The following is a 54507-nucleotide window of genomic DNA, read 5'->3' as shown; positions in this document are numbered from 1 at the left end:
TTTATCGCGCTGTTTACTTGTAAAAGGAATATCTAAGCAAATACCCCAGCTTGCGATTTTCAGTGAATCTATAGGATACTTTGTACCTTCCAAAAATGGGGTGCATGAGAATTGGAAAATGCGTACCTCTTGTAAGGGCTACCAGTATTAAAGCGTCCACAGAAGAAGCCAGCCTTTTCTGGGTTTCTATTGTTCAAGACGTGCATGTTGAATGCCGAGGGATGTTTGGTGAAGGGCACCAATTTAGTTTTGAAACACTCAACGTCATCAGTAACGTTGAGCACCAGTACCATTTGATCACAGCATTATGGTCAACTTGAAAGAACACGTGGCTTGCATTCCATGTGATATTGCTGTTAGTTTTGTAGTAATCTGTGAAAAGTCTGTGAAAAGGGCCCACAAATGGATAAGCTATTCTTGAGTGACAGAAATGTCGAATGTACAAGCAGTCTGCCATGCCGGACAACGGGTGATGCATGTGTATATATAACCGGGTGACGTAAGCAAACTTAATTCGATATGAAAATGATATCCTTCATCCAAACGATGCATTTGTATATATAACCGGGTGACGTAAGCAACTCAATTCGATATCGAAATGATATCCTTCATCCAAACGATGCATGTGTATATATAACCGGGTGACGTAAGCAAACTCAATTCGATATCGAAATTATATCCTTCATCGAAACGAGAACGTTGTGGTGAGTGTTATGATGATTTGGTTTGAACAGCAGCAGGTTTTGCAGAATACGGTGAACGGTTTCGAAACGACAAGAGAAACTGCTCCAACGTAACTTCCATCAGCTATAGATAAATTAAAAAAAAACATATAAGAGGCCTGCCAGCTGAGTTTCACCTGATTAATGGAGTTGTCTGTGGCCAGCCATGTAGAATAACTCCAGTTTAGAAGGACTGTGAAACAAAAGCGCACAGTCTGGGCAAGTGCTTGGCTATGAGCATCCTGTGTGATTCCAGGCAGCCACGGTGCCAGCGCACGTTAAAGAACCCCAGATGGTCGAAATTTCCGGAGCCCTCCACTACGTCGTCCGACATAGCCTGAGTCGCTTCGGGGCGCTATACCCCTATAAACTGAACTAAACTTTCATGTGAAGTTGCATGTTTGTGTAGTAATTATTTCAAATACCTCTAATAGTTAATAGGTCAGGACCTTTACGGAAGGTGGCATCGCAATTTTTTCAGAAAGGAACAACAATAAATACATTATTTATTGCCTGAGCACATTCTGGCTCATAAAATACGCATCGTACTTGTTAATACGCGTGAAATGTAACGTAGGGAGAACACTTTGAATCTAGTATCTACGAAATCGCAGGCAGTTGGATACGCTAAGTAAGTGTCACATATATTTTATTTCTGATTGTTGTTTTTCTCATACTTTGTGTAACGTTGCAAGGATGTAAACGTTGGAAGGGACACTTAAGCTGCGCCTTCAGAATATGAAGCGATAGCGTTATTCAGTTAATACCCATATATGGGGAACTGGTGGTTCTCAACTTTGCATTCATACGCCCTTGGAAGTTTTCATACCACTCCTTGCGCATTGGTGCAGCGGGTAAGAGATGCGCCACCATGGGCGTCCGGAAGGGGGGGCAAGGGGGGGCGGTGGCCCCCCCTTGGAATTACGGATATTATTTATGCACTAGTAGAAAACAACTACATAGCTGCCGCCTCCCCCATAACCGACCATCGGGTGCACCCCCCTGGAAAAAGTTCTGCGGACGCCCTTGTGCGCCACTGCCCTGCGATGGAAGGTGCTGCCATCGGTGGGTCTTGTGAAAAGCAGGTTGCTCATCCCGAACAACCTCTCGCGATGGATCATTTATTAAACTGCCGCCTGCCAGGGTGGAAGTTAAATAATCATAATAATCATAAATTCATAATCTGGTAGGTAGCCTGTGTTGTCGCCACAGGGTCACGTGACCTAAGTAACCCAACTAGGTTGCTTCTCCGGGGGTGGCCCCTTGTGGGCCCTATTTGTAGCTCACAACGCCGACAACGCCGGCGCCAACGCCGAATTCGCTGCGGAACGATCCCTTTAATGCTATCGCATTAAAAATAAGTTTTTATGGCCCTTCTTGCAATTCTCTTCGTATTCCTGCACAGTTTTTGGGCGTAAAGGTGGTGGTGAAGCCACTGTGCAGGGTTAATATAATTTGTGTTATCGTCGGGACAAAGGTTATTTGATTGCATTCAGCAAAACGCAATATCTAGCTGTGAAAGAAAGGTTACAGGAGGCTGATAAGTTGCAGTTAATATCATTAAATTCGGCTGTGTTTGTGGCAGCATGCCAATTTTACTCAATGTAGACATTTGCAAAGTACAACAGAAAGATTCCCAGATATAAAGTCGTGAGAATAATGTCCGTGAAGATGGAATTTTCTCAGAACCCTTCGTTTTCTAGATTTATTTTTTCCCGAAATTCGGGGGCAAAATTCGGACGCTAATTTCTAGCTCAGATTCAAATACAAGCGGGATACTCGGCAAAAACTGCCAAGGGTCTCGTCTTTTCGGACAGTGTTTATGCAGCAGAGGGTGATCTACTATCACTCCTTTTTTTTTTTTTTGTGCGCGACAGAAATTTCCTATTTTGCTCATTATTTATAAAACAACACAAAAATGGCAGGTAGCACTGAACTACTGCTTACCAAACTAGAAATTTTCTCCATAAATTACAAGTATTTCGTCGTATACGTTGCCAGTATCCTATGCGGCACTTCATGTCCGTTGCAAGACCTGCTTCGTTTTGCACACTGCGAAAACGTTTATTCATCATAAACTAAATGAGCTGATGCGCGTTGTCTCGATGGCCAGGTGGAAATAGTATTCAACTTATTGAATTAATTTAATTGCCACCTGCCTTGGTGGGCAGGTTGCACCGACGGACGAACGGACGGATGGACGGATTTTCTCGTGCACAGAACCTGTAATGTTACGGCATTAATAACAAGAGTTAAAAAAGGCTTGAGTTCACCAGTCACTCAAAAAACGTATATCTCAAATAAGCATAATATATGCGCTCAGTTTTGTGCGGTGTGTTGAGATTTGTGGACTGAAAAACATGCGTCCTCTTAAGGGCGCATTTGCGGGTAAAAGTCGATTATACCAATTTTGAAGAAATTTGTTCGATGTTCACGAATCTGGTAAAATCCGGTTAGCCTAAAAACGAAGGCCCTAAATGTGCCGTCGCAAACTTAAGTGCTTATTGACTACAATGAGACGAAGAATAATGGCAGAAATAACCTTAGATGGTGCTGGATCGGTAAAAAAATAGGCCTGAAAAAACAAATATCACGTATTAATTAAACAAATTGTGTTCCTCTTTTAGACAGGATGCAGCAGATAAAGTAGACTAATTACAGACGGTAAATTAAAAAACAACAACCTGGCAACACTGACTTAATAAGGAAGATTAAAAATTACGCTGAAATTCTCTGAAGTTCACACGCGACCACGATGGACATATCAAGGAATTGATGAAAAAAGCCAGAATAAAAATTTTAGCGCCGAATCTTAAAGATATTAGAGCACCTTCTACATAGCATAATGCAGAGGTATATGCTTCAGCGAGCTCTGGTTTCATCGCCTCCAACAGAACACATTTGCGGTTTTTTATCCGTTTCATCCAGCATGTGGAAAAAAAAAAAGAAGACCAGTAAGCCGCGTTTCCGCTCGTCAACAGGACCTCCATAGCAACTTCGACCAAGGGAATCCTAAAATAGGGACTCCAACCAAAGGGTTCACACTCAATTTGGTCAGTAGTAAACATTTTAAACAACAACAAGCGAAGATAACAAGCGGCACGGAACAAGAGTTCGTGACAAATAAAACCTTTTATTTTCCCTCGCAGCCGTGCGGGGTTGAATGTTGGAGGGAAAGAGTGGGGAAAGAAGTAACAACAGCGACACGGCGTGGCTCGAAAAAGCACGCCCTTCTGTCCAATGAAACGGAGCGATTTGTCGAGCAGAGATCGCAGAGCTCAGCAGCGCTTGCATGACGCAGGTGGGTAAAAGATAGAAAGCGGGAAGGGTCTGGGGCGGTGGAAAATGTGTAGGGTGAGGCTGTGAGGGAGAGAACTGGCGCCACCACGGCTGACTCGCTCGGAGGGGAACAAAGGACGAACAACGACGGTTGCTTTGGTGACAAATTGCTCCCGGTGCAATGAGACATAGGAGGCGACGCTTCGCTGGTTCGCTGTTGTTGCCCCAGCCCTGGTTTTTGTTTACAGTACGCTTGGCTTCTAGCTCTATGTGGGACACGGCTCCCAAGTGGGCACGCCCTCGGAATGTAGTGATGGTGGGAGAGAATCCTTTCGAAGGACATTTCTAACTTCGCTTTGCAACGAGCTGGAGCAATGCCTGCTGTACAGGAACTTCCTCAGGGTAGATGTTACTCCGGCGTCATGGCATTATAGTGTCTAAGTCTCGTTCCACCGTTAGGTAACCATTCCGGTTCGCTAACCAGTATCTTCGCCAACTAAACAAACCACTGTGTGGTTAGATTAGTTTGCAGGATGGCTGCCCTGATCTGTCGATGACCCCCAATTCTATGCCTGTATAGGGTCTAATTTTCTTTAGATTATAATAAACCGCGAATCTCACATAAGTGCGATCACCTGACTGTTCATTACAATGATTCCTGCCAGCCGACTACGTAACACAGACATGAACAAAATGAAATGTGTTTGAGATCTCCCCCACCTGATGAAGCACAAAATTAAATTACGCTGTTACATTTTGTCAATTTGTGTGGCGTTCAGCTTCAGTAACGCAGAGCCTAAGGTCATTGCGTGTCCGATGCTAGCGACTTGACAATCTCTTTGATACAGCGCTCACATACCCTCAGTTCGCAGGTACAAGGCAGGTAAAAGGCACAGACATCGACGTTTCTGTCTTTAGTGCCGCTCATCACGCTGTACCTCCCTTGTGTGCCTATAGCAAACTGCACCGTCAGTGAGTCCTGGTTGAAGCTTGTGGACATCTTTTCGGTTACATGGGCCATTGACGCAAATATAACGATGGCGTTCTGCTGTAGTCACGCTTACGCGTCGATTTTGGAAAAGTTCCAGGGTAATCGTGGAAGCCGAAGGACAACCGACAGTTGAGCGCTTAAGCCCATTAGAATAAAATTGCTGTGAAACGTACCAGAATTCAAATGAATGAAGCTTTTTAAAAGGCAGGTTAAGTTTAAAAAGAAGATGTTGATTGTTTTTAACGTCTCTTCCTCGTGTGGGCGGCCGGGTCGGCTCCATATACTTGTGCACGTGCTCATTTCCGAAACTCTTCAGCGTCGGCTGAGTGCCAGCCTTGGTGCATTACTATTTCCTTAGTCCTTACTTTAGGGTAGCCTGCATATTTGCAGCCAGTACCTCACCATGCTTCCTGTGTTGTTTTTAGCCATGGAAATACCACGCTGCGACGACACGCCGGCTAAGAAAGCCTAAATGACAGCCTCAATTAAACTTTAATATTGAGCCACTAGATTAGAAATAAACAAAAATCGTGCGCGTAAGTAGACGGCTGAAGACTGCCAAGCTGGATCACAAACATCGAGGGTAGATCTAACTTTCACTCAAATTGTTACTTCTTTGGGCCTAGAAATGTCGCGATGGAAATTCGTCCTGTTTTCCATCGTTGAAGTTACCACATCACACCGCACCGCACCGAACCGAACCCGCACCCACACCCACATCCGCACCCAAACCCAAACCCACACCCACACCCACGCCCACACAACACAGCACAACGCAACAGTGCACCCACCCACACAACAGAACACAGCATAACACAACACAAACAACGCAACGCAACACAACAGGGCACAACTGAGCACAGCACAGCACAACCAGCGCCTCCTCTATTTTTAGATGCCGGTCAGATCGTGCGCCGAACAATGAGAGCTCGCGGGACGCCGCGCTTCGCACCGTTGCCGCAGTGCGGCGCCACCAGCTGACACTATCGCCGGCCAACCCGTCGATGACCGGCCCAGCACCCGCGCTGCACGCTTGCTGTGCAGGTTACTGAATCGGCTGAATTCCCACGCTACGTTTTGGTTTATCGAATACAAAAACTTTGCATTACTCTTATATGTCGCAAGCAGGCGGATTTTACGACTGGGTTTAAACTGGCTCATTCGCTAGCTCTGCCGTTGTTTTCACTTCACTTCACTTCACTTTATTACCTTAAAGGCCCCCAGGATTGGGGGTATTACATAAGGGGTGGGTTACATTGAAAAATCAGATTGAATAAACAAAGAAAAAACGTAAGATACAAATATTATTCGCTGTTAAAGGTAGCAGTTAAACAGTTCGCAAATGTTGATGGGCAGGTGATTGCGGCGATGTCGTGTGGAAGGCTGTTCCAGTCCTTGGCTGAGCGTGGAAAGAATGAGGATGCAAATGTAGTTGTACGCTTACATGGCCGGGCTACTTGAAGGGGATGACCAATGCGGAGGGAAATGCGTGCCGGCGGATTGATGTAGGGAGGACGACGAAGTGAGCTGAAATAAAATTTGTGAAACAAGCACATACTACGCCTACAAGCCAGGGATGTTAAGCCTGCCTCTGCTTTTAGTGCTGATATACTGACATTATATGAATAGCACGAATGCATGAATCTTGTGGCTCGATTTTGCACTGATTCTAGGGAATTTATTAGATAATTTTGGTTAGGGCTCCAAATAGCAGAGGCGTATTCTAATTTAGAACGGACAAGTGATTTGTAGGCAAGCAATTTTAGGTTTTGTGGCGCATGACGTAGATGTCGTTTTAAGAATCCAAGGCTTCTGTTAGCGGATGATATGATTTTAGTGACATGCGCGTTCCAGGTTAGATCATTGGACAATGTTACTCCGAGGTATTTGTAAGCCTGAGCTAATTCTACCGTGACGTGCGAGATTTTATAGAAGAGGACAGGATTACGCTTTCGGTGAAATGACACGAGTTTGCATTTATTGGGGTTTAGTTCCATGAGCCAGTTGTTACACCAGTCCTGTACGCTGATTAAGTCATTCTGGAGGGCGAACTGATCAGAGGCGTTGTTGATAGTGCGATAGATGACACAGTCATCGGCAAAAATACGGACGTTACAAGAGACATGCGTTGGAAGGTCATTAATGTATATTAAAAATAATAGCGGACCAAGGACTGATCCTTGCGGGACACCTGATGTTACCGGAACAGAGCTAGAGGCTTGATTATTAACGTTAACAAACTTGGTGCGGTTAGCCAGGAATTCGCTTATCCACTGTAATATGTTAGGATGAAGGTTTAACCAGGACAGTTTTAGTAGTAAGCGTTTGTGGGGTACTTTGTCAAATGCTTTCGCGAAGTCCAGGAATATTGCGTCAGTTTGTAGGTTACAGTCAAGGTTCACATGCAGGTCATGGATGAAAATAGCCAACTCGAGATCCCTGCTGATCTCGAGCTCCGCTCGAGATCAGCAGGGATTTCGTGAAAGGAAACTCCTAGGTCTTTCTTCCTGGCTTTTGAATTACACATAGGCACACAGCAGTAACGCATGATGAAAGCTGATCATCGGGAGAACCAAGGTGTAAAAGCAGGCGTTCAGCTGTCGCCGTAAACAAGGCGCGAACGCGAAGCCTTGGGCGAACCACGCTAACGAGCAGTGCGGTGGGACGGCAGCCGAGTCGCCGAGTAGTGTCAGCTGCCAGCGCCACGAGCGGCGAAAGCAGGCGAATGGGTGAGGGCGACAGGAGAGGGCTAGCGGCGTCAGGCGCAGCCTTTCTGCCGGGCATCAAAAAAATAGAGGAGGCGCTGGCACAACACAGCACAGCACAGCACAACACAGCGCAACAGAGCACCCACCAACCCACACAACACAACACATCGAAGCACAGCAAAACACAAGCAACGCAACACAACACAACAGAGCACAACACAACATAACACAACACAACAGAACACAGCACAGCACAGCACAGCACAACACAACAGCATACCATGCCGTATTAAGCCTACCCTACCGCAGCTTTCATGGTTGCTTGGCAGCTATGGCATTCTGTCGTCGATTATGAGACACTCAAATTCTATAACAGTTGCAGCTGCATATAATACAAGGAAGGAAATAAAGAGCGTACGCGTAATTGAATTTTAATGAAAGGCCCCGTTTAAGCGTCAGAGGGAAACGGGGCAGTGTTCAAGGCCATCCTGCGTCAAAATACGTACTATGCTGTTGAGCCTACCAGCCCATAAGTTTGTGAATCGATGTTGCGGTTTCCTGCTTCTTGGTATGCGCTTTCCTTTCATCCGTATGGTTCGATATTCCTAGCATTCAGGGCCATTTTTGTTTGGTGTGACCAGATGATCGTTCTTCTGGCTTTCACTGGCGTCAAAATAAACCTTCAACGCCTGGCCCATCGGGTAGAAGAAGAAAGAACCCATAAAAAGTGAACGCAGTCATCCCAGACTGCACGGCGTTAAGACGAGCTGCCTTATATGTTTTCTTTTTGGCCTCATCTTTGTTTTTGTTGCGTGCCCGGTAGTTCGTTTACTCGTTGAGCGGTTTCAAAGGGAGCGGTTCAGCTCAACCTTGGCCCCGCCAGCTGCGCAGTGCGTCTATAAACACCTGTATACCCATCTCGAGTGCCGTGTTCATGATCACAAGCTCTGCCATGTGCGGCCTCCGGTCATCCCGAAAGGCGGAACTACTATTTTGAGGCGATGGATATGCGCTGCCAGCTCTGGGAATCTTCAAGCCTGGACTTCCAACTTGTGGAGAAAAATGAAGCAAATAGGAAAGAAGAAACGAAGTAAAGCAGAAAAGAATTCGACGAATTGTGGCAATATGCTTAGTAATGTTGCGGATTGCTTCAGAACAGACATTGCACGAATTAAAATACTGTAACGCAGCTACAGTAATTTAATTAACTTTTCTTTCCAATCTGTAATGTAACTAATTACTTTTCTGGTCACATACCTTATTACAGTAATGAATTCCTTTCCGGAAGTATTTTGGGAGCGAGAAAAATTAGTTACTGTCAAAATTACATCTGTTAAGAATGCAGCGCTGCTCTTAGTGCTCTTTGATCTCTCGTTTGCCGGGTCGAACACCTCGTAAGCAGGTGCAGCGTGCAATAGGCCTAGGTCAGCAAGCTAGTTAAGTTGTACCCGCGGGTCAGTGGCGATGGGCGCGTGGGCCTGGTCGCCATTTTGTAAATGGGATAAGGGAAAGGTACATTGCTTCCGGAGCTATATGCGAATACAGACACACCCACACGCGACTTTTCAATTTTTTTTTTTGTTCAACCCAAGGCTGAGAAAGTTTTGTTGCGAAAGCAACACTACGCTAGTCGCCGAGCCATTTCGCGGAGCCGAGAAAAGGCTATACTGCGCATGCATGGGGAGCAGTGACGTCACACGGCGCACAGCTGGCGCGCCGCCGCCGCCGCCGCTACGCGGGTAGGGTGTCTCGCATTGCGCGGGTGACATAGAGGTGCCGCCGGCGTGCTCGCCAGTTGCGCATGCGCAGTAGTGGCGCATAGCTAGCGTGCCGGGGCCGCCGCCGCTGCCGCGCGCTCTCCATCGCCTTTCTCTCCTCTCCGATGCGCAGTTGCGGCGCACAGCTAGCGTGCCGGGCCACTGGCACGCCAGCTGTGCGTAGTGACGTCACTTGCTCCTCGCGCATGCACAGTATGGTCGTGCATGAGCACGCGAAACGGCGAGACTGTGGGCAATGTAGCTCGCGCAACAATATATAGCTACGCGCAGATGTTGCCTTCGCAATCCTCCAGGTTTAACCAGAGCTAAATCACAGGCAATTTTTTTTCATGATGCACAAGGCAGGGTTGTCCTAAAATGCATCAGTAGAACAGCTATTGCCGCCGCGGTGGCTCAGCGGTTATTGTGCTCGGCTGCTGACCCGAAAGACGCGGGTTCGATCCTGGCCGCGGCGGCTGGAATTTCTTTGGAGGAGAAATTCTAGAGGCTCGTGTACTGTGCGATGTCAGTGCACGTTAAAGAACCCCAGGTGGTCGAAATTTCCGGAGCCCTTCACTACGGCGTCTCTCATAGCCTCAGTCGCTTTGGGACGTTAAACGCCATAAACCAAACCTATTCAGCATGAGGGGGCACCCTGTCTTCGAAGCAGGGTAACAATTTCCACGCCTACTTTGGAGCTCAGCTGCTCCTGCGGTGCCGCAAACTGAAAAATTTTAAATTATTGGAGGAGCTACGTCTAGTGTACCTTCTGTATCAAAATTAAGAAGTAATTTAAAAGTAATTGCAACTACTACCCGAAAGTAATTGTAGTTTAATGTCATTGCTTTTTGTGAGCAGTGTTTCGTAAAGTAGTTAATTGTTTCGAATTTTCATGAAAGTAACTAGCAATGAAATTAATTACTTTTCAAATGCAATTTTTTTCATGCATACGTCTGAAGTGCGGCACTGACTCGTACGTGCTTCAGGTCATGTGGCGAATGCTAACCATTTTGCACTGATAATTGTATCAGGGATTTTTTTTTTCAGTTTATAGAGCAAGATCACCTTTGTGATCGTGATAGTATAGTAGTAGTGACGATAGTAACAAGAAAAATACTGATGCACACAACTGATATGTGATTGCCTTTTTAAAAATCATAACTTAGTAGTTCTATACTCTCCCTGAGCTATTTAATCTGATTATTCAAGGTGCAAAACTCTATATAAGGCCCGCATATCTACATCAAGCGTTCTGAATGGTCGACAAAATGAAGGAGGTCAGCTCATTGTCAAGTCCCTTGCGAAGTTCAGGTGGCTTAACTAGCGCTACCTATTACGTGGATAAGGCGGAGAGGGAAATTTTTCTGGGCGCCACCTGTAGTTTATTAACCTGTGGATAGGTGGTGCCACCATCGGCTAACCTCCAGAAACTAACAACGGGTCATACCTGGATTTGATTCCAAGTTTTCTAACAGGTGAAATCAGAACTGTGGTGCTAGAGATATAGACATGCTGGAGTGATGAGAGAGTTTATTTGGATGACCCAGAGGATGTGTACTTGTGCAGGTAATGAAAACTAGAACAGAGTACTTTCATTCTCCATCCCGTAGCCGGAGGTTGCGTAACTCTGTTGTTCATAACTGTCTTTGTAGGGGGCGGTCTGGGAGGCGAGATGCGAAGTTCCTCCGCTCATTGTTGTAACTTTGTCCGGGCGTGGGATGAAACGTCCGTTAGTTTCTTTGATTTCTGTAGTTAACCCAACAATTTACCGGCGTTGCTATCATCATTAACAATATCTTGGGCAACCTTCTCATACCTTTTGTATGACGTCAGGAGAGGACAAATGGGGTGCCCTATATACTGCAGATACCCAAGCCAGGTTCGGCCATTTGATAACCAGTCACAAGCACCACTCAGAGTGGCATACTCAAATGAAGACGTAATGCAACAAAACGTTCTGACTTGGAGGTTTTTCTGTAAAAAAAGCAAGCTATTGGCATGAAGGTAATTATAACTTTTTGGAAGCTCTTTTGATCATGTCTTTCATAATCTACAGTGTTATCACCCGCCGCGGTGACTCAGTGGTAAGGCGCTCGTCTAACGAGCAGGAGTACCCGGGTTCGAACCCGACCGCGGCGGCCGCGTTTCGATGCAGGTGAAACGCAAGAGGCGCCCGTGTGCTGTGCGATGTCAGTGCACGTTAAAGGTCCCCAGGGGGTCGAAATTATTCCGGAGACCTCCACTACGGCACCTCTTTCTCTCTTACTTCTTTCACTCCCATCTTCCTCCCTTCCGCGGTTCAGGTGTCCACCGAGATATGTGAGACTGATACTGCGCCATTTCCTTTCCTCAAAAACCAACCAATTTATCTCATGGAACGCTTTGATATTTCCAGATATAAAATATGACCTGTAAATATATTCTTTTCTTTTCATTTTAGAATCAGATTATTGAGTGCGCTCATTACGGTTCGAGAGGCATTTTCTGGTTTCATCTTCGTAGAGCGCATTATGCTACTTTGAGGCCAGTTCCTACCTCGGTAGCATGGCTTGTACGAGGTCTGTTAGAAAAGTATTCGACCTTTGGCCGAAGAAAAAAAACTGGCATAACTGGAGCGTTAGAAACCTAATAACCTTCAAAGTAATCTCCTTGGGGCTCCATATACATCTCCCAGCGGTGCTGCCATTGTTGGAAGTATTCCGAAAATGCCCTTTTCGGAATGGAATTTAGCTCAGCTGTCGTTGCAGCCATAATGTCCTTTCTTTTCTGAAATCGCGCTCCTTTCAATGGCCTCTTCATTTTAGGAAACAGCCAGAAATGGTAGGGGGACATATCAGGAGAGTAAGGAGCCTGTTGAACTACAGGAGTCTGGCTTTTCGCCAGAAAAGTCTGAATCAAATGCGAGGAATGTGCAGGAGCAATGCCGCGAGGGATGCGCCTATTTCTTGTTGACCTCAATTCCGGTCTCTTGCGCCGCACAGCGCCACGTAGGCGATGGAGGACATCCCTGTAGTACTATTTAGTCATTCTTTGACCCTGTGGGGTGCGTACTCGTGGTGTGCCACACAGAGGGAGTCAAAAAAGCAGTCAGCATCACTTTGACATTGCTGCGCACTTGGCGGGCCTTCTTTGGTCTTGGTGACGTGGAATGCGTCCTCTGTGACGACTGGGATTTGGTTTCCGGGTTGTACCCGTACACCCAAGACTCGTCGCTAGTGATTACGGCGTCGGTGAAGTCAGGGTAACTGTTTGTGGAATCCAGCATCTCCTGTGAGACTTCAACACGAAGCTGCTTTTTCTGCACCGTCAGCAGCTTCGGTTCGAATTTCGCTGCCACTCTCTCCATGGCCAAATCTTCGGTGATAATGGAATGTGCAGAAAAATTGCTGATGTCCACCTCTCCCGCAATATCTCGGATAGTCACACAACAGTCCCGCATCACCACAGCGTTCACTTCGGCAATTACCTGGTCATTTCGGCATGTTGATGGCCGACCGGAGCGTGGCTCTCTCTCCACCGATGTGCGACTGTCTTTAAACCAGTTGCACCACTGCTTAATCTGTGTGCTGCTCATAGCATCATCACCGAAAGCCGTCTGAACACTTCGAATGGTTTCCACTTGGCTATCGCCAAGTTTCTGGCAAAATTTGAGGTAGTAGCGCTGCTCATCTCGCTCCGCCATTTTCCTTGCAACAAAAAACCGACGAGAGCACTGTGCACTGCCTCACTCAAACGCTGCTTCCCAGCCACTGACGCTATCGGCAGGCGGGAAAAAATTCGTGCATGCGCACGAGGGTTCAAGGTCGGCTGCTGTAAGCGCGCTTGTTTCATATCCATCAGGTGTTCGCAAAAAAAAAAAATAAAGTCGGATACTTTTCTAACAGACCTCGTATGTGCAGTTTGGTGAAAGTATGCCACTCTTCCATGATTCGTGAAGAACGCCAGCAAAAATAATTCATGTATGTCCAAACAGACATCACGGTCTATCTAGATGCCCAACTAAAACTGAGAATATGATCCGTTCGTTGAATAAAGCGATGGCACACTTTTGTACGCTGTATTCTTTATTATATGGATTGGATCGCTTGGTTGGCGCCTTTCACTCATCCATGGTCTCACATTCGTGCTCACCGTCGACGGCTTTCTTGCGGACGTTATTTCCATTGCCGTCCCGCTCTTTGTGTTAGCTCATATCGCAAGCACCTAGCTTCCAGCCCACTCACCATACACCTGCACAAGAGGTCCCCCAACAACATTGACAAATTGGGCCACCACTAATGACCAAGAAATCAGCTAGGGTCTCAGTTGTCCAGAATGAATGAATGAATGAATGAATGAATGAACGAATGAATGAATGATTGAATGAATGGACTGACTGGCATTGAACAAAGAAGAGGTCGGCAGGAGACTCAATGCAGCTAACGAGGACACTGCTCGAATGTTGTCATACGACTCCGGCACACGACATTAGAATGTAGGGTTCTCTCTTCAGCTCTAAATATTACATTACCTCTGCACACTCATCAACTCTTCGAAACGTAAATAGGCCAGAGCAAAGGAGCCAGACTTCAAGTGCACAAGCCCAGTGACAGGTCATCCACTCAACGAACGACATTCGCTTTCTGGCTGCACCAAATGGCATTCACAGGAAGAGGCATGCCATGCTGAAGCCTCCTGGATTCCTGCTTCCGGCACCGCATTTAAAAACAAATAAAGCGACGGCAGGTTGATGCAAACGGTGTAGTTTCTTTTACATTTCACATCCTCTCCTGACTGTCGGTTGCATGTCACTCCTAAACACGCACGCGGAAAGATTATATGCAGAGGCAACTGTTCTCCCAGCGCGTTACAAGCGATTGTCTCTAGCCTCTCACATCTCATCTTTCGCGAGGAGAGCGATGGTAGCACTGGGAGAGGAAATAGAGAAGCGTCGTTGTGTGGTTCAGCCTGTGCCTCGAGTGAGTCCATTTATTTATGCGCGCGTGGCGGTGGTGCCCGTTAACGTCTCTGTTCCGGAACGGGGACCTCGGGCGCGCATCGGTCATCCCTGGCGTCGCCGGCGCCATCAGTCAGGGCGTCGCGACAGCTGACTTTGACGCGAAGGCGGGACCCCAAAACGGACCGCGGCGCCAGGTGGCTCTTCCCAGAAGAAGAACATGGTAGTGGTGTGGGGCAGCAAGATCCCGTTCCCCGCGCACCGAAGCAAGAACAGAAAGTGCGCCACTGACAGCGACGAGCCTGACACGGTGGGGGGTCCCCTCGGCGGGGAACAGGATAGATAACGCTCTCCCTCTCTCTCTTTCGTGGCGTCGGTTACGCAAGCTCCTTAGCGAGGGGAACACCGCTCCAGACAACGTTGCACCTTGCTCCGCTATGCCGCCAACCCTGTCGATTCCTGGAGCGGGGCCTTTGCGTAAGACAGAAGCAGCAGCAGCGGTGGTGGCGGCGGTGGTGAGACTGGCAACGGCTGCGACGGTGATGTTTCGGCAAAACCGTCGCCTTGCAATTTGGTACGGCCGAGAGTTGGACTTATAACACATTATAAGTCAGTTATAACAGGCTTATAACACGTGACTCAAGAAAATGACATGATGAGTTTAACGTTCTGAACCTTCACATAGGCTATGAGAAACAGCGCAATGGAGAGCCCAGGATTAACTTCAACTACTTGGGCTTTTTTTTTTTTTCAGCGTGCACATGGGAGTTTTTGCATATCGCCTCCATCGAAATGCAGTTTCAGTGACTGGGATTTGAAACCGCGACCTTGGGATAAGCAGAACGTCGTGGACGCGTCACCGAGACGGATTCTTGCATACGCTAAATGAAGGCTAAGGTTCCAAGTTCAGTTCATCTGTGGCCAGCGTTGGGTCCCACGAGCTCTTTGACGAAGCAGCAGCTGTCACAAATGACCGACGGAAGCTCGAACGCCATCGCGAAGTTCCCTTACCTTTCGTGCCTGATCTCCTTTATCGCTAGACATAGACGGAATGTGGAAGAGAGCGAGGCAGCTTTCTTTCTTTCTTTCTTTCTTTCTTTCTTTCTTTCTTTCTTTCTTTCTTTCTTTCTTTCTTTCTTTCTTTCTTTCTTTCTTTCTTTCTTTCTTTCTTTCTTTCTTTCTTTCTTTCTTTCTTTCTTTCTTTCTTGCATTCTTTCTTTCTTTCTTTCTTTCTTCCTTTCTTTTTCTTTCTTTCTTTCTTTCTTTCTTTCTTTCTTTCTTTCTTTCTTTCTTTCTTTCTTTCTTTCTTTCTTTCTTTCTTTCTTTCTTTCTTTCTTTCTTTCTTTCTTCCTTTCTTTCCTTCCTTCTTTCTTTCTCTCTTTCTTTCCTTCTTTCTTTCTTTCTTCCTTTCTTTCTTTCGAAAGGAAGAAGGAGGCTGAGGTAAACGCCAATAGCAAGCAGCGTGTCATCTCTCTGTCCTTAGAGTTGGAGTGACGGATGGCATTAGTACACACTGTTTTCTGAGACATCGCAGTTCTTGTATTACGTTAACGGTTGGATCTCTCCGCCGTAAACAGGCCTCTTTATTGTCTTTCTACTAACGTAGCGAAGTCCGTTTCCGCGCCTGTGATATAATTGAGATTCAGTGTATAGTGCGTCAATTCCATCTAGTGCGCTGCATTGTGGAGTAAAAACAGCATGCAAAACGACGCCAGCCGTTGACACCAACGTACGGTGCTTTCGTCCTTAGGAGTATACACACCCATTTCGCTTAATATGCTCGCAACCACTCTTCAAAACCCAATGCTGATATTGTTTTCCTTGTTCGACGGCTCAGCTGTCTATCACTCTAGAGTGATTCCAAGCGCTTTGCACCTCCAGAGGCATCTTTGCGTGTTGAAAGTTAGTAATAAGTTACTTTTGGAGCTGCTGTACCTATATCTCTAGTCTTTATTATGCTGACTACAAATTTTATGTCTTTTGTTGGTTCCGAATAGAAGTTCACTAGTTGTCACTAGTGGTGTATCCGCCATTTTCTTTCCCCACCCGTGATAAAAATTCAGGGGGAACTTTGGCTCTCTAAAGTGCTGCAAGGCGAAAGCGTTTCCTGGCCGCTGTTTGTTTTTATTTACTTTTTATTTTTCATATTTGTTTTTATTTTTGCTCCTTTTCTAAATTTTATTGTTTTTTATTTTTATTTCAACATCTAATTTTTATTTTGTTTTTATTCTTCTTTATTTTCTTATTTTTATTTTTTATTTTCCTTTTCTTGACTTTACTCCTTTTATTTTATTTATGAAGCCCATGCATTCACTAGATGCGCCTTTATTCATGCTGGAACCTTGAACCTTTTAAGCAGTGACGCCGAAAGGCGGATGAATCTGCCGACGCGTCTGGGTCTGTCGACACGGCTGCCGACGCGTCTGTCGACACTCCTGCCGACGCGTCTGTCGACACGGCTGCCGACACGTTTGCTAACGACAGTATGAGGCATTAAAGGCTTTCGCATTAAAACCCGCCGACTTCGATAAAGCAGACTCGCTTAAGAGACAGCGACGCGGAGACAGTGGCCCTGTACTGAATTTGGCTGCTAGGCTAAAGATTCTGCCCGAAAAGCGGGGGCGAGCATCTGTCCTCGGAGGAGTTGGCAAAGGCAGTTTGCGCCTGGTCAGAAATTAGTTCCGCTGTCTGCCTAACAGCTGGATTTAATATAGCTCGCGCTCTTGCACGCAGCGAGCTTTGACGTGCATCGGGAAGCGGACGTGACGCCGGCTATGTTTGGGTTGCCCCTTCCTTGGCACCGAACCTCGCCTGCGGTTCCCCGGCCTCTTCCAGTGCCTCTATTCACTGCTTAGCCTTTTATCCGCAGTTTCCCGTTGCATGGGGTAGACAAAAGCGAACATCCGTGGCTCACTCTGCTGCCGGCTTCTTTACACAATAGAGACAGATGTTTCCCGCAGTTGTTCCGGAAGCTTCAGCCGAATTATTTCGAAAAACAGTACAATGAGTCTTGCAAGGGTGGAAGAGCGGGCTAGTTGGTAGTTCATCTTGGGTGAAAAACACAGCGCACTCCTAAGACACGGACTTAGGAGTGCGCTGTGTTTTTCCTCCAAGAAGTACAATGAATGTTCAGTAATGTGCCGTTAGTTTTGTTGATATACCAAAAGCTGCGGATAGCTACAAGCAGAATTAAAAATTACCAGGGAAAATTACCAAGGTTGGCCTCCTGCTTTATGTACTCTTATCTTTCTTTTTTTTGTATATTGTTTATTCGAGGCATTAAGAATTTCAGCTTTTCTTAATGGTATACAAATTGTTCATAATTGTGAACGGCTTGACATATGTTGAATCGTTACAGGAGAGCCCCCGCCGGAAGCTTGAGCCATCTTTCCATTTCCTTATGATGATAGAAATGGTAGTCAAATGTGGAACTTTGTATTTATCTTTAGTAGGCCTTCTCTGTATACAGTTATTCTTTCCTTCGAGTTACTCCTGCGAGTCCAGCACTCAACGTGGTGTCATTTCAATTGAACGGCCCTTGTGCAATGATGACGCCACCTGCTGGGCGTCAATCACGTCACCCTTAAAATTCCTGATGTCACACTGCATGCTGCCCTCTGGTCACCAGGCTGCGGTATAGGCATTTGTGCTTGCTGTAGTCAAACGCCACTCGCGCTGGAGTCAAGCAATAAATGGCGCCCGTTCAAATCGCGTCTTCCAAACGTCACATGTTGCAGCCTGCCACAGGTGGGCAGCCTGCCACAAAACAGGCTTCAGACAGACACAGAGAAGGACAAACAAACAGACAAACACACAACGGCTAAGTGCGGGGGAATGGCTACTGTAAGTGCTTGCGCATTTAAAAAAAAACGCACACATTCCGACTCGTTTGGGGCAAAATGTTGGTATCGTGAGCTGATGTCCTTTTTTATTAGAAATATGTACACAGCTCGACTCCTGTAAAAATAGTTCTGTCTAGTCGTCTTTCGCCGTAGACGGTGCGCAGCACGCTGTGAGCCCACGAATGTCACGAAGGGGACCAAACACAAAAAGGGAAAAATGAAAAGTTTTGCGGTCTCTGCCAAGTCTCACGATACTTGCAGGAACCTTATTTCAACGAGGTATATCAGGTATGTCATTCTGTCACGCACGTACAGATTTCCGTGAGTGAACGCCTGGCATCTTGCAGTTCGCTGCCAGTTGCACTCACACCGTTTAATCACGCATTCACTCAAAAATCACATGCGCTGCTCTGAATCAGTCTGCTGCACCTTTTGCCACGTTTCCAGAAGAATTGTTAAAACAGCTATTCTTCTAGCGTAGGTGCGTTCTCCTCTGTTGGTGCTGGGACTGACTGAAGGTGGTGGGCATTCTTTGTTCAAGTTCGGCAGTCGACGCAGCAGTCCCCTGTGAAATTCGCCACTTTCTGTTCTTCGTACGAGAAGGGAAGCTTCATTCCTTCGTGGCATTCCTTCAGATGCACAGTGACTGTGAACAACGCACAGTAACAACAGAGATTTATAGCAGCCCCCATCGTCTGTGCCGGTAAGCGAGACTGTGTCCAGCCTTTCTGCTCAGCGACACAGTTTGTCATGATTATCTCCCGCTACAGCAAAAGATGCCGAATAAAAAAAAGCACCGAGTGCTGCGGCACATTACGTAGTCGTATTGCGTAAAACGGCACCTGTACTGCTTTCCGCGGCGAGTCTGCCGCCGCGAAAGGAACTGTAAGCGCCCAAACTGTTTAGTCTTAGCTACCTCAGCCAAGTCGTCGTCTTTACTTGCATGCTGCAAATATGTTCTGTTGTGTTCTCACAGAATTCCACGCGTCACCCCTTTCACAATAGGGAGCCCACTCCTTATGTCGCCAGGGAAAGTTCACCCAAAATTATCGTATATCAAGGCACCAATACTTTAAGCACGCTGTTATTCCAGCTCCGGTCCGTTAGTGCGGCCCACGTGGATAGCGAGCTCATACAATCGCTGGTGGCGTAGTGCCGGCTTGATTCCTGCTACGGATGATTAGCGTCGTCGTTCAGGACATACGCCACCAACCCTGTCGCTGACAGAGTCTAATGACAACGAGCTATAACGGCTGAATACTATACAGACTTAATTTACCGCCACTTATCAGTCTTTCTTTTTTAAGAAACCAGACTTCCATCGCCGCGTTCTGCAGGGCATGTCAAGCACTTAGTTGACCACAGAACTTTATGCGGCCCATGTTAGTGCGCTGTCTTTGATAGACTTCAGACTTCGCTTGAGCGTTCCGCACGCTCATTCTATAGCCTCCCAAGTGGTGCCACTTGGGGGAGAAGCGTCGTTTGTTCCGTATACATTGCTGGTCCATCGCATTTTCTGTCACGACGTCAGCGGTCGTCGTCCCTGTCCGAAATTATCCCCAGCCTGCGTCCGACGCACTTGACTGAGCGGGTCACTTCTTCCTGGACCAAGTTGAAGGACATGGCCAGCAGCGCCATGCCGAACAGAAGGTAGACGGCGCAGACGGCCAGCGTGACCGTCTGGTCGTCGGAGAGAGCTGTTCCAGGCACCAGGTCGCCGAAGCCGATGGTGGTGAGCGTGACGAAGCAGAAGTAGGCGCTGTCCAAGTAGCCCCAGCCTTCCCACGAATAGAATAGCCAGGCGCCGCCGCAGATGTAGCCCACTACGATGGCGCAGCATAGCCAGATGGGCACCGAACCCACGGCCTCGTCTTCCTCTTCGTCGCCCACTTCGTCGTCGTCGTCTTCCAGCGCGTTCACGGACTCGTCGTCTGCCAGTTCGCCGCCATCTTCACGCCAGGCGCGCCGTCTGCAGTGATTCAAGAAAAAGGAAGGTACATGGATATAATACGCGTATTAATAAATGCTTGAGCAACTGGTGAACACTGAATAACTGCGGGAAGTTGAGGAACACGTGGAGTTTAATTTTTTTATGATAGTTAGGAGTTAGAGCAGTTCAGTCTGCACAAAATGAGCCGCCTATACAGGCTGAACGACGGCCCATACAGAACCAAGCAAGTGATAGGGCTGATGTGCATTTCGGTGACTGCGAATGAATCGTGTGAAGCGTCGGCTTGAAAGTTGTGAAAAGCACAGAAAACCAGCACGCAGAATGAAGGGAGTGCAGCCTTGATGTCACTAAAGCGTAGCTATCCTGCTTCGGCCCTTAAGTTTCAGTGACCTTCTACTGTTGGAATATTGTCTCCAGCTACAGATTTTATGCATCTGTTATGTTCTGAAAGCTGCCTTCGCACTCATTTTTATCAGGCTGTGTTTTGAAACAATTCATTCAAAGGATCATTATTTTGCGCCTTTATCGTGGGCTGATCTAATTTCACCTGTGGGGTCAGGGCTGATGGCAAGCAACCCAAGTCGGGGATGTCGGGGAGGGGTAATCGATTGATTTCACACTGATGTGTGGCGTCAGTTTATACTTTATTTATGATCTATTTATTTAAAGATACTGTCGGTCCTTAGAGGGGTTGTAACAGGGGTGGGTGCAAAAAGAAAATGGCGCACTGTGTTTAAATTGAACGAGAAGCAACCAAGAATATCACAGGAAACAAGGCGGCACAATGGACGGCTCAAATCACTGCAAGTCGAAGTCAAGGATGGATACAAAGAATATAGACGTGATAAAGAACCTTGAGCTTCAACGTAGATGCACAAGATGGGTACACACGCGTTGCAATAAACTCGCTGAACCTAAAAAGAAATAAAGAAATGGCGTTATTGGATGTCATTGGGTACCTAGTGTCAGTTAATCGTTTTGCCTAAAGAAATAGCGTTCCCAATTGCGCCAGGACGAGCATGCGTTCTTTTCTTCTTTTTATTTTGTGTGCTCGCTTCTGAATATGACTTCGGGCTGTTAATAGCATTCAGTTGGAAATTAGCGTCGTGTTAGTTCTTGTCTCACGTCTTAATCGATTCAGCCTATAACATCTTCATCAATCTTCATCATCTTCATCAACCAAGTGCCCTAGGAATCAGCTCCGTTGAACCAATGCCGTTCGTCACCTTCACTACCAGAGGCTATGCTTACCCATTGAAAAGGAAGAGAAAAAAATGGATGGGCAAAATAATTTCTACAGAATACGCTTCCAGTTTCCATCTCCGTTTCTTCTTGACTCCGCATCAGCGTGAAGCGGAAGCGACGTACCCTGTTCGGGCGGGAGGCGTCCTGTATTCGTGTGACGCCGCAGAACCTCCGGCATCCTCCCCTAGCGCGTACTTGTTGCTGATGATGGGCACGCGGGCTGCCTCCAGGTCAGCCTGCCTTCTGCTCGACGCCGATCCCGGAGCCTGGCGCGATGACGGGTGATAGCCGCCTCCGCTGCCGGCCGGACGGCACGTGGACAGTTCCTTGTAGCTAGGAGGCGCGGCCAGCGACGATCCTGCAATACCGCCCCGCCAGGATGCATATGAAATCTAGAGAATTACTAGCATTCTAAGGAATTCTCTGACAGGTTAAGCTTTGCTTCGTGGCAAGTTGTGTCTTAGCACTGTGGTGCCAGCAACTATTCGATGCTCCTCCAAGGCCGAAGGTGATTCGTGTCGACATTGAAACTGCTCGTTACCCTCTCGGTCACGCTTTGCTGCCATGGCCAGACAAATCAGAGGGGCTTGGTTGGGCGAATACCAGAGAACTATCTTTCGCAAGAGAATTTTCTACTTGATATCGATATTCTTCCTGCAGTACTGTAAAAAGAGAGCCGACCGCGAATACCTTCCCGTTTTCTAACTTGCTCAATACTGTGATTTTAAAACAAAAATTTTACCAGCAAAAAAAGTCCGGTCACGGTCCTCGTACGCTGACAAATTCCACTTATGTCCTTCCTGCCCTGAAGTTGCTGCCAGCCGGAGGCAGGCGCTAATAGCGATGTATGAGTTTCTTAAGTGACCGCAGTTTTACGAGGTGCGTGCTACTTTTGAATGATGTACATGTCAGAGAACAGCGACTTGTCCTGTAGTTTGCTTGTGCCCGAATGCGAATATCCTATTTAGAAGCAAGTTCACAAAATAAAACAAAAACCTCTAGGCAGCTAAGCCATTACACCCCTAATTGTTTGCCACTCACGGGCCTTTTGACGATACTGCAACTAATTTCGATCCACTACATCACTTTAGTTGTATCTGCGTACAACAGTGTTAGCACCACAATGTTGTAAAGAATGTTTCTGTGAGTTAACTAAAGCGTCGGAAGTTAACTCTAGGATGTGCGACGGGACAAATGTGACGTGATCGAAGTGCTTTCTTGTTTCATTGTCTACTTTTCCTTCACCAGCGATCAAATTTCGACGACGTCAGCAATATATATGCTCTTGGAAGGCTAGCAACTAGCAACTAGCAAGTACGGCAGTATACACGGCAAGAAATCAAGGAGCCGGAAAAAAAGCGAGACAGGTCAACTGGATATTGTCAAAGAAAACTCGCTAACGTCTGGACCAAATAACCAAAAGCTGCTCGATATTGCATAGTTCTGGTTGTCTTTATTCATACTAGGGTGTGTTTTGCTTTTTCATTTGAAAATGCACCAGCGCAAACGCAACTGAGCTTGCTTTGACGTGTAATAAGTAATTGTTAAGAGCTGTGTGTCTTTTTCTCATATTATAGTAATTAAGTCAGCCGGTGACTGCAGCTACTTTTTTTTCTTACACTGCGAAGCCTATGCTGAAACGAAGGCGGAGCTCTCACCGTGCGCTGCGCCTGCGCCTTGGCTCACGTTGCGGCCCACTGACCGAGGCTGCATCTGGAATTGTTGTGGATACTGCTGCAGGTGCTGCTGATGGAAATTTTTACGCGGGTAACGTCCTTTGGCCTGCGTTAGACATAGAGAAAGAAATGAAATTTAGTTATATTTAAAAGCGCTTAGCCGAACTCACTCACTCACTCACTCACTCACTCACTCACTCACTCACTCACTCACTCACTCACTCACTCACTCACTCACTCACTCACTCACTCAACTCACTCACTCACTCACTCACTCACTCACTCACTCACACACTCACTCACTCACTCACTCACACACTCACTCACTCACTCACACACTCACTCACTCACTCACTCACACACTCACTCACTCACTCACTCACTCACTCACACACTCACTCACTCACTCACTCACTCACTCACTCACTCACTCACTCACTCACTCACTCACACACTCACTCACTCACTCACTCACTCACTCACTCACACACTCACTCACTCACTCACATACTCACTCACTCACACACTCACTCACTCACACACTCACTCACTCACTCACTCACTCACTCACTCACTCACTCACTCACACACTCACTCACTCACTCACTCACACACTCACTCACTCACTCACTCACACACTCACTCACTCACTCACTCACACACTCACTCACTCACTCACACACTCACTCACTCACTCACTCACACACTCACTCACTCACTCACTCACACACTCACTCACTCACTCACTCACTCACTCACTCACACACTCACTCACTCACTCACACACTCACTCACACACTCACTCACACACTCACTCACTCACTCACTCACTCACACACTCACTCACTCACTCACTCACTCACTCACTCACTCACACACTCACTCACTCACTCACTCACACACTCACTCACTCACACACTCACTCACTCACTCACTCACTCACACACTCACTCACTCACTCACTCACACAATCACTCACTCACTCACTCACTCACACACTCACTCACTCACTCACTCACTCACATACTCACTCACTCACACACTCACTCACACACTCAATCACTCACTCACACACTCACTCACTCACTCACTCACATACTCACTCACTCACACACTCACTCACTCACACACTCACTCACTCACTCACTCACACACTCACTCACTCACTCACTCACACACTCACTCACTCACTCACTCACTCACTCACTCACTCACTCACACACTCACTCACTCACTCACTCACTCACACACTCACTCACACACTCACTCACTCACTCACTCACACACTCACTCACTCACTCACACACTCACTCACTCACACACTCACTCACTCACTCACTCACTCACACACTCACTCACACACTCACTCACTCACTCACTCACACACTCACTCACTCACACACTCACTCACTCACTCACTCACACACTCACTCACTCACTCACTCACTCACACACTCACTCACTCACTCACACACTCACTCACACACTCACTCACTCACTCACACACTCACTCACTCACTCACACACTCACTCACTCACTCACTCACACACTCACTCACTCACTCACTCACTCACACACTCACTCACTCACTCAACTCACTCACTCACACACTCACTCACACACTCACTCACTCACTCACTCACTCACACACTCACTCACTCACTCACACACTCACTCACTCACTCACTCACTCACTCACACACTCACTCACTCACTCACTCACACACTCACTCACTCACTCACTCACTCACACACTCACTCACTCACTCACTCACTCACACACTCACTCACTCACTCACTCACATACTCACTCACTCACACACTCACTCACTCACTCACTCACTCACTCACACACTCACTCACTCACTCACTCACACACTCACTCACTCACACACTCACTCACTCACACACTCACTCACTCACTCACTCACTCACACACTCACTCACTCACTCACTCACTCACACACTCACTCACTCACTCACACACTCACACACTCACTCACTCACTCACTCACACACTCACTCACTCACTCACTCACACACTCACTCACTCACTCACTCACACACTCACTCACTCACTCACTCACACACTCACTCACTCACTCACTCACACACTCACTCACTCACTCACTCACTCACACACTCACTCACTCACTCACTCACTCACTCACACACTCACTCACTCACTCACTCACTCACACACTCACTCACACACTCACTCACACACTCACTCACTCACTCACACACTCACTCACTCACTCACTCACACACTCACTCACTCACTCACTCACACACTCACTCACTCACTCACTCACACACTCACTCACTCACTCAAACACTCACTCACTCACTCACTCACACACTCACTCACTCACTCACTCACTCACTCACTCACTCACTCACACACTCACTCACTCACTCACTCACACACTCACTCACTCACTCACTCACTCAACTCACTCACTCACACACTCACTCACTCACTCACTCACACACTCACTCACTCACTCACTCACACACTCACTCACTCACTCACACACTCACTCACTCACTCACACACTCACTCACTCACTCACTCACTCACTCACACACTCACTCACTCACTCACTCACTCACACACTCACTCACTCACTCACTCACACACTCACTCACTCACTCACTCACTCACTCACACACTCACTCACTCACTCACTCACATACTCACTCACTCACACACTCACTCACTCACTCACTCACTCACTCACACACTCACTCACTCACTCACACACTCACTCACTCACTCACTCACTCACACACTCACTCACTCACTCACTCACACACTCACTCACACACTCACTCACTCACACACTCACTCACTCACTCACTCACTCACACACTCACTCACTCACTCACTCACACACTCACTCACACACTCACTCACTCACTCACTCACACACTCACTCACACACTCACTCACACACTCACTCACTCACTCACTCACACACTCACTCACTCACTCACTCACACACTCACTCACTCACTCACTCACACACTCACTCACTCACTCACTCACACACTCACTCACACACTCACTCACTCACACACTCACTCACTCACTCACTCACACACTCACTCACTCACTCACTCACACACTCACTCACTCACTCACTCACTCAACTCACTCACTCACACACTCACTCACTCACTCACTCACACACTCACTCACTCACTCACACACTCACTCACTCACTCACACACTCACTCACTCACTCACTCACACACTCACTCACTCACTCACTCACACACTCACTCACTCACTCACTCACTCACACACTCACTCACTCACACACTCACTCACACACTCACTCACACACTCACTCACTCACTCACACACTCACTCACTCACTCACTCACTCACTCACTCACACACTCACTCACTCACTCACACTCACTCACTCACACACTCACTCACTCACTCACTCACTCACACACTCACTCACTCACTCACACAATCACTCACTCACTCACTCACACACTCACTCACTCACTCACTCACATACTCACTCACTCACACACTCACTCACTCACACACTCACTCACTCACTCACACACTCACTCACTCACTCACACACTCACTCACTCACACACTCACTCACTCACTCACTCACTCACTCACACACTCACTCACTCACTCACACACTCACTCACTCACTCACACACTCACTCACTCACTCACTCACACACTCACTCACTCACTCACACACTCACTCACTCACTCACTCACACACTCACTCACACACTCACTCACTCACTCACTCACTCACACACTCACTCACTCACTCACTCACACACTCACTCACTCACTCACTCACACACTCACTCACTCACACACTCACTCACACACTCACTCACTCACTCACACACTCACTCACTCACTCACACACTCACTCACTCACTCACACACTCACTCACTCACTCACTCACACACTCACTCACTCACTCACTCACACACTCACTCACTCACTCACTCACACACTCACTCACTCACTCACTCACACACTCACTCACTCACACACTCACTCACACACTCACTCACACACTCACTCACTCACTCACACACTCACTCACTCACTCACTCACACACTCACTCACTCACTCACACTCACTCACTCACACACTCACTCACTCACTCACTCACTCACACACTCACTCACTCACTCACACAATCACTCACTCACTCACTCACACACTCACTCACTCACTCACTCACTCACATACTCACTCACTCACACACTCACTCACACACTCAATCACTCACTCACACACTCACTCACTCACTCACATACTCACTCACTCACACACTCACTCACTCACTCACACACACACTCACTCACTCACTCACTCACTCACACACTCACTCACTCACTCACACACTCACTCACTCACTCACTCACTCACACACTCACTCACTCACACACTCACTCACTCACACACTCACTCACTCACTCACTCACTCACACACTCACTCACACACTCACTCACACACTCACTCACACACTCACTCACTCACTCACTCACACACTCACTCACTCACTCACTCACACACTCACTCACTCACACACTCACTCACTCACTCACACACTCACTCACTCACTCAACTCACTCACTCACACACTCACTCACACACTCACTCACTCACTCACACACTCACTCACTCACTCACTCACACACTCACTCACTCACTCACTCACTCAACTCACTCACTCACACACTCACTCACACACTCACTCACTCACTCACTCACACACTCACTCACTCACTCACTCACTCACACACTCACTCACTCACTCACTCACACACTCACTCACTCACTCACTCACTCACACACTCACTCACTCACTCACTCACTCACACACTCACTCACTCACTCACTCACACACTCACTCACTCACTCACATACTCACTCACTCACACACTCACTCACTCACTCACTCACACACTCGCTCACTCACTCACTCACACACTCACTCACTCACACACTCACTCACTCACTCACTCACTCACACACTCACTCACTCACACACTCACTCACTCACTCACTCACTCACTCACTCACTCACTCACTCACTCACACACTCACTCACTCACTCACTCACACACTCACTCACTCACTCACTCACACACTCACTCACTCACTCACTCACTCACTCACACACTCACTCACTCACTCACTCACTCACACACTCACTCACACACTCACTCACACACTCACTCACTCACTCACACACTCACTCACTCACTCACTCACTCACACACTCACTCACTCACTCACTCACTCACACACTCACTCACTCACTCACTCACACACTCACTCACTCACTCACTCACACACTCACTCACTCACTCACTCACACACTCACTCACTCACTCACTCACACACTCACTCACTCACTCACTCACACACTCACTCACTCACTCACTCACTCAACTCACTCACTCACTCACACACTCACTCACTCACTCACTCACTCACACACTCACTCACTCACACACTCACTCACTCACTCACTCACTCACTCACACACTCACTCACTCACTCACTCACTCACTCACTCACTCACACACTCACTCACTCACTCACTCACACACTCACTCACTCACTCACACACTCACTCACTCACTCACACACTCACTCACACACTCACTCACTCACTCACTCACACACTCACTCACTCACTCACACACTCACTCACTCACTCACACACTCACTCACTCACTCACACACTCACTCACTCACTCACACACTCACTCACTCACTCACACACTCACTCACTCACTCACTCACTCACACACTCACTCACTCACTCACTCACTCACTCACACACTCACTCACTCACTCACTCACTCACTCACTCACTCACTCACTCACTCACTCACTAAGCAAACAAGACAATGCTAAGCTACCGCAAGCGGCCAGGTACAGTCGCAGACATTATGAGAGGGAACAAACTCTTCGCTCAGAATTGAGTTTTCTGGTTATTTCCTCACTGAGTTTGATTATGACTTTGAGGAAAACTAGTTATTAGAGGAAAACTAGTTTAAAAAAAACTGCTTGTTACATATTTTCATTTAAGGAATGTCTGGCGGTTTAGCATTGCTGAGCATACATACATACATACATACATACATACATACATACATACATACATACATACATACATACATACATACATACATACATACATACATACATACATACATACATACATACAAGTTTTATTCTCCACAAAGAAGTGGAAGGAGGCGGAGGGAAAAGCCGTACATTTGCGGCTTGAAAAATCCTCCGCCTCCTTACAGTGTATACAGCAGCAGAGTGGGGCAATAAACAGTCGAACAATAAACAGTCGAACATAAACAGTCGAACATAAACAATTGAACATAAGGATAGATCTGTGCGTTCATTCACACAAAAAAAGAAAAGTATGAGTAGCAAAATATTTGTACATATTTGGAAGAGACATATTGGATACATCAGCGGCTTCTTTTTCTGCAGCATTCAATAATCGCGGAAGATTATACCGGAGTGTTTGTTGTCCATAGGCAGTGCGACATTTTGGAATTTTCCATCGTTCTGGAGTTCTGGTGCTGTAGGTGGGATAATTGGGCCTTAATTCTGCCATTTCAGTAAAAACTGTACTCTTTCGTTGGACGCTTAAACGGTACTGCCTGCATAATTTGTATTCGTATATATTTCTTACTTTTAATAAATTAAGCGAAGCAAAGATATGTGAAGAAGGTGCTGTGTATTCAACGTTTTCAATTATTCGTACTATTTTTTTCTGTAGCCTTTCAAGCTTCAACAGATTAGTTTTTGTTGTTGTTCCCCAGACTAAATGAGAGTAGTTTAGGTGGGAGACAAAGAGAGCGTTATAGACCATTAGTTTAACTTTTTTTGGAAGAGTATAGCGGTTGCGATTTAAAATTCCAGTTATGCAGCTCAGTTTGCTGATTATACTATTTACATGATTATTCCATTGTAAAGTTGAATTAAAATATACCCCTAACACCTTGACAGTATCTACCACATCAATGGCTGCGGATCTAAGCATTACGGTTCCTTGTAACGAAATTTGTTTACTTTTGGGTCGAAAAATTACCACCTTTGTTTTGTTTGCGTTAAGTTTTAAATGATTGCTGGAAGTCCACGAGTCCAATTTGCGCAGAACATTATTTGCTTTAGTAATTCCTTCAGCTTCAGAGCGTGATGACACCAAAGCACTCGTATCGTCGGCATATATAACGAACTTGGTATCTGAGCAGATGTGTACAATATCATTAATGTACAAATTAAATAGGACAGGGCCTAAAATGCTACCCTGTGGGACTCCTGAAATTATTTTTTTGCTGTGAGAAATGAGACCATTTATGTCGACATATTGAAATCTATTTGATAGGTAACTTTTGAGCAGAGCCAAAACATGTCCCCGTATACCATAATGATGCAATTTTTCAAAAAGGATAGTGTGACTAATATAATCGAAGGCTTGGCTAAAATCAACAAAAATACCCATAACAATACATTTCTCTTCAAACTGTTTTAGAATATATTCCTTATGGTCCAACAGCGCCAGCTCTGTAGACCTGTCCCTTCTAAAACCATATTGCGAAGTAGTTATAATATTATGCTTGCTGCAGAAGCGCGATATTCTATCTAGGATGATTTTCTCTAGACCTTTCGAGAAGGCAGGAAGAATTGACACCGGTCTGTAGTTAGATACATCATTTTTATCACCTTTCTTATATAAGGCTATCACACGGGCGACTTGCATTTTTGTTGGAAAAACAGCGGTAGAAATGCAGAGATTAAAAATGTGCGCTAGAATGGGGCTGATTATACGTATCACATACTTCACGGGTCTTATTTGTATACCATCGGCATCAACACTATGAGAATTATTTAAACTCAAAAAGAGAGAACACACTTCATTTGCATCTGTTGGTTCAAAAAATATTGTGCTAGAGTTTTTCTGCCCTGAAGTTACGAAATATTATGCAAATTTTTCATCGCCAATGCCAATTTACCCAATGTAAGTACGTCTGCGGCCCATATGTTCCAGTGCCGCGTTTCTGCAGCAATGTTGTCAACGCCAACGTATATTGCTCTAGTGTCGTGTTTCTATCACACAGTTGTCCACGCCAGCACGTGCAGCGTACATCTCTCTGTCCCGGCCGCCACATAGCTCAAAGCGCGAATATTAGTTTGATAGTAGTATTAGTTGATGATGAAGACTATGTGCAATGCCCAGGACAGTGCGAACACGAGGCATGTTCGGCTGCTTCGACAGCCTAGTGGTCTCGCGCATTGGCCAGCGAAGCTGATCTGTTCGCGCCACCACGCGTTCGAATAAAAGTCGCAGATATTTTTTATTTATTTTTATTTATTTTCCTTGGCACAAACCTACAAAGCATCACAAGATCTTGGTCCGGGTTTACCCATCGCAATATTGACGTGTAATCACACTAGTATTCCATTATTTAAAGTTCAAACTTTGTTCCCCCTCGCACTGCTCACGACTGTACTGTGAATCGTTTGCATCGGTCAGGGGGAAGGTTTTTTTTTTTTTTTTTACCCAGCGTTCAAGTTAAAATTCGTCTTAGCATAAACAGTGATAGTTTTAAACGCGATAGCGTTATACAGCCCGTGTCGCAGATAAGCCGGCGTTGTCGTCAGCATCGGCGTCGTTGAACGTGAGCAAAAAAACCCACGAAAAATCTCCAGAGAAGCAGCCTAGCTGGCAGGTGGGCCGCCTGCCATCGGATTGTGAGCAACCTACCCACCGTGGCAGGTGGAAGGGAAGTTAATGATTGGTCGCAAAAGGCAGCTCGGTAAGTGCGGCCTGGGTCTCACTACCAGCCCAGGTTTCGCCCCGCAGCTGTCATGTCACGGTTCTGCAGCAGTGCTCACCCTCTGGACGGCCTTGCGGTGACAGATGGAGCAACAGATGTAGCGGTAGGAGAACTTGAAGCTCTGCGCCATTGCGTCGCCAATGTTGGACAGGCACAGAAGCATCAGCGGGATGCCCACGATGGCGTACAGGATGGTCACGACCTTGCCCTGAGCGGTCTTGGGCGCGATGTTGCCGTACCCTGCAGAGCGAAAGGGTGACGCTTACAGTGAAATTTCGCCGCCTTAGCCATGAGGAACTTTTATCTTGCATTGAGTGCATTCAACAAACAAACAAAAAACAAACAAACAAACAAGCAAACCAACAAACAAACAAACCAACAAACAAACAAACAAACAAACAAACAAACAAACAAACAACAAGCAAACTAACTATAGTCGGATACAGGCCACGAAAAAACAGCTTTTCCCCGTCAAAGGACTGCCTTCCAGCCTATGGCGCCAGCCGATTCTCATAAATCTGCTAGTGTGAGAATGCAGGGAATGGCAGATGAAAGGGGACAGTCCCCTCCCTTCATAGTAGGGGATAGTTCTCCTCCCTGCATTGTCGTACCGCCCCCTGCATTGTCATGATACTTCCGCTAGCAGGTTCATGAGAATCGGCCGAAGCTATTATGGAAGTGGGTCCTTTGACGAGAAAAAGCCTCTTTTTGTTGACTTGTGTCCGGCTATAAGTAACTCACTACCCAACGAAGGAAGATATGAACGAAAGAATGAGGCGGCGAACAGATGACTGAATGAGCACCAGTTAATGAACGAGCAAACGAATTATATCCATTCAGCTCCGTCAGTGTGCGCGTATGTGTTTTAATATACGCGCGAATTAAAGTATTCGCCTATGACCTCATTTGTGATTGTCAAGAGAACGCAAAAGGTGAATGTTGCGGACAGCTCCTTTTTTGTGAGCGTATGACGCGAAAAGAATGACATAACACCATAAGTTGCCCTCGTATCTGCAGTGCGCGTTTTCGGTTTGTTACTCTTCTCGAGTGGGAAATTACTCTGCCGTGCACAATTCGCATCGCATTCAGACACCACTGTAGCGGCGTGTACAGCTTTTGTCAAAAGTACACACTTTTCAGTGATAAGCTGTGTTGCCTGCTATGCATCTCCAGCGTTCTAAATCTCTTCAATGTTAGGGGAACTTTCCTCCTAGTCCCTCTAAATGTTGGGACTTCAACAGTAGCCCCACTACACGAATTAAAAGCAGACCTTTGGTATCTTTAATTTTAAACGGAGGCTATGCACCGGTTTCTTTCTGCAACCCCGCTTTTAATTTCTACCTTTCCTTACCACACAGCGCGCTGAACACACAGTACCGAAAACAACCAGGCCAAACACACGATAGTTTGGGTGCCGGGACATACCGACATTACGGGAAATCAGGAGGCGGATAGGGTATCTCGAGGGTACGCAACAAACCGAGCATCCAACATTCCCGACCCCGCTGAGGAACCCGAGCCGGTAGCCCAAAGCTATACAGAAATGCTAAACTACTACATAGGGATCAGACGAAAATACCCGCCCCCACACAAACAACTCAATAGAGAAGACGCCGTAGCATGGCGACAGTTACAAACGGGAGCATTCCCGTGCCTAAACATGCTAAGTAAAATCTGGCCCACGCAGTACAAGAGCGAGTGCCCGTGGAGTGGAGACAAACCAACCCTATACCATACCACATGGGCTTGCCAGAAAATAGACGAGCTAGCCATAATAGAAAAACGGAGTGCGGAGCAGTGGGAGAGGGTGCTATCCAGCGATACCCTGAAAGTCCAGCAAGGACCAGTAAGGCGTGCACGCAGGGCAGCTACCCTCAGCGGAGCCCTGGACTAGGGGAACCGACCCTGCAGTGAAGATGGAAGACACCATCTGAAGCCGCAAAAAAAAAAAAAAGTGTAAAATAGAGCAAATAAACGTTTTCCACCACCACCACACAGTGAGAGATAGTTACAACACCTTTCTTTTCTTCTAGGTGTGTGCGAACATTTGAAACTTTTAATCGCGAATCGATTCTCATCCCATTAGATTTTCTCAACGAATCAAATAGTGAATTTTGAAAATTATTCGAAACGAATCGATTTTTTTTTTTAAGTTTCAGAATAGGTTTCAAAGAACTGCCACAAATTTTGAATAAGGCTGGTGGGCGCAGTTTTCTTTTGTGTCTGCTTAAAGAACAGCTTCTAGTCGCTATCGGTCTGCGTGGGAAGCAGGGTTCAGTTGCACGACGCGCTTCGTTCATGTGAGGGCGTTCATATGGTCATGAATGGCCTCCAAGATTAGGCGACACGGCTCGGCTCAAGTAGGTTTACCAAACCCTAACTTGATGCCCGATCTCGAAATCCGTGACTTATACGTAACTCTTTCCCTTCTTATCTAATAAGATACGGCACTTCTTTGTAGGTAAGTTCATCATACAGTTCATGGTCACAGAGTTAATGTACTGACTTCGTACTGCGTATCCTGTACTCTGGCTATGTGTTGAATCTTTTGACAGTTATAGGCTCGACACCATAAGTAGTAGCGCTGTGCTGCAGCACCGCAGCTTGCATTTAGCGATGTCGCAAGAGTATTCGTTTCGTACGAATACTCCCACAAGTACCGAATAATAGTAAAAATATTCGATTCATAGTCGATTTGGTTTTTAGCCGCACTATTTGTATTCGATTCGGTAGCAAAGCTCTACTATTCATAATCGATTCGATTTAAAAAAGTACCGTGCTTTCTTCATAACCTCCTTCGCCTCTTCATACACAATGAATATAGTTTTTATTTTGTAAAGTCGGCTTTGTCTTTCGCATAAATGTAAGGAAAGAAGCCAGCTTTACAAGCAAAAAATGCTTTGCATTTCTACAGGTTCTACGTAGTGTAAATACGAAAGAAAATGTACTAATTTCAATGTGGGCGAATAATACGTGCCAGACGTCTTCAACTTCAATGTAGAAATTTCATGTGATTCTGACGGCACAAGTTGCGTATGCTTTGCGTTTTACGAGTACAATTGCGACTTTTTATACTGATGATACTTTTGCAATTCACAGTGCTCCGCGTTAACCGCTTACTCCTGTAACTATTTTGCACGGCATCCTTTCCGGAGATTGAGTACTGCTGCAATAAAATGGCCAAAATTCATTCGCAGTGTCGCGTAAGGAGTGAATTGCTTCCGACAATGAAGCAATGTTTCGCTGCAAAAGGCAAAAAAAAAAAAGAGAGAGAGACAACATTTATGAAGCAGGACGCTACTCACATCGACACTGCACTAGCTCATAACTTGCTGCGTTTAGGATTCAGTTAACGAAGATGAGGAGCTACAGAGGGCAAAACACATGTCTAGAACGACCGAAATGTGTTTTAAATAAGCATTTTGCCTCCTGACGGCATGATTTAGAACATAAGAATTGCACAAGAGACGGCGCAGAAAGAAAGGCAGACGCTAATGAATGCGCTAGCGACTAATACATTCCAGAAGGCTCTCTTTAGGAGTCCAAATAGGGGATTCAAAGGTAAGAAAAGCTCTTGTCTCAAATGCTTCCTCCGCAAACAGCTCGGCCTTCGTGTTGTTACAGTGCGCATCGAAACACAAGCAGCGTGAACGTTTTTATGGGGCTTCAGGCTAAACGCGCAGACACCGCTGCGGCCGGGGCCGCGGCAAACAAAAGATATACGTGCAGACAGTCAGGGATAGAGCTCCCAACCCAAATGCGAGCCGGGTCAGCTCGAACAATGCCGCCGAGGCGAGAACAGGGTTCCTGGCCGAGGACGATGGGCGCGCACAGAAATCTAGAGCGCGGCCCGTCCGTTCGTGTTCGTCCTTGTTAGCGGTGACGTCATCGCTGACGTAGCGGACAGAGCGAAAGAAGAAAAAGCGGCAGTTTTCGGGAAGGGCGGTGCTAAATTTAGACCGAGTTCGGCAAGTGCCGCTGCTTTTGCTGCTGCTGCTTTTCTCCGCTTAGCCTTCTTTACTCGGCTCTTGCGTCTGCTCTTTTATCCTCCTTGCTTTGAGCCCTGTTCAAGGGTCTTGTCTTCCACGTTCTCTTTGTCTCTTGCTCGTCTTGTCTGGAGAACCGACCTCCCCGAGTCTTTCTCTCTCTATCTCTTTCAGTGGGCTTCGCCTTCTGCCTTTCCCCCAATCTCGCATCGTTCGCGCCTGTGTGTATGGCCTACCCCTCCTCCTCCTCCGCTTCTTGCTCCCAGCGGAGGCGCCGGTGTGGTCCGTCTTTTGTTGGCGTCTGGCACGGCCACGATCACGGACGCCAGCCGAGGAGCTTGGCACACGCGGGCCGCAGCTCGGGACGGCGTTCAGTCGCCTTTTGCCTTTCGGACTCTGGCGCGTCGAGCACTGCTCTGGGTGCCGGCGTACAGTGTGCAGCATAGCACTCGTTGCTTTCACCGGCTGTGATCACTGGAGCAGGCGAAAATATCCTGGGGAAAAAATGGGGGAGCGACAGTGGCCACGGCAGTAGGCGGGGAACTCTGGGGAAATGCTATGAGAACGTCCGCGATGTACCGAGGGTTTCGACCTTGGACGACAAGGGTAACGACGGGTGACTGAGTGGATCGAGAGAGCGAGAGGGGTTGGAAGAAGAAAGGTAGAGAACAACGCGAAAGCTTGAGTGCGCTGCGGTTCATCAGCCCTAATAGTAGGAGCCCGGAGTAAGAAGGAAAAATATTTATCGCACGCCACTCTTTGATTACCCCTCCACTTCCGGGCTCAGATCAGATTTAGAGGTCAGTCTGCGTCCGTTGCTCCTTTTGCTGCTGCTGCTACCGCCGCTGGAAGAGGCCTTCCATCGTTGCTTGTTTGTTTTGAATGCGGTAGAAGTTATGTGGTAAACTATCCTGGCTTTCGTGTCTGCCGTCATCGACGTTATGGCCTCAAGTCCTGCACTTAGACCGCGCGCGGTTATCTATACATTCCCCGGCTTATGAAACTGCGCAGAATATGAGATGAAGAATGTAAACAAGAAAAATAGCAGCACCAAAAGAAGCATTATAAACAACCGATGTGCCCACTCTATGGCTTTAAAAAATAGCAGCTGCCCAGGAGCTCTTAAGTCTAAATATTTGGTTTGATTTGAATAGAGATGGCTTGCGCTGACGTCGTAATGGCCGTCATGCGGAGGCAAGGAACACGAAGAAAAGATGCTAGTTTATCTAACACGCTTATCGCAATTTGGTGAAGGGCGAGCTCTCCTCACCGGTGCGCAGCCGCTTTGTCTTTGCGGCTCATCGTCGGCGAAGTGAGCGAAAATTTCAAAGGGAAGCAACCTATTTAGGTGGGCCGCCTAAGCCACGTGAACTTGTGGCGTCATCACAACCCGCCCACCGGATTGTGTGCAAACTGCTTACCGAGGCAGGCGGCAGATAAATTAAAGGTTAGTTGGGAGACATTGCTCCGGAAGAGCAAACTCGGTCGCACAAGCCCTGCCGGAGGCAACACCTGCCATCAAAGGGCAGGGGTGCATCTCTGAACCGCTGCTCCACTGTGCCAGGAGTGATATGAGGACTCCCAGGGACATATGAATGTAAAGTAGAGAATGACGAATCCCGCATATTTGGGCATTAACCCATTAACGCTGCCACGCCATACCCTTAAAGTGGAGCCTAAGTGTGCCCTCCAATTTTTGGTGCACAACTTCTTCTTCACCTTCCTTTTATTTTGAAGATCTCTTAGACAACGTGGGTAACCTGTCCATGCTACCTATGCGGCCATGATGCACTGGGCGCTATGCATAGCCGTGTGCACAGCATACAGAAGGACATTGGTGGTCATTGTTATCCAGGGCACAATGAACTAGAATACAATGTAGCGGACGAGGTTATTCTCCGAATGACGCCAGCAGCGTCGCCAGTAGCGGCCTGCTTTCAAAAGACTCCGATCGTAGCGCCGCCAGAAACTGGCGCATCCCCCCGGCGTTCGGGGTGGGGGGATTTTTTCTTTTTTTACCTAATACACCACCGGAGTACTGACTGCCCAAATAAAAAGAAATATTTCTTCATTTTATTTACCAAGCACGCGGCGCAACGCAAGTTACCAATCTGTAAAACAGTTGTCTGTAAAACAGGATTGGTAACTTGCGTTACCAATCCTGTTTTACAGACAGCTGCACTGTATCCAGGATGACCTCTTCTGTGCGGACGCCAAAGCTTTAGCACGAGGCTAGGAAGTGGAAGTGGTTGAATATTTGGCGCGCAAGGCCTAAAACGCATTACTGTCCCATAGTCGCAACGTAACATCGGCACTGCTGTCGTGTCCAGAGCGGAAAGAAAAGCCAATCCGTGCGTATGTTACCGTTCTTTCAAAACTGGCGAAAACGCTTACGTCAGTCGAGGGAGCGCGATGGAGCGAACTGAGCCGAGTTCTAACGACGACAAGGATGGCGACGACCGAATGAGCCGTCGCGCGCCCTCTTCCCTCCCCCAGCCTCGCGTTGGCGCCGTAAAGGAAGGGGCCCCTCGTGGGACGAGACAGCGGCTCGCTCGCGCAGCAAGCACCGCGGCTCTTCTATTCCTCGTTGAAGCGTGTGTGTTCGTCGTCACGGGGCAGGGCTCACCGGAGCAGAGGATGCTGCTGCTGCTGCTGTACCGGGTTTTAATTTGCCTCGGTTCACGCGCGCCTCGCGGGCAGCCGGCCAAGATATGCGACGACGCCGAGGGGCAGGAGACGCCGCTCGCTCATTGGGGCGAAGAGGGGGAGGAAGGCGGGTGTGTGCTCGGTGTCTCGGGGGAAAGCCCACCTGTCATGACGGCGAGATGGAGGAGAGAGCGAGGAGTTGGTCCTGCTAGCGGGGCGGGAGCTTTGCTGCTCACGTGTAATACGCTCCCGTGGAGAGACAGGGAAAGAAAGAGAGAGGAACTAGATGAGAGGAGGAACCAATAGTAGAGCTTCTTATTTCCTGTCTTTCTCTATCCCGTGTTCTTTTTACTCTGTTAGAGGTTTTGTGCTTTCGCACCCTCGCTTTCTCCTTCCCTTGTTGGGGAAGAGTAAGGGAGGAGCAGAGAAGTGGGACAGAACAACGCCCTATCATTAAGTGCGCTTGCTTGTTTGCTTGCGCACGCACGCACGCACGCACGTGCGCACGTGCGCACAGACACACACACAGACACACACACACACACACACACACACACACACACACACACACACACACACACACACACACACACACACACACACACACACACACACACACACACACACACACACACACACACACACACACACACACACACACACTCGCTAACCAAACCAGCAAAAAAAAGGGGATCCCAAGAATGTCAACACACGTGAGGCACTTCCTCGCCAGGAGGGCGACCGGGAGTAGAAGAAAGCACCTCCGTTGTGATGACGACGAGCCTGATTCTTGATAGTGCGCGGAAATGAGTCACTGCGAGCCGCCGCGCTCTCGCAGAGAGTATAAATGAGCCCGCGGAGAAACCGCCGGCCGCTTCCTGTTTTCAGCGGAGTCGGCTGGGATTCTCGGTAACGCTTCACGTTCGTCACAGAGTCTTCTGTCTGCGGTGCTCAGCAGCGTGCGAGAGGGACGCCCGAGCGCTTCTTTGAGAACCTCTGTCGCCTGTGCCAAGCGACGTCGGTTTCCTAATAATTTTAACGCACAAGTCTACCAGAGCTTGCAGTTTAGATTTTCACGGAGACTTGTGCGTCCACATGAAGAATTCATCGGGATAGCAGTACAGGAGGATAACAATCACCTGGACAGCAGTGAAGACCGCCTATATCTTTGTAAGGGTACGCTATGTGTCATACTTAGAGGAAACACGAAAAAGGCTTAAAGTGGCTTTAACGCAGAGGAAAGCAGTTTTAGCGATAAGCAGCAGCGGTTTCAGGCTCTTCATCTAGAGTTTTCTGCGCCATTCGTTCATCTCGTGGTGCAACTTGATTTTCTCGAGTTAAGAGCTGGTTTAACCACTTCTCCTGTTCTTCTAAGTATGACTCATAGGGTACATATTGTACGCGTGGCCATGCATAGCGCACACTGCGAACGTGACTGTATAGAGTGGTAGGTTATCTCGGAAGAACAGGAAGAAGAGAAAGTAATGGATGAAAAAGAAAGCCAGTATAGAATACAGGAGGTTTCACAGGCAACTGGTGGCAATGCACTTCGTCAGCATTTACTTCCAATGTTTCACATTTGTTTTCTTTTTATGCGGAAGAGGATAGCGGTGAGCTGGTTTGAACTGTAGGCTTCGCGGGCTTTTATCCAGCATGCCTTTACTGAACTATAGAACAATGGTCGGCTTGGTCGGGCGCCATCAAAAATTAGTAATGTACCGTACTTCACGCTCACGGCTCTGCAGTCCGGCACAAAAAGGATTTCAGAAAGGCAGTTCGAGTGAAGCTATTAAGAACAAAAAAAATCAAGATAGTGAGGGGCATTCTCGCCTGTTGATGCTTAATTGGTCCCATATCGGCGCTGCTAGAGATATCTCAGGCCAATTTCCTGCATGCAGTTTCCATCGGTCTCTTACAGGGAACTAGCGGACAGATTCAGCATAACTGCAGGCTCGATGAGAAAAACCTCCTGAAGCCAAAATGGAGCTGCCCACACCAAACTGCTCTGGGTCTCACATCGGCCGTGGCGGAGATAGAAAGCAGGCATGCCCGCCTGCTGCTCACACCGGTCCCTTGTCGGTTATTTGAAGGCAGGCGCAAAATAAATGTGTTCTCTATCCCGGAAAAACCTCGCCGAGCCCAATGGGGGCTGGCAACACAAGACCGCTGTAGGTCCCACATGGACAGGGGCGAGGATGCAAAAGGCGCGTGCCCGCGTGCTGCCTGCATCGGTCTTGTCGGGGATTCAGGGGCTGATGAAACATAAATGCGGGCTCTATGCAGGAAGAAAAGTGCAAGCCCAAATGATGCTGCCACTGCAATGCCGCAGTCAGTCTCACATTGGACGTGTTTAGCATACCGGATACGTATACCAGTTTACCGGACGCCTCCTGCGTACGCGCACTGACATGGGTGGGGCCGGGCGGGGCCACTATGTGAGCTCAGCTGGCGTCGGGTAAACCGGTATATTTCTCCGGTATGCTAAAAACGTCTACTGGCCAGCGGTGCTGTACACATCAACGTGCCTGCATGCTGTCACGCATGCCTTCTTTCATTTCGTGACGGAAGCGAGCAGCCATCGAAACCAAGGGGCATAGGGAATGTTTTTTTTTTTCAATATGTGGTGCTAATTAACTGGAGATTAATAGTGTAACTATTCAATCACTTAAAGGTTATTGATAAGAAAGCAGAAGAAAAAAAAACCACACGCCTCTGGTGGGATCCGAACCCACGACCTTCGAATCTCGCAAGCTACGGCGACGGCTGCCCAATCTTCTGCTTTCGGGGGTATTTATGTGCAGTGTAAGCGAACCTTGAGAGTGTTCACCAGCGCCACCCTTGTCCGTAGCGGCGGACGTAGAACGTCCTGTATTACCGCGAGCGCCACGTAGGAACGTGATCGAACGGTGAGGGCGGGAGCTTTCGAGAGGAGGAGGAGGTAGAAGAGGAAAGGCAGGGAGATTAACCTGAATAATAATCGGTTTGCTACCCTACACGGGGGGAAGGGGGTGAGGGGGTGCTGCGCCCGACCAGTGTGATGAAAAACACTTGCTGTGGACTTGCCCGGCTACAGCTTCCGTGAGACGACGTTTACTAAGAAAGGTTGGCCTGCGATGGGACGTTGCAGACGACTATACCAAGTGGACTCTAGATAATCGCTATATCACGAACTTGTGCCGCTTTTTAAGCGAGGCTTTTTTGCACTCCTTTTTATAACTATCTTTCCTTTTTCATTATGCCTGATGGCAAACAGCTCGAACAAAAAAAAAATGAAAGAGAAAGGGGAGTAACAGAAAATTGAAGACACTCTAAAAAGTCAGCGTTCGATGAAGTCACAGCCTATCGTGCAGGCCAGAAGTCCGCAAGAATGTTAGCAGTGCCTTGGAGGCTTGCACCGCCGACGATCGCCGCGGCCAGTGGCCGAGAATCCTCATTTCAGTCAGTGGGCGTGGATCTAGGCGGTCCAGCACACGGATGAGGGATTGCCTTTCGGTGCTGTAGGCAGGGCAGTCACAAAGAATGTGGAAGCTTTCGAGAACCCTCTTATGCTACCAAAGGCATCAAGGCTGCCAGATTAATTAGAGGCCATCGTTAAACTATTAAACATACAAGGGAAAAGAAAAGAGGTGCTCGTTATAACCTACATGACATAAGCGAACAGTCACCGAAACCAAGAAGAATAGGGGACGTTTTTTTTTTTTTTTCAATTTGTGGTGTTCATTAACTGGAGAATAATAGTGTAAATATTCAATCACTTAAAGATAATTGATAAGAAAGCAGAAGAGAAAACAACCACACGCCGCCGGTGAGATTCGCACCCACGAAATTCAGAGGTCGTGGATCGGAGCCGTAGCCGCATCACCTAGTTGTTCGGGGAATACCAAGGAATTGCAATACCATTCAATTACCGCAAACAAAAAAGAAAAACAACAGTGAAGGAGCAGTATTTCAAAGGTCACAGATTATTTCTGATATATTCCAGTCTCCTTGCACTCAGGTCAACACCGATGCAACTCTGCCTTGCACTGAAGATCGATTCACTGTCTGAAATGCATATATGGAGATCCGGAAAGATAAAAAACACACGTTCAACACCCTTGTAGTTCTGATAATCCCTACCCTTATTTTCTATTCCTTTCCCATTCATCCTAGAGTGTTTAGTTTCATCCGAACTGGGCGTGTCACGAATGGTCCTCAGTTGAGCAAGCGCTCTTTTTCCTCCTCCTCCTCACTGGGCTAATGTCTGCATCTTAGATGCATTGCCACGCTCAATGTTCTGAGCAGTGCCGAGAAACATTTTCGATCAGTGTCCGCTATGCATATCAATAATTTTATTTTTTACATACGGGCAGCTAACAATGAATGCATTTAATGTGTTTCCTTTTGACGCATTCCCTGTGTTCTATATACTAGGTGTTTCGAGAAGACTTTGGCTACATCGTGCCCAAATAAATGCGCTTTCGAAAAGCATGCAGGCAAAGCAACCTTTCCAGTACACGTAACTAGTCAAAAAAATCCAAATTTTGTCGAGCCACAGCGACAAGGAAACCGCGTTTTCTAAATTCTAAAAGCTGACATGGCTATTACTAACTACCGGCTATAAATCTCTAATTGCAACTAAGCGCCTGACTCTACTACTTAAAAAGTTTATTATTAAAAATGTTTTAACCAGCTTACTACTTGAGGTGATTAAGCGTTTTTCTTGTGCCCGCCAACACTGATAATACTATACTGGAAAAGCCATATCTTTACCTCAAAAAGCCTATTTTTGAGAATTACTTAAACTCTTCACTGAAACACCTGGCAGACATACGAGTGCAAGCTGGTTCGAACCACTACGAACAGTTTTTTTTTCTTCACTAAAGAGGTCCACTGGAACTGAACTTTTTTGTGTGAGCTGCAACAAAAACGTTTAGTTTGGAGCGACTAGCTTCAAGGATTCGTTTGATTATGTTGTGTCGTCGTCCTCGAAAGATGGCCAATAAAGCGGCTAGACGCGTGACCATAAAATCTGCCTTTCCCGGTAGCCGACTCGATTGCATCAAGGCAGCAGCAGAAACTCGGAGGCAAAAGGGAAAAAAAGAAGAAAAACAAAAAGAACACATCGTTTCGGGGGCTCGTTGTTATGGTCGAGCGAGAGCAGTGGTGTACGGGGCGGCCGCACTATGGTGGGGCCAGGCGCGGCGCTCGACTGAATATATAAGAGCGGCACCGAAGGGAAGCGGTGGCGAGTGTAAATACCGCGCGGACTGAGTGTTTTGACAGGGCGGCCCGCCGTAGTGTTGTTATTGCTGTCGGCTCGACTCTACCCTGGCAGATAGGCTGCCGCCGAGGAGCTTGCACCCTCTTCGTAAGAAAAGGCGAGCATATACGTGTCGGCAGACTGCAGCCGCATCTGGCGTCGTTTCAGTCGGGCTGTAGAAATTGCGAGGCCGCTCTGTGAGGCAACGCGTTAACATGCCGAATAGGCCGTAAAGTGTCGGCTCTGCGTGAGCGCGAGGTGTGAACGCGAGAGATGATGCTACCGACTAGCACAGTTCCTTTCTTCATTTCTTTGTTTTGGTAACAGGGGGCTTTCATGAAAGGCAAGAAAATTATCACAGGATGAGGTCGGAGCAACGGGTGCGAGAAACCAACGTGCAGGGCAGGGGCCAGTTTCATTGAGTGCTGAGGGCTTAAGGCCGTCACATGACAATCGACAGTGATTACCACACCCACCACTGTTCAATTAAAAACAAATAACCAGGCCTGTTACCTCTGCGTAACGCGAGATTAATCGAAAACTCTTTGCGGTGGTGAATATCGTATTGTTTGTTCGTTCTCTGTCTTCTGTGATTGATTGTGCGTGACGTCACTATGCTGTCAATCGTGACGTCGCGGTGTGCGGACCAGTCAGCATGGCGCGTTGTTGTGATGTCATGCTTGACTTCACTGCATGCTGCCCATTCAGTGTGACGCAGTGTTAGGCCAACACCGCTGAACCGGGAGAGGTACTTTTAACAGCTGTGGCAGTAAAAATTTGTTTTTTTAACTATTGTATTTGATAATACCCTTTCGCAGCACCCAAGGAAGCCGCACAGGCCGCTAGAGTCTCTTGACTGGCTACACCCGCGGGCCTCTTTTGACCATCGTGGTGGCGCCGTGGATATATAGCGTCTGGCTACATCTCATGATCGAATCCCGGCCGCAGCGGCTGCGTTCTGATTGGAGAGAAATGACGCCTGTGTCCTGTGCTTCAGCAGTGCGCGTTTGCTAGAAAACCCAAGGCCGGTCAGAATTGAGTCTGAGCAACTCAACAGTGAAACTATGGCAATTTTAATATCCCGCGTGTAGCTACGGGTCGTTAAATTGCATGAACCACATTTTATTTTCGCAACCATCATTACACATTTTCTTCAGTAGAAAGTACTGAGCAGAAACTCACCATGTTCACAGCCATCAGCTCTGAGAACAGCCCGTGCCCGATGTACAGATTAATGCGTGGCTTTTGAACCCATCAGTGTTTCTATTACGCCAGTCGGGCATCCAAGTTGAACTACTTTATTTCAGATCAGCTCCGGAGACTACCGTTTGCTTTTAGAAACGCTCACTCAAAAGAAAACCCGCCAAAGAGTCAGCAGTTGCTGGCGGGCATCCTGTGACCAGTGAAAACGCCAAGCCACGTCGATGATAGCGCTCCGAAGACCAACGAATTTTACTCTCAGAGAACGCGTCTTGGGGGGCTGAACTAGCACCACTTTCACGTGTTTTTTTTTTTCCGCGGGCTTTCTTTTTAGTCCCATATTGCAAATGGTCCCATGTTTGCAAACATCTGGGATTTCTGTTTTTCATCACGATGTATACTTTCAAATAGACACATTTTTCCTGAAGCCAGCATTTAGGAACTTAGCTCATTAATCATTATCATCAGCCTCACTATGCCCACTAAAGGACAAATGCCTCTTGCATGTCAGTCCAGTTAACCCGGTCTTGCCCCAGCAACGGTCACCTTATGCCCCGAAACTTCCTAATCTCATCCGACTACCTGACTTTCTGCCTCCCTCTGATACGCCTACCCTCTCTTGGAATCCCGTCGGTTACCCTCAACGACCATCGGTTATTTTACCTTCGCACCCCATGTCCTGCCTATGCCCATTTGTTCTCCTTGATTTCGGCTAGGATGTCATTAACCTGCGGTTAATCCCTGCCGCACTCTTCTCTCTTCTTGTATCTTAACGTTAAACGTACCATTTTCGTTTACACAGCTCGCTGCGTTGTCCTCAGTTTAAGTTGAACCCTTTTCGTTAGCCTCTACGTTTTTGCCCCATAGATCAGTACCGGCAATATACAGATGTTATATACTTTAATCTAGAGGGATGATGGAAAACTGCCATTCATGACCTGAGAATACCTGCCATATGCAATCCAACCTATTTATTTCACTCTCGTAGTCAGGATCTGCGGTCACTACTTGCCGTACATAGAAGTATTTCCTTGCCACTTCCAACACCTCGCCACCTATCGTAGACTGCTGTTTCCTTTCGAGACTACTGATCATTAGTTTTCTGCATATTAGATTTTAGACCGACCGTTCTGATGTGCCTAAGTCATTGATCGTGTTTCCATTTCGTCCATTGTGTTAACAAGGCAATGTCATCAGCGAATGCAGATTACTAAGGTATTATCCATCAACTTTTGTCCCCAACTGTTCCCAATACATGTCTCCGGGTACCTCCTGTAAACGCGGGGTGAATAGCACTGGCAAAAATGTGTCTCTCTGCCAGACACCCTTCCTTATTGGTTTTTTATTACTTTTTTTATGAAGGACTCTGGTGGCTATGCAGCCGCATAGACGTATTTTAGTATTTCAGCGCGCTAGCACCAGATGGGTCATCAGCGAAAAAGCCGTTATGCCCAGGTGAAACTCGGAGTAACTAGGGTAAGCACGGGGGAGCGTTGCGCCAGCAGCAACCGAGTGGAGATATTCTGGGAAGATAAAGAGCGAGATACCCGGTTGCGTGCACATGCAGAAGCCAGAAAGGAGAGGGAGTATGAAGTCGCCGGAGGCACGTTCAGCGCAGCAAACGGTAAATCGTGGATGAAGCCGGTCCTTCGACACATTCTAAAGTCGAACAACTTGCACGGCGAGCTGAACAGCAACGCAAGAGAAGAGAGCGCCAAAGTGAACCAATCGATCCAGTAGATGTAGCGAGGCGGCAAGATGGAGCAGAATGATGAAGACAGTATACACTTACTAAACGGGATGGAGAAACAGGTGAAGAGCGAGAAACTTGAATAAGAGTAAGAAAGAAGGGCCGAATCATGAAGTCACCGGATGAACGTGCAGTCAAGATGCGTGTATGATTGGCTTCAGAGACCGCCGAACGGGGGGAACGACGACTCGAATCGCAGCGACCAGCTCAGCCGGCTTATCGCAAGAGGAAAACCGAAGAACAACTGCTAGAACATTTAGGTGCAACTCGAATTTTCAGGCTTAAAAAAGCTATACAAAGACAAACAGAGCTAAACAAGAGCAAACGTGCTGGCACATTTCAGTCGCATTTAGCTTAACCAGGTATCGCGAGCCAGTTTGACATATGAGTCTTCTATACCTTGAATTCGTAATGCTTGCGTAGCTGTTGTTGTTTCGTCTGAGTCATATTATTTATCGTAATCTATGAAGGGTGTAAACAGGGATTTGTTATATTGTGTGCATTTATTTCGACCAGCTGACTGGTAGTTAGAGCATGACCGATTGTCTAGCAGCCTTTAAGAAAGCCTGTCTGGTCCTTTGGTTGACTGAAGTCTAAGGTAGTCCTGATTATACTAACGATTACCTTAGTAAATACCCTTTAGGAAACGGACAGTAAGCTAATCGATCTATAATTTTTCAAGTTTTTGACGTCCCCTTTCTCATGGGTTAAGATAACGTTAGCGTTATTCCAAGATTCCGGTACGGTCGAGTTCGTAATGCATTCCGTATACTTTTGCTAGCACAATCTCCTCACCTTCCTTCGACAGATCTGCGGTTGCGTGATCCTCACCAGCTGATGTCCGCCTTTACATTGCTTCTAAGGCTTCCTTTGCTTCATCTTTCGTTACTGGGGGGCGTCCATTTGCTCTGCACTGCTGCTTCTCCCCTTTCTGTCCTGATAACTTCGGCTATTGTGCGGATCTGTGAGGAACTCCTTGGCTACATTAACTACCACACTGTTAATGACATTGCGCTGTTTGTCCTTTAACACATACATGCGATTTTTGCCTAGGCCTAGTTTCGTCTTGAACTCTTTTACGCTACCTGCGTTCTTCAGAGCATGCTCGAATCTCTCCATATTATGTTTCCGTATGTCGGTTACTTTGCGCTATTGATTAACTTTGGTAGCTCTGTCAGTTCTCTTCTGTCTGTTGGGTGAGAGGCTTTCATAATTTTTCGTCTCTTGATCAGATGTTTCGTTTTCTGAGAGAGTTTACCTGCATCCAGTCTAACTAGCCTACCGCGTACTCCTACTGTGCACTCCGTACTCATGTCTTCGAAATTATGTATGGTTCATTGCTTGAACACTAGTGTCGCCGTACTCGGTTAAAGGTGAGAGTATCTGGTCAGCAGCGTTATCCTGAATTCCTTTACTTTCTATTTTACCACTAACTCTTTGAAAGGCTTCTTCCTCGCTAATTTCTTCTGTATCTCCTTCAACTCTAGGCTAATTCGGGACATCGCCATCCCATGGTCACTACATTGCACGTTGCCGAGAACCTACACGTTGTGCAGGATGCCAGGGAGAGCGCACAACATGAAGTCTCTTTAAGTTTTACTCTCGCCATTTGGGCTCTTTCACGCTCACTTACGACTCTGTCGTTTACGAACGAAAGTTTCCGTGGTCCCAAAAATATTAAATTTCCCCTGCTATTCCTTTGCTATCATTAGCTACTTAGACTAGGCTAATGAACTAACTTTTTACAACCAAAAATAAAGGTCAGATTAGGCCACACGACTCCCAACAACATTCAGTTGGTTTCACTCGTCTATAGAGCTAAAAACCTTGTTAAATTTAGCTGGAACACCTGGTATATATTGCCAACATCATCCTAAGCTGCTCAATAACTTCATTTCTCGAATATATCTTTTCGCATCGAGTACCATCGTAATGCACGCGTGGAAAAACGTAACGAAGAAGCTTTTCGTTCTATAGACGACTCGCGCTCTTCACCTGCCATGGTCTGCATGAAACGCAAGCGACCGATGCGGCCGCTTCATAACATGAAGCGCTTTTAGCGCCCGTTCTTGACACACTCAGGTAAATACAGCGCAAAAACCGCGACGGATCTTTGACCAAACATGACGTCGAACCTGAATGCGAACCTTTCGGAAACATTCCAAAAACTTCCGTACGAGTGGTAACAATTTTTGCCACCCGCACTACCTGTGATGCGCCACCCACCCTTCGCAGTACGTGAATAACTTTTTCAATTGCTACGAACTGCTGCATTTGTCCTCAGTCATTGCGTAGCATAACATAACATAACATAACATAACATAACATAACATAACATAACATAACATAACATAACATAACATAACATAACATAACATAACATAACATAACATAACATAACATAACATAACCTTACATAACATTACATAACAAAACATAACGTGAAATAACATTACATTAACCGCCGTGGTGGCTCAGTGGTTACGGTGCTCGGCTGCTGACCCGAAAGACGCGGGTTCGATCCTGGCCACGGCGGCAGAATTTCGATGGAGGCGAAATTCTAGAGGCCCGTGTGCTGTGCGATGTCAGTGCACGTTAAAGAACCCCAGGTGGTCGAAATTTCCGGAGCCCTTCACTACGGCGTCTCTCATAGCCTGAGTCGCTTTGGGACGTCAAACCCCAATAAACCAACCAAGCCAACCAACATAACATAACATTATATAATCTACCGCATCTAGCCACCTTGTCTCAATCGTGCCTTCTTCTTAGGTCACTGGAGGTTCAGCTTCCTAGCGTTCACTGTGATAGTTTCAATACCAGCGGCTTCTTTACTTTTTTTCTCATTGAACAATCAATTATGATAAAGCATATTTGTATGTTTAAATGCGCAGGATTTATTGAGCCACAGCGCGCCAGAGTCGGATGCATAACGCCGTAGTAAATAATTTGTAGCGCAAAGGCATTCGTTCGTACTTATATTATACAGCTCAGCCTCTCCCAATAACCGTTTCAGCCATGAAGATGATTCCGTTCTTTACCAGTAGATTTTTACAAATTAACGTTTTATCACATCGGCGTGCCTTCAGGTGAACCAATAACTAGTGTTCGTGCTCTACAAACCACCCTGTAAGCCTTAGTCCATTGGCTAAGTTCTTACATAAAACAAAATGCCGTTTTTTTTTTGCGTTAGATGAGGGCATTGTCTTAGAGTAAGCCTTACAGGGTGTTTCGTATTCACAGCTTCTAGACTATAGTTGGATACAACTCAAGAAAGCAACGGCGAACGCCCCTCAAAGGAGGCATTCCAGCCAGTGGCGTCCACCGGTTCTCATGGCGTCGCGGTGAGTCCCATAGAATGAAATCGCAGATAACTGGCAGGTGCCTCCATGAAATGGGATTAGCTGAGCCGTTATGACAATCCGATGATGTCATTAACTGGGGGGCTCTTTTGAGGGGCATTCCCCGCTGCGTTCTTGAGTTGAATGAAACTATAGTACCTTTCTCTGCGCAGTAAAGGCGCCTTGCCTGCGGCGTAGCGCGTCTGCAGGCAGCCTTGTTTCGCTCTTGAAGCACCCTAAGTCCCAAACAAATGGCGCTCGAAGCGCGGTAAGCGAGGGGCTCGTGAAGTTTATTTCGGTTTAGCGATCGATCACTGTGCGTCAGCCGAGTAACGACTCTTGCCAGTCGACGAGAGGGGGAAAGCCATAAACCTGTTGAGTCTCGCCGCCCGCTTGTCTTCGCTAATGTCATTGAAAGACTCAAACCTTGCGGGCAAAACATCCCGTGTTGCTGTCTCCCTGGACGAAGATAACGATTCTGCCACGGGAAGTTAATATGTATATATGACATCAGCCTGCCGAGTGGGGCAGTAGGCGCAGCGGTTATTTATTGTATACACATGATTTTAAGCAGCGTTCATCATCGGAGTGTTTCGTGCTGGCGGCTCGAGTCGCCAAAGAGCCGCTTGCGTCAAAACGTGTCTCGCCATGTGTGGTCAGCAGCTACATACGCGTAGACGGTATTACTCAGTGAAAGCTGTACCGTTAGTCCCTGATAGAAAGTTGCTGTCGGAAAGAATGTGAACTCAACGAGCAGAAATGGCTGTATTTTGCTCGACTCTTTTGCCCGATGCTCTGCACTTACATTAGCCTTTAAACTTTACGCGTGCAAGTCCAGCTTGCCTGGACATCGCTTTTAAATTTGAGGCAGATGTGGAATATTGTAAGATACTGTTATGAACATATTGATGGGTATGGTCTAATCTTCAAGTGCGTAGCAAAATGTTTCGTTTAAAATTTGTCTTGCACTCGCAGCGAATAGTTAATAGTGCCATAGAAAACCAATAAGGTGCGTTTTTGAAAGTAAATAGCAGACAACTGAAAGCGTTTCGCGGAGGTATTTTCGGATATATTGGCTGAAAAGGTACAATCTTACGGTATTCTGAAAAATTGCGTTCATTAACAACTTCCCGTCGAAAAAAATGCGTCTGTCCAGAATTTCTTGATATGGACTATCGATTGGTGGTTGAGTGGCTAGCTCAATTCACGCTGTGAGCCGTGATACTACGGAATAGAGTTTACAAGTACGAGTACATGCTTTTTTCTTTGTCTAAGCACCACCATATTTGCGGCTTTCAATAACACAGTCAACCATAGTAACTTTGTTCAATGCAGCGAAGAAGTTAAATTTCTCTACCGCAGAAGAAAAAAAAACGAAGAGAGCACTTTATTCCGACTTCGCGCGCAATTTCTTCGGGCCAGTGAAGCCTTCCAATGCAATTCGCACGGTTCCGGAAGACATTACGAAAGACGGGTGCGTGTAGGAGGCATATTTAGGGAATGTGCAGAACCAGTTTGAACAGGCAGTGGATGCATGATACAGAATTCCAGAGTACTGGCCTCGTCGATAGTTGTTTACGTGTGACCGCAGCCTTTTAGCCACCAGCATTACATGGAACTTGAAAAAATAGCCAGCCTGTTGTCTTAGCCCAAACACACCGAAGAGCCATTCAGCCCGCTCGCGAAGCCTTCGCTTTACGGTGCCTTAGAGGGATCGTTTGCAAGAAGGGCGACGGGAAAAAAACTGGGAGCTACGAACTCTATCATCGCTCGTTGTGGGCGCCTTCAGCGAATCCGTATATGTTTGACACGAAATATGTAACAGCAATGGTGCTTTAGTGCTTCTAAGTCGTGTAAGGCAAGCTCCGTTTAAACTCCGGAAAGGTAAACAAATGATAATACCTTCCCCATGCGCCTGCTTTACTCAAAACACTAATTTCCTCCAGAAGGACCTCACAGCAATCTAGAATAGAAGTCTATATAGACTCTTGTAAGAAAGGTCTGCCTTGCCGGCCTAGCGAACCACTCACCGATTGTGGTGATCACGATGATGGAGTACAGCAGAGCCCCGGTGAAGGACCACTGTAGTTGGGCGTCCTCTTTGCCGTCGTAGCCCTCCTTGCGCACAGCCTGCACGAGGGTGACCTCGAATCGCCGCAGCCTGGCCACGGCTTCGCCCGTCCAGTTGGCCTGGTCCAAGAGCGGCGCGTCGGCCGTCAGCTGCCACAGCGCGTCGGCGAGGTTCGAGCGCCAGCGCATCATCTCGAGCCTCTTGTTGCGCTCGTTGCTGGCCTCGAGGAACTCGAAGAGGAACGCGCCCATCACGCAGTACCCCACCACCAGGCTGCACAGGCCGAAGTGAGACATGAGTGACGTGGTGCCGGCGCGACAGTAGTAGCGGCACTTGGAGCACCGCGACGACCGGCGTGGTTCCCGCATACTGCCAGAGGATGCGGCCGCCGCGGCGGCGGGGGCTTCAGAGGAGGACCTACAGGGCTTGCGTCCGACGCCGACCACCAGGAGCCGCCGCGCTGATCACCTCCTCGCTGCGACGAAGCACCCATGACGACGACCACTGCACCATAGGGCCACTTCAGAAGAATGACGCGGAGGCTGGTAGCTGCAGTGAAAGTATTGGTCGAATCTGAACGAGACGGTGGCGTGGTGATACTGCGACCGACTCGTCATGGTCACGCGAGAAAGACAGGCATGGTCACACGCACAAACACACTCGTTGGCACTCCTACTGCAGGACCGGTAAAGGCATTTCGTCTTCGTTTGGGGCTCAGAATCACAAGTCCGACACGTTCCTCGTATGACTACAACTTCTGGTAAGGCCGGTGAGCACAGAGAAATGAATTGACGCTTCTTGCTTCTCGGACAGGTGCTGCTTCATCGACTTAGAAAGCTGTCAAATGTTTCGACTACAGCCGGTTTGCGGAAGTCAGCACAGGGCAGCCGGTCGCGTCGTCCCATGGCGCGCGTTCCAGAAAGCACGTGGCGGGCGGCGTCGGCTTCCGCAGTGAGGCGGGCTCCTCGGTACGCCCGGTGAAGGACAGTCTTCGAAGTTAAAGGCACATAGGCTCCAACTACAATTGCGTGCACGGAGCCTCAATCATCCAGCGCAATGAGTCGAAGCGTTTATCCCCTAACATAGTGAATCCCGCCACTCAAACACACACAAATAAAAAATCTTCAGTAAACGAAGTTCCTTCATAAGTCATCAACAATCTAAAGTATTAAAGACATTGCACCGTTTTCGGCAACGAGTGCCGGAACCAAATGCGCTCCGGGCGTCGGCCAGGACTTCCGTGATGTGTGCCACGTGGAGTTAAACTATTCCCAGTGGACGCACAGACGTCCATCGAGCTTCTGAGCAGTAGTGGCGAGTTGCCTCCGGACGATGATGAGTGTGTCAAGCGGCAACGTCACTGAACCAAGCAGCGGCACAAGTAGGAGCGGTGGCGGCGCGGCCACACTGCCCTCTGGCTCCGTGACGGCGGCGCGCAGATTTCGGCCGTCTCCTGGCGCGGCCCTTAGAGCCGCGGCGGCGCACGCAGGCTTTCTCTTTCGCCGCCGCTGTTGTTGTGGGCTCCTCCGCCGCGGCAGCCACCGGTGCAGCCCTCCGGCGAGAGAAAGAAAGCGGCCTCCAAAAATAAGACACCGCCGCTGCGGCCGCCGGAGCTCGTGGCACAGCGGCAGCAGCAGAGGATGAAGAAGCCGTGCAGAGGCTATATAGCCTGGCTGCAGCCGGGAGGAAGAGAGAAGCGCAACCACACCGCTGCTCTAGCTCCGGGCGAAGCGCAGGGTTCGTCGTCTCTTGCGTGATGTCACGGCGCGGCGGCACCCATCACACACCGGCGGAGCGCGCGCGCGCGCGCATCCGCAGTCGCCGAAGACAAGCATCGAAAGGGCGACCATTCGGGGCGCCTGCGTTTTATTGTTTTCTGGTTCTCTTTTCCACCAGTCTCAAGAGCGGGAGCGCTCGCTCTCTCTCTCTTCTGGAAGAAAACCAGGAAAGAAAGCTAAAAAAGAGAGGACTATGAGAAAAAGACGACGTGTGCAGACGGGGGATTCAGACGGCATGCGCAGAAAGAGTGAAGGCAGTGAGACTGCCTTGGGACGGGACGGAGAGAAGGAAGAGACGACTGCTTGCGTCACGGTCAGGCTGAGACCTCTGCCCCCCCCCCCCCCCCCCCCCCCCCTCATCCTCAGCCGTGGCTCCTGCTTGTACACGTCGGGTCACTGACGTGAGACCGCCCCCGCGGTTGCACCTTTTTCTCCGTCGTCGCTCTTCCCGCTCATTCTCGACTCGTTTTAAACTCTGTGCAGCCGGCGGCGGTCACCCTTC

At 47.6% G+C, this 54507-nt stretch overlaps 1 protein-coding gene across 1 annotated transcript; it reads right to left on the bottom strand.

Moving 5' to 3' along the window:
- Window positions 1-19255: 19255 nt before the first annotated feature.
- LOC149364720 (potassium channel subfamily K member 18-like) lies at window positions 19256-54006 on the bottom strand. Its single transcript, XM_089574661.1, has 5 exons — window positions 52187-54006; window positions 32053-32234; window positions 23090-23213; window positions 21555-21789; window positions 19256-20204 (listed from the first exon to the last, which is right to left on the bottom strand). Exons 1-5 carry the CDS (start codon window positions 52593-52595, stop codon window positions 19763-19765), a joined length of 1392 nt encoding a protein of 463 aa, XP_089430787.1. The 5' UTR covers window positions 52596-54006; the 3' UTR covers window positions 19256-19762.
- Window positions 54007-54507: the final 501 nt, after the last annotated feature.

This window comes from Amblyomma mixtum, chromosome 2, assembly GCF_055824585.1.
Source record: "Amblyomma mixtum isolate Tamu chromosome 2, ASM5582458v1, whole genome shotgun sequence".
NCBI lineage: Eukaryota > Metazoa > Arthropoda > Arachnida > Ixodida > Ixodidae > Amblyomma > Amblyomma mixtum.
The sequence above is the reverse complement of the archived record's forward strand: the minus strand, read 5'-3'. Positions and strand labels throughout refer to the sequence as shown.

Bases quoted from the DNA above. Each gene is read 5' to 3' on its own strand.
- LOC149364720 (XM_089574661.1), bottom strand. From the start codon at position 52,595: ATGCGGGAACCACGCCGGTCGTCGCGGTGCTCCAAGTGCCGCTACTAC. The intron at 32,235-52,186 runs GTGAGTGGTTCG...TTCGCTCTGCAG, and splicing joins CATCGTGATCACCACAATCG to GGTACGGCAACATCGCGCCC. The intron at 23,214-32,052 runs GTGAGCACTGCT...TGTCTAACGCAG, and splicing joins ACCGCAAGGCCGTCCAGAGG to GCCAAAGGACGTTACCCGCG.